Here is a 72089-nt window from a genome sequence, read left to right on the forward strand (position 1 = left end):
TTTTCTTCATATTTAATGAAATGCATTTCTTGGTTGGCTACACTAAGGATATCTCCCTCAATTGGTTATTGCATGGTGCATGGCTGGCAGCCTATGGGGATATTGGGGAGCTCTGAGGAATTCCTCATAATCCACCTTCAGGGGCTGCATCACAAAAGGACTGGCTTCCTCCTGCTCACAAAGTATCCCAACAACCGCTTTATGGTCTCCCTAAAGGTGACTCAGTCACAGCTTGTGACACATTCACTTATTAAAGGTGGGGGTTGGGACTGTTGTGATGCTGAGGCCACAGAGCACCACTTGCTCCATAATGTGGGAAATGGAGGATGCATACAAAGTTCCACCAGTGCTTCCAACCCATCCCTAACTTTTTATGCTGTATTCACCAGAGCTGTAAGGAACCATCACTGGGGTCCTCGAACACAAGTCGTAGCAAGCATTTAGAAGAGGCTAGACATGGTGGGCCAGAGAAGGCCAGCTCGCACGCCTGGATGAATATTGTAAAAAAAAAGAAAAAAGAAGAAAAATACCAGGAGTGAACAGGTGTGCAAACATAGTTTGCAAAATATGCTGCAAGTCTTCTTCACTCTGGAGTAAGGGAGCTTGTGGTCTGAACAGCTAAACAGGTGAGCACCATTATGCAGAAGCCTGGGAGCAAGGTACATCAGCGACACAATTCTGGAGTTAGGGGGCTGAGACCACCTGACTACAAGATGGCAGACCACCATTTTGTACCTTCAGTATTCAAACAGTGTTCCGAAATGAATTCACATGAGGAATTGATAGACCCATCAGAGTCCCACCAATCAAAGATCCTGCTCCTGATTTTCTGACATTTATTATATAATCACCAGTCAAATTGTAGGTCAGGGAGGGATTTAAAAAGCTCCTTCACAGGACAGAACTGTAGGTGTTAGGAGTTGGAAGGAAAAGATGTAGTGTAGTGAGGAGAGAAAGAAGAGGAAGTGGGAGGAGGGAGGAGAGGAGGCTTGATTGGAGAGTGGGAGATAAAGAATTAGAAGGGGCACACAGAGTGGAAAGGAGGAGAGGACAAGAAACATCCCGAGGGGCAAAACATGAAGGAGAAGGAGGAATAGCAAAAGAGAGAGAGGAAGAGGGGAAACACCAAGAGACAAAATGATTTGCAAAGTGAAAGGACAGAGCGGGTAAGGCAAAGAGAGAGCTGAGAAAGAGGAAAACAATTGAACAAGGAAGACGTGAGTCAGTCTTATTAGGCAAGAAAGGTGCATGCAAGAAGGGAGATGAGTAGGTGTCTTTCCTTAAAAAAGGCAATGGCTGAGGAATTTATGATTCACGTTTGCTAATAATCTCAAACATGATTGTATGGTGTTGACTCCTTTAGGGGACTTCACTATATGTTTTTGCTGTGATGGTGTACTACTACTTGTATAGAAAGTTGAATAAAGGAGGCCACCAGGGGGCACGCTCATGGAAATTCCCTGAACGCGTTCTCTTGCCTACCCGGGACCGTTAAGTGGCATTAGCCCCCACTTAGTGTCCCCCCCTACTTGAAAATTGACGAGTGCGAAGGGGAACTGATGCGGCACAGTTGATCCATAAAATTGAAAGAATTGGCCCAGGGAAAGTGGTAAACAAGCACAGGGAACTTTGTGACACGGATCTCCCACTACGCCAGTTCGGAGAGGTGGTGTGTGGCATCCCAAATCCTTCGGAGGGAACCAGCACCGAGAGAAGAAAGGATGGCCAGTGGGAGAGCGTGAGAGAGGTGTCCGTGGGCTCCCCCCTTCCCCGAGACCCAGACAGGTGCTGTGCCCCACTGGTATGAGCGGCCATCCCTTCCGGTGGTCCCCACCCAGCAGCTGGCGGCTCACTGAGCGAGAGGCCCGTGGGGCTGCAATGCTGGAAGACGACCAGAAAGAGGGGCCTAGGTGCGCGCACCACAAGACCATTAGAGTCCAGCCCGTGGTGACATGGATTGCTCCTGTATGTGAGGGATGGGGCACCCCATGCATCGGAGCATGGAAGTGACAGAGAGCTAGGAGGCTAACGTGACTCCTACACTGTTCTGACCAAGTAAGTCGGGCTTGGCAGTAAGTAAGGAGAGTTTGGAGCCCTAACCAGACATGACAGAGGCCTTGTGAACACCCATACCCCACAAACGTTCCTGTGGCCTATAGTAATTGTGATTTTGGCAACACCCTGGCCACAGGGGAATGGAGAGGCACGAGCCCATGGAGGGAGCATTTGTCCACTAGCGAACAGACACATATGGCTATTTTAGGGTAACAAATGTGCAGTGCTCCACCAAGCATGGATACACCCCACCAAGGCAACCCATAAACAGGGGCAAGGCCCCCTCAACACGATCAAACAACCTCAGAGTAAATACTTGAAGGCATTGTGACACCTACATCTGCTGTGAATAATCTAAAGGGACAGGAGGAGCCCACCTGGCACAGACCACAATGGGGCCAAGCCAGACCACATGGATGAAGAGGTCAGCTTGTGGGTGTGGCAAGAGTAAGACTCAGGTTAGGACCCTCCCCTCACAGACTATAACTGGGAAGGCAGTAGTTTGGGGTTTCCTGATCCCCAGTGAAGAGGGTACTTTCCCACACATGGCAAAGGGGGGGTGTTGGCCCCCAGTTCTGGGGCGTGTGCCCGCCCCCCCGGTGCACAGGTGAAATCGGTGGTCAGTGCCAGAAGAAACTCTGGGGCGGTCCTAGATGGGGGATCGGACCCTAGGCTCCACAGAGGGTCCCATCCTGAAACAGAGAACACCACACTGAAGTGGGGACAGAGCCAGAGGAGGTTATTTGGTGGTCGGCCCAGCGCCCTACATGTGAGGAGGAGTGGCTCATGGTGGCACAGGGCACAGTGAGAGTAGACCACATGGCGTAGGTGGGACAGTGAGCACTTGAGGCTGAGCCGGCAATCACTCTAATCAGTATATTGGGGTAGGTATAGGGAAGCGTACTTCCACCTCCTGAGCTGTGACTTGAAACTGTAGAGCGGAGGAGGGTGCCCCCCACAGAACTGGAACTTTGTGGTGTGGACCCCCGAGTCGAGTGCGTGTGCCGGCCACGGGGGATTGCATCAGGGGGGCAATGGGCCAGGAGACGCACGTGCCTTTGGAGGGACATCCATGCCAGCTACCACCCAGTAGGTTGGCTAGGCGCCAAGGAGGGGCACGCATTGGACAACGTGCTCTGGTGCATGGAGGCGAAGGAGAGGTTAGCCACATACAAGTACAAGGCAAACCATCCAAGTCCTGATATTCTGGGGCAGTGCAAAATGGCAACAACATCAGAAGAATCAGCAGCTACCAAAAAGGACATGGTGAGCCTGATGGAAGAAATAAGGAACATGGGGCAGACATAGGAAGCCGGATCGACAAGATTACCCAGGGGATAGATAAGATGGAGGGGCGGCTTGAAGAGGTTGAAAACAATCAAACCTCCGTGGACACCTTAGAGACACATATGGACATGCAGATGTCGGCAATTGAAAGCCGGGAGGAGGAATTTCAGATGAAGATGGACAATTTGGAAAATTGCGAAAGGCGTAATAACCTTAGGCTCTTCAGAATCCCGGAAAGAGATGGGGAGTCGGAGCAAGACCTGAAAAGAACACTTCATGATATCACAAAGTTGGTTTTTGATGATGACCGGATTGACGTGGGAAAGATCGAGAGGATCCACTGGGTGGGAAGCACTGCTGGGGGCCCCAGGTCAGTCCTAGCTTGGTTTCATAATTACATAGACAAAATGAAAATCCTTGAGAAAGTGAAACAAAAGGGTCCAATCACCTAAGGCTCGGCTAGAATTAGAATTTTCCAAGTTTTATCCTCATTAACCCTGGCGAGGAGTAGAATGTGTTTGCCCCTGAAAAAATGGCTAAAAGAAAAGGGAGTGCGGTACAGATGGGGTTTCCCATTCTCCCTCACATTTAAATGAGATGGACACAAACACAGGCTGACAACAGAGGGAGACATTCCCAGGGCGAAGGACCAGGGGACGATAGACAATGGAGTATTAAAGGGCCAAGGAGGAGGAGGATTCCTGGCTCCAGAAAGTGCGGGAAGCTGAACACATCGCCTGTGGTGGACAGTTGAAGTTTGCTGTGGTCACGGTACTGTTGATAAGTGTACAAGAAGTGGTGATTGGTGAGGCGGAGGTGGCTTAATGACAATATGAAAGGTCAAGTAATGGACTGGGAGGAAAACAGCCCCTGCTGGTGGTCCCAACTTGCTTTGGTGATGTTAACTGTGGGGTGTCGGGCGCTTGGGAAGGGACGGAAGGGATGTGGGGAGGGGGGGAAGGGGTTCGGAATAGGGTCTTCTTGCAGTTGAGTTTTATCGGGTGTGAGACAGTGAAGTCCGGTGCTTGGCCGCCTTGGGAGGGGAGGAGGCATATTGGTGGTGAGAGGATATCATGGCAGTAAATTGGAGGGCCCAGGGGGGTGTACATTTTAGGGTGGGAACGTTGAATGTCAAAGGGATGAACTCACCCACGGAAAAGGTTGTTAGTAGCCAAGGAGTTCCGTAGAGCGAGTCTCGATGTGCTGTTCCTTCAAGAGACTAAATACACCAGAGGGGAGGAACTGAGGGTCATTGGAGGTGGACTGGGACAGGAATTGTGGGGCTCCGGACCACTGAGGGAAGCCAGGTGAATATTCTCTTTGCAAAGAGGCTGTAAATGGAGGTGACCAAGGTATGGGCAGATGTAGAGGGCAGGGCTCTCCTGGTGGTGGGCACTGTAGAGAAGGTGTGTTTTACGTTTGCTACAGTTTAATGCCCTAACCAGGGCCCAATAAGGTTTTTTGTCAAGAACCTTCCCGAAATTGATGCTAGTGGCCTCGGACCATATAGTACTGGGAGGCGACTTCAATATGTGGGCCGACATCAAATTGAATAGACAAGGGGGAGATGCTGGAACAGGGGACCCGCCAGGGATGGGGTGTGGGGAGGTCCTGGAAATGATGGAGGTTTGTGGGCACAGAGATGAATAGCAGCATTGTCAACTGAATGAAAAGTGGTATACTTTCTACTTGACCCCACACAGCACTTTTACTAGGATAGACTACGTGAACACCTCAAGAGGGCTGTGGGTGGAGATGCTGGGCTCCGAGATCACTCCGATCACATGGTCAGACCAAAATATGGTGACAGTGGGTTTCTATAGCCATGGTACATAAGGGGGTCCAAATGGAGGTGCAATTAGTCACTTTGGAGGGACCTGGTGTTCCACGTGGAAATGGTAATGGAAATCGGTGAATATTTTAAAATAAACAATACAGGAGAAGTTTCAAAGAGGATGGTGTGGGAGGCTGGGAAGGCGACATGGAGGGGGATACTGATCAGGGAAGGGGCAAGGAAGAAAAGGGAGCAGACGGTTAATTGAGAACAGACTGAGAGAGGAGATCATCCACCTTGATAGGAGGGCAAGGGCCGCCACCGAAGAAGGAGAGGATAGAGTTCTCAAGGCAAAGAAGAAAAGAGAAGAGCTTAAGCTCCTTGAGGAGGGACAAACAGTCAGGAAACTACAGTTCCTGAAACATAGGTTCTACGAGAAAGGAGATAAAGCGGATGCATTATTGGTCGCCAGGCTATGGGGACAGCGGGCCGAGAGATGGGTGGCAGACATAGAAGGGGAGGCTGGACACTGACCAGGTCAAGGAGGGGGTTCAGGAGGCATTTGGTCATTCTATGAAACCATACAGATCTGAAGCCAATCCAGGCAGTGAGGACATATCGACATATTTGGTCAAAACGCAGATGCCAAGGCTCTCCCATGAGGAGGCTGAGGCACTAGATGCCGTAATTACGGCAGAAGAAATTAGGAGGGCGGTGGCTAGTCTGCCATTGGCTAAGGCCCCGGGGAAAGATGGATCCACGACAGGGTTTTACAAGTCATTTATCTCCACTCTCCTCCCATTCATGGCGGAACTCTTTAATGATATTTTGGAGATGGGTGAGGCCCCAGAATCATTTTCACATGCACTGATATTGGTGATCTACACGAGGATACTGGCGGCCAGGTTAGAAACATATATGTCTCACCTGGTCCCCCCAGACCATGTGGGCTTTATATCGGGTAGGCAAGGGGCAGACACAATGATGAAAACCTTGCATTTGATTCACGAGTCGAGGGGAATAAGGAGGGACCCTGCTCTTCTCTATGTTGACACCAAAAAAACATTTGATTGGGTGTAGTGGGGCTTCCTTGAGGCAGTTCTGGGCAAGGTGGTTGGGGGTCTAGGTTCAGCAGGGGCATAATGGCAGTGTACATATCCCTCAGGGCATATGTGGCAGTCAATGGCGACTAGTCCCACTGGTTCACCTTGAGTAGGGGTACGAGGCAGGGTTGGCCCCTATCAACTATCTTGTTTGCCCTTTTCCTGGAGCCCCTGGCTCAAAGAATTAGAGGGGACCCCTGAGCGGAAGAAATCATGGTGGGAGGGGCAGAGCATAAAGTGGCTAAATAGCAGATGACATGCTCTTGCACTTGAAGAATCCCTCAACCTCCATACCAAGGCTGATTCAGCTGATTGAAGGATATGGAGAGCTATCTTGTTTTACGGTTAACATGGCCAAATCTGTCCAATTTCCTTTGAAGGGCGTAGAGGCGGAAGACAGGAATAGAGTTGCTCCACTGGGAGTAACGTTCAATTGGGACACACTGAGATACCTGGGGATTAATCTGAAAAGGGAGGTGGGAGCTTTGTTTGAAGCTAATTTCACTCATTGCTGCCTTTCGTGCAGACCTTGAAAGATGGGGAAACTGACTATGGGCCTCATTACGAGTCCGGCGGTAACCGAGGCGGTAAAACTGCCTGGTTACCGCCGGACTCGTATTACCATTCCGCCTCCGTGACTCCCGGAAATACCAGGGCATTACAACCCTGGTGTCCCGGGAATTCCGGAGGCGGAATGGTGTTAATCCCCATTCCCATTGAGTCCAATAGGACTCAATGGGAACGGGATCATGGAAACACCGGCACCATCTCGTGATGGTGCTGGTGTTTCCACGTCCGCCTGCAGGCGGGCGGTGTTAAACCGGCCAGGTCAGACCTGGCGGGTTTGACGCCTCCGCCTGCAGGAGTTGTGATCGCCCGGCATGGAAACAACGGTGGCGGCGGGGTTACCGCCACCGTTGTATCCATACTGGGCGATTTGTAATGAGGCCCTATATCTTGGCTTGAGCACCTAAATGCACTGCAGATGGTGTGCCTCCCAAGGTACTTATACACATTCCAGATGCTACTGATCTGAGGCCCTGAGTCCTTTTTATGGGAATTGAAGGGGGAGATGCTTAAGTTTTTGTGGCAGGGGAAGAAGGCAAGAGTAGCGTATGAGGTTCTCACCTTGCCGAAGGACAGAGGGGTAGTGGGATTCCTAAACTTGAAATTATATTATGCAGCGGTACAACTAAGGGTCCTCATTCTCCATGTTAGGATGCTAAGGGAACTCCAGTGGGTTGAAATGGACAACTGCAACTTTGCCCCTGCCACTGTCTCAGAGTGGCTGTGGCTACCGAGAAGTAAGCTCCCACGTAGGGTCAGGTATCACCCGATTCTAGGAACCATTTGGGAGATCGGACGGGATAAGGCAGGTATGCAAGGAGTAACTACATGGCCTTCCTCTGAGCCACATCTGGGCACTCGGTGTCTGGGATGTGATTCCAAACCCTGAGAGATTTCAAGCTTGTTTGAGGTGGGCCTGGAGCGGGAGGGCCAACTGTGGAAAGTGGGCACCTTTATAGCGATTAAGGAACTGGAAGGAGAATTGGGTATAGGCGCTCTCTCTGTCTTCTCTTACCTCCAACTAAAGGGAGTCCTCACGAGTGCAAAATGAAGGGAGGCGATACAGAGAGGTCTTACCCCCTTTTGAAAATCTCCTAGATAAAAGAAGGGCAATGAGGGGTTTGATCTCTGCTATTTACAGTGCATTGTTGATTGTAGGGAAAGGGTCCACGGAGCATCTGAGGATGAAGTGGGAAAGGGATATGGTGAGGGAAATAGATAAAGAGCTCTGGCTGAAACTGTGTAAAGTTGCCCCTCGGGCATTGATCTCCAGTCAATACAAACTGCATGCTATTAAGCTTCTCCATAGGTGGCAATACGACCCAGTTCGGCTCTCGAAGATGTTTCAGTCGGCAAGTCCCATGTGCTGGCACAGATGTGGAGAAAGAGCCGACTACTGGCACATGTAGTGGGGATGCCCTCATATAAAGGTGTTTTGGGATGAAGGGCTGGGGTGGGTTAAAGACCTAGATGGGATCCATCATAACAAAACACTGTTCCTGATATAATTTGGGCTAGAGGAAGTGCAGGGGGAACTCGGGAGGCGGACAGGAGTGGCAGCGCCCCTGCTGCTTACAGCTCGGGCCTGCCTGGTCATGAAATGGAAAGGAGTCAAGACCCCAAACAAGAAGGAATGGATTCATCTTATGCATAATGGAAAGGATAACCGCGGCGCTTAATGGGAAGGCAGGGACGTATGAGTTGATGTTGGGTGATTTTGTGGCCAATACATGCATAGTTAAGGCAGGAGAGGATAAGTATAAAAAGTGGGGATAGGAAAGATAGTATGGAAAGACATAGAAGGTGAGAGTGATTTGCCGCCCCTCCTGAAGGTACAATTTTAAGAGGTCGATCTCCCAATATGTGGTTTACCTTCCAAGAGGCGTCTAAAGAAATTGGTAAGAAACAGGGGATAATGACTCTCTACCCGGACATACCCGAAGTGTATCCATATGTTTATATTCAGCTGAAGGAGGGAGGGAATGGGGATGGGGTAACATTTTCAAACAATAGCAGAGAGACTTTGGGGGAGGTGGTGTCTAAGATTTGTGTTTTTGTTCCTTCTCTTTCACGGTTTAAACACCTCATGTCCACTGTTGATGTATGTTGATGTATTAAAACTTCAATAAAAACAAAGCATAAAAAAAAGAAAGTTGAATAAAAATACTATTATCTGTGTCTGCTTCAGAGTTTGAATCCATGTTTTGACTGCTCACTAATCAACAAGGTCACGATTTCAAGGGCGCTTCAAAGAGGGAGAGAATGGTTATCTGTATTTCTCCTTATGGTCCACATAAAGTGTTTACTATTTTACCTCTAGTTTGAGCCCCTTCCCTCTTTCCCTTGTTCTCCAGTCATTCACTCTATTTGACTGCTCTAAATTGAGACTACAATGGTATAACACCTATATACTGCTCCATTCGCTCTTTCTCTCTGTAGCTGTAGCGGCCATGTAGTTATGGTTAAGTTGCTAAACTCACAGGAAAAACACTTTTTCGGCGGCTTATAACTTCGCTCCCCCTGGAGGAATCCTCATCAAACTTTGCAAAAAAAGTATATGGCCGGATCTGAATTCTTTTGGCAAGTTTGGTGAGGTTTCGTGCAGGGGAGGGCAAAGTTATAGGAGGGTCCCAACATTTTGTTTTCTCCATAGACTGAATGAGCAAAACCTTTGTGCACGGCTACAGCCCGAACGGCTGGATGGATTTTCACCAAATTTGCAGCAGGTGTGGGGGCTTGGGTCAGAAAGCGTGATTTTGTGTGTATAGTGGAAATCTTTAGTAGCAAAGAACTGAAATGTACATCTAAAAAAATGAGTGATATCTGCGTCCGCTCCGCAGACCCATTTCCCTGTTCTTTCCACAGAGCGAAGTTTCATTGGCCTCCGGTACGCCGTGATGTCAGCGAACATTGGACGGACCCGGCCGGTGGTTGGCTGGAGGGAAGCGTGCTGTGCGTCAAAGATTTCGGGAAACACCGCCATGGTGTATCGGAGGATAGTGCCGCGCCGGAAGGGGTTGTAAACATGGTTTGCAGGATCAGATCGGTGAAGCGAAGAAATTGGCAATGTGTAGTGCTGTAGCCTAGTGCTGCTGGTGGTTATGTTGACTTTGTGCGTTTGCATTGTTTTATGACGGTGGGTTTGTGGCGAAATGTTCCCATGCTTGTCTGCCTTGCCTTGTAGTGGTTGTGGGTAAGGCATAGCCTTTTCAGTGCATGGGAAGATGCTGCAGGCCTCCCCTTGTACCCAAGAGCTTAGGGCTTGGGCACCATCCCTGCAATGCAATGCCTCCATGCATGGGAGAGCAGTGAGGCAATTTGCGTGTAGGTCACCAGGCGAGTACCTTCTGTGGTGACGGCATGGACGCTACCTTGGGAATAGGGAATGGATTGCAGATGGTGGAAAAGAATTGAGAATTGGTGACATGCCTACATGGAAGGTTGTTTTACCATCACCGTTTTGCTATATGGCCCATGCTCACAGCTACCCACAAGTACTTCATTGGTGGGTAGCTGCACAGGCGACTATCATATTTTGGTCAGTGCAGGCAGAGTGCAGTGGGGATGGGGAGTGCATTGGATACACTATGACGATATTTCCAATCGGTGTACTATGTTGTGTTTTGCCTGCAAAGTCCCTACTGGCTTGTGTGCATGGATAGGGCCCTTGCACCTAACAGCGCGGGCAGTGATTGGAAGTAGGTGTGAGAAAGTTGTCATGTGTTGGTCCGTTAGTGTACTCATACGTACCTGTAGTCAGGGAAGCTACGTGGCCACATGTTCCCATGCATGCCTCTATTGCCTTCTAGTGGATGTTCAAGGACTAGGCTTTTGTGTACATTGGCGGAAGCCGTAGGCCTTTGCATGTACCCAAGAGGCTAGGGCTTGCTGACACCCTATCTTCAAGGAAGGCCATTACGACATGGAGACATGGAAGAATTTTTTACCAGCACACATTTTACGATATGGACCATTCACGGAGATACTGACATATACTGCATTGGTGGTTAGGTGCACAGAGGACTATCATTTTTTGGTCAGTGCATGCAGACTGCTTTGGGGATGGGTGTGCATTGGAGATAATATCAGGATATTTGTAGTCGGTGTACTATGTTGTGTTGTGCCTGCAAAGGCCCTACTGCCTTGTGTGCATGGCTACAGCCCTTGGCCCTAACAGTGTGGCCACTGGTTGGAAGTAGGTGTGAGAACGTTGCCTTGTTTAGGTCCATTAGTGTACCTATACGTACCTATATTCAGGAAAGCTCCATGGCCACATGTTCCCATGCATGCCTCTATTGCCTTCCAGTGGGTGTGTACTAGGACTAGGCTCTTGGGGGCATGGGCGGAGGCCATAGGCCTCCGCATGTCCCCAAGAGTGTAGGTCTTCGGCACAACACCTGCAACGCAATGTAGGCATGTATGGGACCACTGTGATAATGGTGTGTGAATTGCACACCAACTTACAAAGAGTGTATTCCCTTTGCCAATGCTCATTCTCATACGTTATTATACCCATACCTTCTGACATCCCGCTGTTGGCTAGGGGTGCTGGTGGTTATGTTGCCGTTGTGGCGGTGGGTAGGGGTGTCGGTGGCTGTGGTACGTTTGTCAAGTATGGTGTGGGGCACCATGGTCCCATGCATGCCTCCATTGCCTTTGAGTGGTTGTGGGCAAGGCCTAGGCTTTTGGGTGCATGGGCGGAGGCAGTAGGCCGCCACATGTACCCGAGAGGCAAGGGCTTGGCAACAGCCTTGCTTCAGGAAGGGCAGTAAGACATTGGCACATGCAAGGATTGTTAACCATCAGAGTTTTGTGATATGGACCTTTTACACAGCTACTCACTTATACTTCATTGGGGGTAGCTGCACAGGCAATTATCATTTTTTGGTGAGTGCAGGTAAACTCCATTGGGGATGGGGAGTGCATTGGAGGCAATATGAGGGTTTTTGCAGTCGATGTATTATGCTGTCTTGTGCCTGCAAAGGCGTACTGGCTTGTGTACATGTCTAGGGCCCTTGCACCTAACAGTGTGGCCACTGTTTGGAAGTAGGTTGGATAATGTAGCCTTGTTTGAGTCCGTTACTGTACCCATATGTACCGGTAGTCAGGAAAGCTGCATGGCCACATGGTAGCATACATGCCTCTATTGCCTTCTAGTGGGTGGGTTGAAGGACTAAGCTCTTGGGTGAATGGGCAAAGGCCCTAGGCCTCGACATGTAACCAAGAGGCTAGGGCTTGGCCATTGCCTTGCTTCAGGAAGGGCAGTCAAACATTGGCACTTGGAAGGAATTTTTTACCATCACAGTTTTGCAATATGGACTTTTTACGCAGGTACTCACATATACTTCTTTGGCGTGCAGTTGTAGAGGCGACTATCCTTTTTTGGTGAGTGCAGGCAGACTCCATTGGGGATGGGGAGTACATTAGAGAAAATATTAGGCTATTTCCAGTCGGTGTGCTATGTTGTGTTGTGACTGCAAAACCCTACTGGCTTGTGTGCATGGCTGGGGCTCTTGGACCTAACAGGCTGGCCACTGGTTGGAAGTAGGTTTCAGAATGTTGCCTTGGTTGGGTTAATTCTGATACTGATATGGAACTCCAGCATACACTCTTGGAAATATGTATGTCTCCTGTGGGTGCTCACTATTACAGAATGGTTGTGGAGGCCATTTTGCAGTTAGTACACCAGTAGAGCGGTGTGAAGGGCCTGCACTTGTATATGGGGTATATCACGGACTGAGATGCCACCAATTATGTTTCGTATGGTGTGCCTCTCATAATACCCTGTACTTTGAGAGTGAAGGAAGATATTGCGACTTGACACGAGTTAATAAGCATTACACATGTAAAGTATGGATAATGTACTGACCAATCCACATACATTTGCAGCCGACAACATCATCAACGCTGATAAGTTCAGCCATATACAGGATGGCAGGCCATCTGACTGTTAGCTTTGTTTTGCATACTTGTTGAGATGGCCAACGAACGCGGTTGGTGCTTCTACTGTGTGCAATTGTAAAGTGTGCATCGCTTCCATTATCTATACCAGTGTGCGGCATACACCATTGCAGCAGTCACTGGCGTCAGTGACTTTACTTGTGTACAGTTGTTCCTCACGGCGTGCACTCCAGGTATTTTCTTTATGTGAGTGCCAAGCGTAGCGCACTATGTCATGTGAGCATCTAGCTCCGGAAACGAACAACGTAAACAAAAGCAAAAGCAGACATGCGCACACAGAGCATATGGTTCCAGAACATTCCCATAGTTTAGTAACACAGCAGTGAATTGTTGCAAGTGCTTTATTTTGCCACAGAATGTTAACAACTTGTCAGTTGGCTGCATTCACCGCTCTTTTATTTCGCTAACAAAATCCAGTAACCAATGCTGTCTGTGCACTTCTGTACTTCTGTTCTCGTCTAGCAAAATGGGAAAAGGAGTACTTAGTGGTGCTTGGTGGGCCGTGTGGAAGAACACATTTTCTTTGAAAGGTAGACATGGTAGCAGCTGGTGCCTCTGGGATGCCATACAGTATAAACGTGTGCAAGTTGGTTCGTATTGCAGGAACCGCAAATGGATATTCCGGCCCATATCGGTCGGCCCAGATAATAACGGTAATCTTCCAATGCTTTGTCCACCAACCGTCTATTGGAAAGTGGAAGGTGTGGCACACACAGTAAGGTGCAAGATATCTGAGAAGAAAGAGGAATAAGAGTAGATGTAAGTAGCCAGTATTAGTGGCAGCGTACAGGACAAGAGTTTGTGGGATGTATGTCGTAATAGCTGGCTGCGTAATGCAGAATGTACTGTGTGTTAGTGAGTAGCGTCATATGTTAACCCACTGCCTTGCTCTCTGTTTTGTAGGTGATACTGCGATTGTACGGCTCCACACAAGCAACATGTCTTGGCAACATTGCCACCAGACAATATTTTCATGTGTTTCCTTTTTACAAAACTTGACAGTGGTAGCGAGTGTTGTTCGACCCACGGCAAAATGTGTCTGTGTGTCTGCAAAGAAAGTAATAAGACAAGAACCGTCATGGGGGTCACCTCGGATTTCCGGAGAATGGAGGAGCTGCTTTGCTAAGAAGTGCGTCAATAACATGTGAGATGTCAATGTTTTTGTGCCGGTTGACCGCTGCGTGCGCCTGTGGTCGTTATAACGTTCAGTAGACTGAGGGTGCATAGACCTAGTAATTGTGTGGAAGGGCATAGAAAGGGCAAAACAAGGACTGTAGCACTGTGCGAGTGTGCAGAAGGTGTGCTGTTTCAGTGCACGACTTGCATTCCCTTTTCGTCTTTCCCTTTATGTCTGCATTTGAGGTGGTGGGGAAGAATGCTATCAAAAGGAAGTACAATCACAGTTGAAATTTACGGGGAATGGTGGAGACATGACACTCTAATGGCACATCTTTACTGCCGTCACAAAGCTCTGTACAATGTACAGAGAGAAAGTGTGTGGTAGAGTAAATGTATAAATATGCATAAAGAATAGCAGCTTTTAATGTAATACACATGTGATGTAAAGTTGTACTCTACATAACTTCGGCAAATTCCATGCTTGTATTGTGTGGCTGAGCATTTGCAGTGTACGGCGTAGGGGATCATTGCAGACTACCTTTGGGGCACATGGTCAGAGTAACGGCAGTGTAACTCATGTATCTTTTTTGCTATACTTCCATACAATGTCTGACCTTGGAGCTAAACATGCTTCCCCTTCAAGGCTGTTTTACAATGAGCTTGTGTCCTATTGAAGGAGAGGTATGATAGGATTCGCTTTACGGAGATGATGCTGGAAAAAAAAGAAATCAGCTGGCAACATGTTTCGATTGTAGCATGCATTTATGAATGTTGGTAGTGTCATTACGGTGAAGGTAGTACTACGTACAAGTAGAGATGATGGTGCCGTACACATGGTAAAGTGAATGCACAGATGGCAACATACATAAAATGTGCTTTTACAGTAGCTAAGGACCAGTTGTATGTGCAGTGTGTTACAAGGCAACGGTGGGTGATGGCAGACTGTGTGTTCCCTGCCTCAAAATACGTGGGTGGGTGGCCCATCGTACACAGTTTGGTGTTGTGCAGCATGAACTTGTTTGGGGCTGCCGTTGAGCAAAGAAAAGGAGTTAACGTGTACGCTCATCAAACATTGTAAGGGGGTTATGGTGTTCAAATGGTGTTTCCTTTATACAATAAGAAAGGGAAACAGAAGTTTGAAACCTTAAGCAGTAATGCAGTGGTTGCAATATGGCTGCCGAGCTATGACCCATGCGCTGCAGTGAAATATGTGTTGGATACCTTTTTATGAAATGGTGTACATAACAAGGAAAATGTCCTAATGGCCTAGACCGTGCCAGTGGAAAGCAAGGAAACAAATGTTGCAGCAGTTACGACAGTTACGTAAAATGTTTGGATGCATTCATCAAGTTGTATTGTTGTGATTGTGCAGATTGTCGGGTAGGTTATTGTAGTATTGTGCATTCAGTGTATCCATTTATGATAGGCTTAGGTGAACAGTACGTAGGAAACAGGTTATGTATTGTGTGTGAGAAATGGCAGGCAATGTCAACTGCAGTGGCTAAGGAGTAGGTGGCTGTGTATATGTGTGGGGTTAGTGGTACGTGGATAGATGTGTGTATGCATAGTTGTAAAGTGCAGTGGCAATTGTGGGCAGGGTGTACAATATTGAGTGCATGGCTGGATGACCTACACTCTACAGGGTGTAGTGAAGTGTGTAGGGTGTAGGCACAAGCTGCCTAGTGTAATATAGGTGTGCATTGCAAATGGTGGCATTGCTATGCATATAGCAGAAATAAGTGCACACATTGCACTGTGGACATTGTAGAGAAGTATAATAGCAATTGTTGCAAACTTATTGTTTGGATTTAGGAGAGCCTGTACTGTGTTTTGTGTATAGAGTGTGAAATGTTGTGGTACTGGTTGCTGCATTATCTGTGGGAAAAGAGAACAGAACCACTTAGATCAGGTATTTCGTTAGTTTGCATTCCACTACATAGCACACATTTCTTTATTTTGTGGACCCTCATAAATAGTACTACCTAAGAACTATGCTTTGAACCAGTGTACTGTGCAATGAGCGCAGTTCCTGTGTTTCTTTGCATAATCATTGGGTCTGTGGAAAAAAAAAAAATCCATGCTGGGTTAAAAAAAAAAACTTTCAAATGTATTTGCTACTATGGTGCATGAAGAATGATAGTCACGTTTGGAGTGGTTACAGCACTTTTTAAGGTGTACTCTTGAAGTAGGAGGAAATGTAATGGTTTACGATGTCTGGCCTATACATGTTGGTAGGATGGGTGGTGTTGTATAGCAGGTGGCATTTTGTAAATGTTTACCTGCTTCCTTTTTGTACCACTGTTTCTTTATGTGTTTGGTTGCTGCTGGTGGTTTGCAAGTATTGTGGCATTGTTCTTTGCTAGTGCAGAATTCTGATGGTAGTTACGTACCTGTTGGCGTACTGTAACTGCTCATACTTTGGAAGTGTTTGAGGATATGTTTGTAGCACAGTAGTTGTTGAAGGTTGAGTTGGGTTGTTTTAATGCTGCAAATAACATTGTCATATTCTGGTTGCAGTTAGATACCAGGTGGCGTATTATAACTGTTTACAGTGTCCCATTTGTAAAGGTTACTTTTAGAAGCTTGTGCATTCTTGTTGTTACTTGGACATATGTGTACATTCTGAAGTGGTAGTGTACCATTATGGATTTACGTGGTGATAGGTCCATATGTCTTGGAGTTGTATAACTTTTCTAGGGGAGCTGGTGACTGATTTGCCTACATGGTGGTTTCAGAGGTTACTAAGGATAATTTGAACCCTAATACTTAGTACTTTCCCTTCCACGTATCCTGTGGAAAAACTGCTACTGTGATTTGTGTATACAAATTGTTTGTGTGAGTGTATTCATTGGGTTCATTGGGGATAAAATTGTCCAACACACACTTTAGTGCATTTCGTCAATGCTTGCAGTATGCTAAGTTGCAGTAGGTCAACAGTGTGGAAGGAAAAACATTTTTTGTCCATGTATGAAGATACTGGTTGGTGCTGGGGAGTAAGTTATAGTAGGTTTGTACATCAATGAGTACATTTTGGCTTCAAGAATATTAAGTAGGCATTTGAAAGATTTGCAGGTAATCTCTGATTTGGACTGATGGAAGTATAATTGCATTCCCACCATGAACATTGTATGCACTATAGTGGCTTCCATTGGTTGAGCTGCCTGTGTGGTAGATTATGGCGACTGTTGTGAAGGTTTTCTTGCCAAGCGATACCTGTCTGTGTGTGAAGGCAGTAAGTTTTCAGTTGTTTTTGGTTCCATCGGCCTTGTATCTTAGGGGCATTAATATTACATATTGACTTTGTGAGTGTATATGTAGCGTCAAACGATTATCAGAATTGCACGACGCACACAACATGCTATTGTTTGTATTTTTCACCAGTTGCTGAAATGGAATGGAGTCACAGTTAGGTATTGATACATACACAAAGCATTTGCTAGGGACTTGTTCCTGAATGACATGGTTGCACAGAGTGCACATATGTTTCTACATGTAGGAAATGTGAAAGATTTCATTTATGAGTATGTGTCTCCTTTCCAGTATTTGTATTAAGTACATTAGATATTGCTGTGGATCTTCTTGTTGGTTAAAAGTGAATTTCACCATTCCAGCACTGTAGTCCAATTCTTGCCTTATTCCTGAGACACTGTTATTGGTGTCAGGATTACTTACTACATTTCTGTGAAGGACGAGCATTTGCAAACACAACTGGTCTGCACCATTTAAATAAATGTTTTCAAAAATTGCTGGCATTTGGAATAGAACATTAATTGTCACATTAGCATAGCAATGAACACCTTTTTTATTGGAAAATTTTAACGGGCCAGGTACTTCTGTGTCTGAGCACTTTGATAGAAGGGTACGTGGTTTCTTTGCAGAGGCATTTTTTGTGGGTGGAGTTGGGTATGTTTTGTCTGTTTTACTCCTTTTGTATGTGGTTTTGGTAGTTGATGTAGTATGAGTTGTTTTCAATTTCTTTGATGGTACTGTTGCCAAATCATTTACAACTTCTGATGAATGAGCCTTCTTTTCAAACCTTTTGGTTACTGAGGAATAGGGTACATTTTCAGATGGGGTGTGTAGAGTGCACGTAGTCTATTGTACTCTATGATGCAAGGAATATCTGTACTGACTGCAGTTGAATCACAATTTACTAGATACAGTCCTTCCAGTGTACGTAGCCATGACAGTACTGCGTAACTCATGCCTTCTTTAAGGACTGTGCTGCCAATTTCAATTAATGCTTGATCTAAGGGTAGACCTTGCCATTTATGAATAGTTACTGCATAAACTAGTGACAGAGAAAACTGTTCTCTGCATACATACATGTCTTTGAAAAGAAGGAATTGCGCTGTTGTGCGTCCTATATTTTTGATTTCTGAAAGTTTGTCAAACTTGATGTTTACAAACTGAATGCTGTTGTCCTGTGGGTACGTCTGAAAGCCAACAACTGTACCAAGTGCTCCATTAACTAAACCTTGCTCTACGTCAATGTTACATTTTAGCATAACTCTACTGTTGGCACAATGTTAACATTTTCTTCAAACCAGCTCTGTTGGAGATAGAGTTCTCTAAGGTTTGTAGTCGTGCTATGCCTTGGTGACACATAGGTATTGTCGTACCGTGTACTTCCAGTTTGTCTGTAACATGAATTTCCACTAGTGGTTGTTTTTCTTTTTGCATCATTGTTGCATTAAATTGTGCACAGCTTGCTAGAGTTGGCATTAAGGACATACAGCTGACATTTTTGTGAGCTAATTGTTTCATGACATCAGTAGAACATGTGTTACGTCTGTAAAGCTCATGGATGTGTCTAGTATTGAGGGTAGACTGCCCCTCCTTTGATAGTACACCAATCCGTATGCTTTTTAAAATGTTGGCGTACGTGAGGGCTGCAGACTGACACATGTTTTGAGTTTGTTCTCTCTATTGGAAATGTTGCCAGAGATTTACATTCCTGATGCTTCCAAGACTTTTACGGCACTCTTTGTGTCCTAAGGTGTTGAAGATAGGTTCATTTTTGACTGGTATTAATTGAAGGAGATCTCCGAAAACAATTACATGTTTTCCTCCAAAGAGTTCTTCGTAGTCTGTTTCGAGGACCTCTTGCAATTTGAGGTGAATCAAAGCCAACATGAGGTTGGAGACCATGCTCGCCTCATCTATTAGGAACATTTTCATTTGTTTCAAAACTCTGCGTAGTTCCATAGCAGATTCTGCTGAAAGTTTATAGTACTCTAATTTGTTTTGGTGTTCTACTGGAAGGTGTAACAATCGGTGTCGAGTGACTCCACCTATGATGTAGGCAGCCAAACCTGTAAGGGTGGTTAAAATTCTACAGCAGAAAGGTTGTTGTTTGTTCATTGTTGGAGGTATTTACTGATAATTTTTATTAAGAATGCTTTACCTGACCCAGCTTCACCACTTACATAAAGCAGTACAGGTTTGCAGTTGTCACAGGTGCAAGTTTTACTTTCGTGCTGTATACCATGTTCAATGGTTTCACTTACTTATACAAAAATGGTACACTGTTCATTGTTTAGTTGGGATTTCAGTACTGCCAACTCTTCTGCAGAGTGCTTATACTGAAACATAGTAGTGGTTACATCCATCATGGCTAATTCTGCATTATTTGCTATGAGTGGCTGTCCAAGTGTTCTTGGCTCCCTGTTTGAGAAGGTTCACTGCTCTGAGAAGTGTCTACATTTAGTTGTTCTTGAAGTTGTTCTTCTTGTTGATGTTCATTGTCCAATATGGATTAGTACCGTTAAAGTTTTCATCTGTAATTGTACTTTGACTGACATTGAAAGCATATTCATAGGAGGTGTAGGTGGCTGATAAATCTTCTTCTTTTCTCCATGGTTTGAAAAGTTGCAGTAGAGCCATGTAGTACAGTTCTTTGTGCTGAGGAGTTTTTAATGACAACTTCATAGGCTGCGTTTGGTAAGTTTCACCAGGCTGCCTTCACAACTTTCCACTCTGTATCGACCTTTTTCCTCATTTGGTTTAATGTTTTTCTATGCAAAGTTTTGGGCTATCTTTTACAGGCACAAAGATTCTAAAGTAATACTCCTGTCTGGGTAGTATGAGTCCAATAGCTTGTTCTTCAAAATGTCCTGGATGTTGGTATCGCTTTTGGCTATTGTTTGTATGTCTTCGTATGATTTAAGTACTCTTTTTCTGGATGCAGCAGGCCCAAGGCTTAGCCACACTATGTTGTCAGATTACCCATATAAGGCTGTGCTGGTTAAATGGTGAGCAGCTTCGTAGCTGGCACATTCTCTTTGGGACAACATTTTAATGACAAAGCTGTACAATTTCTATGCCAGTGTTTAGTCAGAGGATATGTCATCCCAGAGTTCTTTGAGCTCGGTTTTCTCTGCTTTGGGTAAGTAGGTGGTGACATATCATGCAACAGCAGTGGAATTGTCTGCAATGTACTGTACATCAACATTGGCATTCCACAGGAGGGCAATAATGCATTGTATTCATTGATGTACTTTGATGCTTCGCTCCTTTTTCTGCAGTATGTGTTCTTAGGAGATTTTCCTTTCACACTGTGTCAAACCAAATGCATGAAGCAGTTTACTTGGCCAGTTGTTGAAACTGGTCTAGGGAAACCAAAACAGCATTTGGTGTAGTATTTGCCTCTGTTCATATATTTGTGTTGACAATACTTGCCACATTTGATTCTCTGAAATTACAAAATCTGTGCTTGTAGCTCACTATGTGTACTTTCCAAAGGGATTTCGCAAGTGACATATTTGTGAATGAACTGCAAAACAGTTTCATCACTCTCCTCAACAAATTTAGGAGCATTTTTGTGTGATGCTTCCCTGGCTTGATATTCTTTTCTCCAAAAGAAGTGTTCCACTTCTCCGATGGGAGGAAGTGCTTTATTTCAAATGAATTGCAGCATGGCAAGGAAGCGATGATAAAAGTAGCATGACAAATGTACTGGATCGAGAGAGCAAAGCTCTCCTGGTGTTTTCATGTCAACACCTGTTTCGTTTTTGTTTGCTATGCGTAGGAAAGTGTGCAAGTCTTCTCGTGCATACGCAGCACAACTTAAAGTGAAAAACCATGTGGGTGGGCCAAGGTTGCGTAGCATACAATGTACATCTGTGTGCCTTCGGAACCAGTACTCTTTGGTACTACACATGTTTGCCAAGAGATCTGTAATACTTAACTGTAAAACTTCATCCTTCTCTTGCACCTTTTGAAGTAGCTGTGTAACAGACATGTTTTGAAAATGGTTACCTGTTTTTAATGTGTGGGCAACTCCATAACATAGTGTTGCTAGTTCACTTTCAAAGAGCAGGTGGAATATGTACTCCACGTTCTGTCTAAATCTAGGGTCTTCTGAATACATTCATAAACAGCTGTATTCGGATGCTGTTATTTGTGTGCATGTTTCATAATATCTTCCACCTTTTCCAGTCGGGAAGAGTAGAGGAAAGGCTTGTGCTTCCACACTTATTTCCCATATACTGATTGGCGCTCCTTTGGCTTGCCGCATTTGATATGTTTCTAGTGCATCATCTATGGTGTCTTTGGAGTGCAGTGGGTGAATTTTATAGTGATCTAAAATATTGGAGGCTTTACTAGGATCTAGACGTTCAAATTGGCCAGTTGTTGAGGAGTCCTGAATTATTACGGTTGTTTCTCTCAGGTTTTCTTGAACGTTTATTTCATTTAAGTATTCATTGTTTTCTTTAAGGTATTGCAGTGCCTCCTGCAATGTTTGTTTCTAGGTAGTGCGTGCAATTTACCAATTAATCTTGTTAGCGGTTTCATTCTGTTCAAAATTACTATAAACTATTTCCGTTCCACGCTCATTGCACTGTCTACAAGAGCTTCTAAGATGACTTTTCTGCGGTAGGTTTTGAGGTTTGAGCGTGATTTCTGCACTCTATATATAAGGTTATGAAGGACTCTGTTATGGAACATGTTTTGTAAAATTACTTTTTTAGAATGCTTGCTTGTGGTTACATTACCATTTGTACATGCTCTCTTAGCAGCAGTATGCATTGCACTGTACTTAGTGGTTTTCTTTTCATTCTCACATTTTGACAGATCAACAACACTGTCTTTACTGGAAGATGCATCAGTCTCCTTAATGACTGTATTAGCTCTTCTCCTTCAAGTTTCTGTTCATGTTCAGCTTGCAGTGGATGGCTACTTTCTGTGTTTTAGGTTGTGTGGCTGTCTTTCTGCGTTGCTTTCTATGGAGTTGCAGTTTGGTAGGCATTGTTTAGTAGCTGTTGGCAAAGAAAGGGAAGTGTGGGTGGGCACATTTTCAAATGTATATGTTTGCAATATGGATGAGTGGGTCAATGGGAAGGTAGGTATTTAACTACAAGTGTGTTAATGTGCAGTAGTCTCTAACTTTCATTTGGGGACAGTGGCCCTCATTCCGAGTTTGGAGGTAAGTAATGACTCTTACGACTTTGCAGGCACGAGCTTTGTGCCATGCCGGTAAGGCACCTAGCGCCATGCCGCAAAAGGCTCCCAAAAAGCCCTGACCGGCATGAAGGTAGGCGCAGATTACATTTCCTACATAATGCAATGCGTCATTAGCGGTGACCGTAAATAGCGTTGACCGTAATTAGCGGACACCGCTATTTACGGTCACCACTAAATAGCGGAACCGGAAATAGCGTCATCGCACAGGAACGGGAAGGAGCACGGCGGCCATCTTGAAAAACACAATCCATTGCCAGCTCAGCACACAGGACCCCTGGGAGACTGCTGATCTACTGAAAAGTACCCCTTACAAGCCAAGAATGCCTAAAGCTCTGAAGAAGGGATCTGCCCGCCTCCGAAAGGAGAGATTTAACCAGGACGAACTCAGATGCTTGTGGACACTTTGCATGATGAGCATTCAGGCACAGTCTTCAGCAGCAACATGAGGAGGGAGGCAGTGCTGCGTAAAACGGAGATCTGGGCACTTGTTGACCAGAAGGTTAGTGCAGTGGGCAACACACCTCGCATGGTTAAGGATTGCCGTAAGCGGTGGGATGATCTGCGCCTAAGGGTGCGCAACATATTATCGGTAAATCGCACCCAGGCCATGGAAACCAGAAGAGGACCAAGTTCACCCATAACGCTCACCCCGAGGGAGGACACATGTGCAAGCATGATTGGCCCTGAATCGATTGAAGGCGTAGGAGAGATGGAGTGTGGCGCCACGACATCTGCTGATGGAGGTGAGTGTCCAAAGTAAACACTGCTAAGCCAAATCTGATGAAAGTCAATGCCAATGTCTGTCCAAAGAGTCATGCCATGGTCGGCCACACACACACTCCCTGTAAGGTATGCCGAAGCAAGTGAGACACATGCTGATGCCTGCTGCAAGGACATATCGTACACGACACATACCACACAAAGTAGGAAATTCCACGAGGCACACAGCGTGCATGACCAAAATAGTGAGCATATCAGACAGCACTGTTCCTGGCCAACATGAGTGACACCAACATATGGCTGCATTCACCACCCATGTATGAAATGACGTGCCCTTCCCAACACAAATGCCTATTACCCACAATTGTGTGGATGAGCAATTGTCCCAATGTAGGTATGATGCCTATCCAAACATCACTCATGCTGTCCCTCTCTTCCACACCCACAGGCAGTGAGCATGACAGCGAAGAGCAGGACACCACCTCTGCACAAGCCACATCCAGTAAGAGGTCCCAGGAGGACAGCAACATCCGTCTACTTCCAGGGGACAAGCCAGGGGGCGCCGTGTCCCAGCAAGCAAGCCACCGCAGGGATAGATAGCACCTGCACCACCAAGGCCCGTGGAGGGCACACCAGCACCACCCTCCTACCCACTGTTCTGCCTGGAGACGCTTGTCAGACACCCCATTCAGAGGAGTCCAGTGTGGCTGGGGAGGTGGCATCCATGACACCCCTCACAGTGGAAGACAGCCAGGATGACATCTGGGGCACCATTGAGTGATGATACAATGGATGGGGTCCACACCCCAACCCAAATTGCATCCCCCCAGGTATCTATGAGCGATACTGTTAACACCAACAGTGTTGGGGAGGATGAGCAGGCTGGTCATGCCAGCCACATACCCAGCACACCCACAGGTGCAGCTGCAGGACCACAGCGGGCCGACGTGCTCACTGCACTCATCTGGGAGTTTGCAGAGGACAACTGTCAGGCCAGACTTGAGTGGTATGCAGAGTTGTCAGCACTGGGCCGGTCCTTTACAGACAACACCAACCGCCTCTGTGAGGAGGTCTCAGCCCTCCGGCAGGTGCTAGGGCGCATCGCTGATGCCTTGGAGGCAGGTCGTCCCGCCCCACCGCCTCAGCAGGAGGCTACACCATCCTCCAGCAGTTCAACCCAAACCAGCCTGCTCCGCCGGTCGTTCCGTGCACTGTGCCGACAGGACATGCCACCCCCTGGCTCTGGGAGTGCCGAGTGAATGTAATGGCAGCCTCATGTAGGCTTTGTGGACTCAATGGGACTTGTAAGGGGAGTTGTGGGGGGAGGGGGAGGGGGATGAGGGTGTGTGGCGGAGTTGTGGGGGGATGGGGGTGAGGGTGTGTGGCAGAGTTGTGGGGGTAGGGGGAAGGGGGGTGACAGTGTGTGGGGGAGTTGTGGGGGGAGGGGCAGGGGTGACGGTGTGTGGGGGAGTTGTGGGGGGAGGGGGAAGGGGGGGAGGGTGGTGGAGGGTTTTGACATTTACGTTACTATTGTTACATTCAATACACCAGTTGTGTGAAAAAGAAGACCTGAGTGGACATTCATCATTGCGCATGTGTTATTTAATCATTCACAGTGCATACTGTACATGTACCCCCACACCCAGTGCCCTATGTCCAAACATTATGTCACCCTCTGCTGACATGTGTGTCAGAAATATTGTGCGATCAATGACTGCCGCACAGCAAGTCCCTCCTGTGCATCGGCACCGTGATGAGGTCCTGCCACATCTACCTCCTCCCCTTCATCATCTTCAGGTGGTAGCAGTTCAATGTCATGGGACAGGGGCACGTTCCGGCGGATGCACATGTTGTGCAGCATTACACATGCCATGGTGATCTTGGCCACCTTCTCATGCCTGTAGAGGAGTGCCCTACCCGACCGGCTGAGGCAGCGAAATCCTGCCTTCAACAGGCCAAAGGTCTGCTCGATGACCACACGTGTAAGTGTATGGGAACGTTTGTAGTCCTCCTTGTGGGTTTCAGACAGGGGTGAGGAGCCACGGCTTCAAGGGATAGCCACTATCACCTGTATGAGATAAAAATGAAAGTAAATGTCACAGGAATCATGAAGGACAGCTGTACTAGTCACACATGCCTGCAGTTTATGCTTGCCCATATGCACATGTCCCTGGATGCATTGCCGCCATTTACTGTCCCTCCATGTGTCCTGTGCCATGGTCTAATGGTGTGGGTTTCATCTTCATGATGATGGTGTGCACTGACGTCTAGTTGCACATGCATGGTGTATGCATACAGCTGTGTAATTGTCAAAATAGTGAGGTGTTGTGTTCTGTGAGATTTGGCAGTAGTCTGTGCAATAATGGGCAATCAGCATTGACATTCCCATGGTGACATGCAGCACTCCTGTGATTTTGCCGGCCCTGTGCCGGACTGTGGATTCCCTAGTAGGTTCAGTATGTTGCACTCCCAGGGATGCTTGTCCTGTGTGGTGATATGGTGGAGATATCAAAATGGTGCATATGCATTGCATGGTGCAGGATGGCGTTACGGAGGGTGAGGGTCGCTGATGGGTGGTGCACATGTCGTGGGATGTGGGGTGGTTTCCTGTTGGTCATGTCGTGATAGGTGTGGACCTTACTTCATTCATATTGGATTTTTGTGTCTTGTACGGTATGTGATGGTTTGGGGCACAATTTGGTGATTTGCACATCGTGCAGTCTCATCAACATTGGCAGCATGGTGTTGTGTGCATCTCTCCCCCCTTTTCAATGCCATGTGTCAGTGCTGCTACTTACTAAGCATTCAGGAACGTCGTCCAGCATGTCGCTCCATGTAGCGTGGTAGCATGGAGTTCCGCAGGACCAAAGAGTCATGAGTTGATCCGGGATATCAGGCACAACAATGTGTGATGATCTTGCTGGCATCGCATACCATCTGCACATTGATGGAGTGGTATTGCTTGCGGTTGCGGTACACCACCTCCATGGCATGCGGGACCACCAACTCCACGTGGGTGCAGTCGAGGGCACCTACACAATTTGGCATGCCTGCTAGTGCATGGAAGGCAACTTTTGTATCAAATATCTCCTTTGATACAAGTCCCTTGTGTGCTTGAGGAGGGCATCCAGCACTTGGTTGAGGATCCGGGAAAATAGGGGTTGTGATATGCCATGCATGTACCCCACTGTGTGCTTGTAGGTGCCTGTGGCAAGGAAGTGGAGCACAGACACTGCCTTCAGTAGAGGGGGATGTCGGTGCGTATTTCAATGAGGCTCACTATGTCGTCGTTTATCAGGTCCACTATGGTGGTGATGGTGTTGCGGATCCCACGGTACAGGATGTGGATCTGCTCAGGGGTTAGGTTGAAGAGAGTGGCTCTGATGCGAGGGATGGGGGCTGCCGGCATGGTAAAGGTGGCTGCACTGGTGGGGCATGCTGGGCCTGTCTCACCCTCCTTCTCCTCCTGCGTCTCCTCTGTGGTGGCGGCTGTTGTTGTTGATGTTGAGGCATTGCAAGCAGGTCCTCCAGCTCCAGAAATGCTTCTACTATTGGTATCATCTTGGTGTTGGAGGGGGTGTGGTGTGTGGGTGTGCTCCTTTTATACTGGGCCTGACTCCATTGCCTCCACCTGTGCTTATTGTGTGCACCTGTGGCATTTGGGAATACTGCTCAGGGCTCTTTACGGAGGTCGGCGATGCCGGTATTTACGCCATGCGGGAAGGCACTTTTTCTGCCTTCATGAGACCGTTATTTGCATGTCCGCCTCACTTGTGACCTACTCCGGTTTACGGCATGGCTCTAATGCAGGCTTGGTGGGTCACGTGCGCTCGCCCAGCCCGCTATTAACGGCATCGTACTTTATGGTGCCGTTAATAGTGGTCTGGTTGGTCAGAACAGCCCGTAGCGGTAAGCAATGCCAGTGATCCTTTACCGGCATCGTTTTTCCCTTACCTCCAAACTCGGAATGAGGGCCAGTATCTTACTATGTGGGATTGAGTCTACTTGTGGCGACATAACAAACACTGAGCACCTATAGAGCTGTGATGAGCAACCATGAAGTACATACTGGTGGATGGCTGCACATCTATATGCTACAATAGAACAATAGTGTACTCTTTTAGTAAGACATACAACAGTATGCTGATATTGTACTTACTTTGTTGCTTGCTGAGAGTAGGTTTATTGCAGGCTGTATTTTGAAGTGCACACTCCAGTGGCTTTCCGGAGAGAGGTGGGTGCTGCATCTGTATAAGAAGATGGTAACAAAACATGTTGGCTAATGGCATAGTGCTTACATTTGTGCAATACATTCTTGAAAACTATTTGGGGATGTCTTGGCAGGAAGAAGAAGTGTGTGTGTATAAATGGAAGGCTTGCAATATGAATGGGCACTTGGGAGCATAAGCATGTTTGTTAAGGGGTTAGGTGGGTTGTTTGGGAGTGTATTGCATGAATTGTTATGAAACACATGTGTGTATTAGTGTAGGCCTATTTACTTTCAAAATGCAGTACTTCGCGTTGGGGAAGGATTACAAAAAGGTGCAGAAAGATGTATAGAGTACAAAGCTGAATATTTTTGTGTATGCATTTGCATGCACTTCTCTGCATATGTATGCTTTCTACATGAGTGCAGGCATTGCTTCTGGGCTTTAATTTCCTTCTGCACATTTATGAATGTTACTGTTGTAAATGCACACATACATTTTTTTATAGCTTAACTTCTGTTGTTATATATTTGATAGGAGGTGTATTAATGGAGGAAAGCATTGTAAAATTGATGGAACAAAAGAACAGAGTAAACGTTTCCATATACCAATGGCTGTTATGGGCATTTCACAACTTTTCCAGCACCTACCACTGTAGCAGCCATATGATGGTAAGTGATGGAAGACATAACAGTACAAATTTTGAGTATGTTATTGAGATTCACTGCTAGGTACCCTGTTGCTACAAACTCATAACACAGTTGCCACTGTACTGTACAGAAAATAGTAATACCTACTAGGCGGTCTGATGGGTAGGGATGCCGATGTATGTGGGTGCAGAACTCATAGACTGTTTTACAGTACTTTCTCGTGTAGGTGCTTTTGATTTACAGGACATTTGACCTCTGTGTGTTTAACGGTTGGTATGGACTGCTCAATAGATGTCATAGTGTTACATTTACAATTCTTGGATGTAATTGGTGGATGCGTATGTAATAGTTTAACAGTAGCCAATCAGGAAGTGCTGGTAAAAGAGTACTGGAAAGGGAAGAAGGACTGGTCATGCTTTCCTGGGCCGCGGCCCATGCGGTAGTTGGGGAAACCACACGTGCTACATGCTGTGCTTCTTAATGTGCTTGCCATGGAAATGAGACCATGGATTAGCGATTCAAGTGTATGTCTGCTTTTTTGTTCCATGCTTGGATGTTCTTCTGTGCCCATGAGAACCTTAGTGCTTCTAGTGTGACATTTGTCAGTGGAGTTGATATTTTGTTTCCCCCTTATTGCAATTAGTCATCTGTTGAACTATGTATAATGTACGCTGCAGACACATGTGTAGTAATGTAAGGAGGAAAAGCTGAGAGCAATCCCTAACAAGGAACACACAAAAAGGTGTTTACACGTCGCTTTAGCAAAATTAGAAAAAAACACTTTTCACAACTTCCACCAAGACGCCCATTTTCTATGTTGTTTAAAATGTGCCGCCCCCACACAGGGCAATATGTTCACAAAAGCCACGCCACATGCTACATTTTCAGGGTGGCTGCAATGGAAATGGGACTGTGCACGTGTTGGGATTGGTCAATATGATTTCCTGGGTGTTGTTTGTAGCAAAAGATTGTGCCAGAAGGTCTGCTTGTCAGTAGGAGTGGAGATGACTAAGGGGATGGGTGTGCAGTTCAATAGGTGGACTATATGGCTTTTGGGTGACTCCAGGATACATTAGGTACAAGTTTACGCAGAACTCTGTACACTGGCAGCACACCTTGGTTTCCATAATGTCGATGTGCACTGGTACGGAATACGTGGGATGAAGTGGCTCCATGTGGGTCCTCTTTCTACCAGTTTGGTGACGGTCACTCATACAGACATTATTATTGTTTATTGTGGAGGGAACAGTTAAGGCATGTTAGCGGCACTTCACTGCAGTTTGCAATAAAGGAGACATTACGGCAACTCATGGAAATGTTTCCAAAATCACACATCAATTTTTCTCGCATTGCCCAGAGAAAGATGTGGCTGCGTTCTTCCTTGATTGGCCCACAAATGGAGAAAGCGTGGCGCAATGTCAACAAGGCTGTTTGCGCTTTTTTTGCGACGTTTGCATGTTCTCGTTCCACAATGAAAACATTACCTTTCGTAGTAGGAACATTTTTCGTTCAGATGGAGTTCATCTGACTGAAGCTGGCAATAAGCTGTTTCTGCGTAATATCCAAAATGCTGTGCAGCACTTCTTGCAAGTCTAACATGCATTTTCCCTGTTCTTGTTTACCACTTCTAATGTTGCAAACACAAACGGCACAAAAAGGCTCTTTTCAGAGCCCCCACATTTTTTTTGCAAATGTGTACAATGATTTCGGCGGAGTCCCGCCGCCCATTGTTACCATCTCTGTACGCGGCGCTCATAGCTGCACCACCGCCTGCATGCTTTTATTTAATTTCTATTTTTCAACAGTACAAGGTGGTTCTGAAAAGAGCCTTTTTATCCCCCCCACTGGTTGTGTAGAATTTTTCCTGTTGTTATAAAACACTCCACAAAAGCCAGCAATGGAAGGGAGATATGGCAAAGGTTACAACCAAAGGGATAAGAAATCGTACATGGAGAGCAGAAGATGTGGGGTGCACCTCACTTGGCTAGGGAGCACTCCTGGTCATGCTCCCAGACTGAAGCCTCAAAAGCACTTTGCAAATGTTCTCCCCTACACAATACCGTGTCGCAGTATATGCACAATACATTGACCTTTGAAAGGTACAGGTGTGTTGCAGTATTGTTTGTCCTCCAAGGCTGCTTGTGGGACGCGGTGGCCCACTGGAGTGTCCCTAGTAGTGGCAGGAGCAGATGCTGAGGATGCTGTTCAGGAAAATAACCTACTACCTACTTGGAAGGGGACAACCCTCCGAAGAGCTACCTGGTGGTTTGCTTTCAGGTGCCGCCGCATGGAGGTGGTAACGTAGCTGTACAAGCCAGGTTTTCCACGACTGAGTACTCAGTGCATTGTACCTGGTTTGCACCAGATTTTGGCACATCTCCAATCGTTCTAAATAGTTTCCACACCCACGACTCACGCTAGCTGCAGGCAATTTTGATTCATTCTACTTTATTCTTGTTTACTTTTTGATGTCCCTGCACATTATGATGCCTGTTCCCTTGCTCAGGTGTTGCTGGTGAGGGCATGGGTGCTCCTGATTCAGAGGTAGTAGCAGAAGCTCTGGTGACCATTACTTGGAGAGGTACTATACAGGTACACAATTGTTGAGAAAGCAATTTCTGCACGAACCAATGTGCACCGCTGCTCTTCTTCGGAAAGCCACACAGAGATTGCAGCGCACTTGTGGGTGTGCCCTTTTATAGGACTGTTGTGGAGCATGTGACACCGCAAAGTGGGCCGAAGTCTTTCCCTACAATACCTACATACAGAAGGAAGAATGTAGGATCTCTGTAAGGGTGCACTCTCACTATGACACTCCATACATTGTAGAAAATTGTCCTCTTTCGAGGTGCACGGATCTAGATCGTGTCCATAAAATAAGGGACCACGCGCAGCTTTGACCCATTACCATGGTGACGTCGCCATTGTTCACCATTTGAACGCTTGTCTGCGGGACGTATATTGGTTGTTATACTTTGTGGCCATGTGCATAGCTCTCCTACGACTACTCTTGCCATCTCTAGACTACTTAAATGTACAGCACATGTGCATTGGCCATTTCTACATAAGCTTGGTGTGAGCATGATACAGTAGGTGAAATGTTTACGTGCAAAGGTACTCCAAGGATGTGGGTGCACGCTTCCACCTATTACAACTACTGTTAGGGAAAATTCTCCAGAATGGCTAATTTCCCTTACCTACTGAGTCCCTCAGCAGCTTTGCTGGATTTCTAGGATTTTATTTTTTCACCTGGTAAGAGTGTGAGCCTTTTTTTGCTGAGTGTTTTACATTTGTGTGTTCATAGACTATGGAGTCTCACCTGCTACATAGGCATCATCTTTTTACTGCGTGTCACACAGCACCTTTAGTGCAGTGACACTGGGTTGTCTTTTTCAGACTTCCCACTCTAAAATCCATTTTCTGGGACTGACTGTCTCCCAGCACATGTAAAGTTGCCTTTGACTTTATTAGTCCTTTCTAATATATAGACCCAGTACAAACTATCTTACATAGAGTATTGGAAAGGGTTAATAGTTATTGCTTTTTGTCTGTCTCTCATGCAACATTATTTTGTTCCCCTTTCATTAAGATTTGGCTGGTGGCAGGGGTATCTACCATATTTTTCCTACCGCGGTTTATTTAAATAGCCTTGGTACTATTTTAGGCTATCTTGGTAGCCTTGAACTTAAACCCGCTGGACCACATTTACTTTTATTTGGTTCCGGCTGGGTTTATTGCCATTTCTTTTTGTAAAGGTCTTTCTCGTGTTTTGCTGTGTGTGCCAAACCAGGTTTGGTTCCTTTGTTCTCCGGCCTTTGGGGGGCTTCTGCACAGAAGCCCCTCTTAGGCGCCTGAATGTCTGGGTAGGCAGAATGTGAGGGAGGGGATTTTAGGACCCCCTGCCATGGGTTCCCTTGGTAAACCAAGTTGCACTCCTGTTTGATTGGCTAGGTAACTGTCCGGCCAGGACAGCCACCCTGCTGTGTGATTGACAGCCAGGCTGTGTCAATGGGGGAAAACTGCATAAAAAGCAGGTCTCTGGGACTAGGAAGGCAGAGTCGCCACTGGATCGAGAGAACCGAAGAGATCTGAAGGAAAAGGACCACTACCATGACTGAACCTCCCGGTGAAGCCCTGGTGCGGGTCCGAATCTCCAAACTTCGATGACAGAGAAGATCTGCAAGGAATCTTCGTCCCCTGAGCTGGTGCGACAAACCAGTTTGCCCAAACACCTCTGGGACTAGGAAGGCAGAGTCGCCACTTGATCGAGAGAACCGAAGAGATCTGAAGGAAAAGTACGACTACCATGACTGAACCTCCCAGTGAAGCCCTGCTGCGGGTCCGAATCTCCAAACTTCGACGACAGAGAAGATCTGCAAGGAATCTTCGTCCCCTGAGCTGGTGGAACAAACCAGTTTGCCCAAACACCAAGCATGGCCTCCCTCTCCTGTGCGAATTTGCTGTGAACAGCTGCAGTGAACCGGATAGCCAGGAGGCTCGGACCCTGTTTGGGTTTTAAGGAACACACCTTTTATTTGTTGCTGTGCTCTGCTGCTGGTTTCTTTCCTGGGCAGTGCAGGACCCTCTAGTCTTCCTCCTTCGTGTCAGTCCGACTGTCGCTTCAGGAAGCGTGAGCCTGAAGTATATGCCAGAAACTTTTACCTCAGCTACAGCCTCCTTCTTCATTCAAAGTACTGTTTAATTCCGGTCATTCGTTCCGTCCGACCGCAGTGAAAATGTGTGAAATCTTTCTACACCCGAGGGATTTCCCTTCTCTACTTTTTTAAATAACTTTTCTTCCGACAACTTCGTTTTCGAACTCTTGGCAAAGACTTAAACTCAAACTACTCTGAACTGTGTGAATCTGAGCAAAGACTGTGCTGGCCTATTGATTTGAATCCTCATTGTAGAAAGCCTTTACTAGATTGCCTGACTATTCACTTGTTGGTGCTGCTTAATTTTGTATAACCTTGTCTTTCCCTCCCTTTTTAAATTGCTGGAGTGCCATTTTGCTCACACTTCATTTTGAGCTTGACTTGTCCAGAATTCGTTGGGTGTGGTGTAGTGTATTAAGACTGTGATTTTTCTGCTGCTTTACTTAGTGAACTCTTTTATAACTGATGTGTAAATAAATGTATATTATTCTACTCAGAAACCTTGAGTCAGTGTTAGCTTGAACCAAAGTGATTGCTGTCCTTTGTTTAACTTCTTATGCTGCTCACTTTACTAATGAGATAAGTCTGGCTGCTCAGCCATCGCTACCACTTTACTGTGTAGTACAGGCTTGTACCAAAGGTGAATTTGTACTTGCACTTGTAGTCTTAATTGTATGTTGTGTTCCCAAAGGGTACTGCATATGAGTCTGCCTAACAACTACAACACACTTTTCTTCGCATAGCTTCACCAGGGACAGTGTTACCAGGCGTCACTGGACAAGATGCGCATGTGCGCAGTTGTGTGACCGATAAACGTATGCTCCTGCAACTACTTGCAGGCTGTTCTGTGCATGCAAACATGTGGCCCGTAGTGGCGTCCTACGGATGCTTTCATTGTGATTGCGCATAGGGCAGCCAGGTGCGGCGGCTGTACGACTCCTCCATTTTCCTCCCTTGCAATCATCACCACTAGTGCTGTGCCCTTCACACTTACAATGGCCTTATTAAAACAAAGGAAAAGGCACAAATACAATCAGTACACATTAACATATGAATCTTTATTAGCACAGATTCATAGCCACTATTCGGAAAGGGAAGGGGGACCAGAAACAGATACATATAGTGGGGATTTTCCCATTTCAACAAGCTGCTGGTGAGGGGAAGAAGGGATTGAGGTCTCATCGAAGAGTCTCTCATGACATGCAATTTGCGGGGAAGTGGAGGCTGGGAAATGGGGAAGGCGGGCATGTGCTAGATGGGCAGTGATATCTTATTTTCCCCATTATATGTTCTTCTACAAAAATGTTCAAGGCACCAAATTGGAGGAGCAATTCATCCATTTTGGCGTCCAGGCGGTCTACTTGTATAAGTCCAGCGTTTCGGTGGCCATATGTTCCTGTGGAAAAGGTGCCTCTTCTGGTGTACTCCTTTGCATTCCGGTATGTCCTGTTAAAAGACAACAAATGTGGTTAATTTACATGAAGCACTATATTGTAATTGTCTTAATCTTGCCACCGCGTTCCCTACCTATGGGGTTACTATGTTTACTCATTTCGTCATGTGGGAAATTCTCCTCCAGCCATTCTAGGGTGCTGTCCTTCCAGTAACTCTTTCCCTTTTCACAGTGCGACGGGTACCAATGGGCCTATCGTCCTCACTCATTTCTTCATGAGGACAATTCTCCTCCAGCCAATCTAGGGTGGTAGCCATTGCTGCACACAAACAGAAAACATCATGCTTTCCTACAATTGTACACTACCGGACCTGTGCAATTACACCATAAACTTTTGTGTACTTACCACGTTGCAGTGACGTTCTGATCTCGGTAGTTGCCGTCTGCACCTCTGCGTCTGCGTGCTTTGTTGGATTGTGAATCAGGTGTGCGGTAACATTGATGAAGGCAAACGTCACTTCTCTTGTTGGTGCTTTCCATTATGCTGCATACCCTATGCCTTTGCGCACTTTGTTGCGAAAGTACAGAATGTGTACAGCTACTGCATTTTCCCTTCCCATTCACGCACTTGCTGCTGTTTGCATATGTTTTTTGTTTTTGCTGCATGTTACCACTTTTTATGACCACGCCTCCCTTTTTCAGCACGTTGGACTCCACCCGATGTCCGCAAACAGACGCAGTGTTCCCAACCTCTGTGGCTATTGGCATAGAGCCACCGGCTTCAGTATGCTGTACACTTCATATATACAAACTAAGCTTATGCTGTTAAAAAGTTATGGAATTCAGTGAAACAAACATTATTAATGGGACGCTATGGTTCAGTTGCGCTACTAAAACCCTATCACCTTTCCTGAAAAAGCTATGCTACAACAAAGTTATGTTTAAAGCGCCCTACTAAAAACCTATGGAATTCACTAACAAAAAACATTGTTAAAGCGACGTTATGGTTAAGTTGCGCTACTAAAAAAGTTTCCCTTTATTGAAAAAACTAGCCTCAAGCAACATAATAGTTAAAGTGCCCTACTAAAAACCTATGAAATTCACTAACAAAAAACATTGTTAAAGGGACGTTATGGTTAAGTTGCACTACTAAAAAACCTATGAAATTCAATGGATAAATGTTGCTACAGGGACGTTATGGTTACAGGTAAAACCGAAAATCCAAGAAAATCGGCAGTTATGGTAAGGTACGCAACCATAACTTGCCCTACCACTGTGCACTGCAAGGACTAACACCCATGACATCAAATATGACATCACAAATGTCATTGATGACATCACTGGTGACATTACATGTGTATTTAGTTTTCATGAAAAGCCTCCACAAGAGATTGTCATTGTAATGTTGGCAGAAAACTACCAGAGATCATTGGAAGAACTATCATGACATAAATAATGCATTGCTATAAACACCATTGCATTACAGAATTCTTTCCACTACATGAACAAACTCATGTAGAAACGTAGGCGTTGTCTGCAGCATGCATCATACAGGTGCAATATTCAAAATCTTCCCATGTTGGATAGTGAAATGATGAATGCTTTTGTTTCAGACTTTTGTGTACTGTGAAACATGTAATAGGTAGCTAAGAATCCCTCACTTACTACATAATTGTACTACTGTACACTAAACAGAAAGAGACCACAACACATACCAACAGGAGCATACACAGAGAAAGTAAAGTAAGCAAAAAAGTAGCAGTACTACCAGAAAGTGTTCATAACCTAACTGATTGTCTTCATGCACAGAAATGATTGCTGTGTTTCAGGCTTGCTTCTTCCACTGTGTATAAGTATCATATGATGTGACTGAACCCTAAGAAAAGTAGTGTGAGAACATATGAGAAGGGTAAGGTCTACAAATATAGTACCTTTTGAATTTTTTGTTCGTGACTTTCAGTGAAGAAAAGCACCTAGTGTAGATATGTCACTGAACAAAAAAAGAGGGAGCCAGGCATGTGATGTCATCAGTGATGTCATCAATGACATGTGTGATGTCATCTTTGATGTCATGGGTGTTAGTCCTTGCAGTGCACAGTGGTAGCGCAAGTTATGGTTGCGTACCTTACCATAACTGGCGAATTTCTGGGGTTTTTCGGTTTTACCTGTAACCATAACATCCCTGTAGCAACGTTTTTCCATTGAATTTCATAATTTTTTTAGTAGTGCAACTTAACCATAACGTAACCTTTAACAACTTTTTTTGTTAGTGAATATATATATATACATATATTTATATATTCAGTGAAAAACCTTCAGTTAGGAGAGCGTTAAGGTGATCAGATTTAATGATCTAATGTGAAATATACATAGCAAGAACACTTTGAACTGCAACAAGAATCCTGAAATTCAGCAATCGCATTTCAAGCAAGTCCACCCTAACTATGCGCCCCCTGGTGCGCAGTGTATTACCACAATGATACCACAGATGACATCACAGATGACATCACTGATACGATCATTGGTGACATCACTAATTACATCACACATTACAAATATGATATTACTGATTACATACATTAGAATATTTTGTTGACCCCTTTTGATAGATATTTTATTTTATTGCACTTAACAGTAATAACAACATGACATGTAACAATACACTGATAAAGAAGTATGATATGATTAAATGTGGAGCATTTATTTGTAGTACTTTTCAACTTTTAAAATATAAAATACATTTTTGTTAACATTATAAAAATTGCTTGAATTTAATGTATTCGTAAACAATTACATTGTTAGAAAAGAAATGAAGATTAGAAAGTACATATGTAATTATGTACGTAGCAATGATATTACTAATATTTTTTGTAATTTCTTTTGAAAATAAATGATGAGCTGAGCCATCTGCCTCACAGTTCAATGTATGATGACAGTTCTTATCTCTACCTAGGTTTCTCAGGTGTATCCCTTCAGCACTCCTCCTCCCTCCACAAACTGTTCCTGGGAACACAGCCCCCCTCCTGCCTGGATCCCCTATTTGAGTGGGAGCCAGTGGAGTGTGTGGAGTGCTGGGGTGTGGTGTTTGTGTTATTTCAGTCCACGTAGTAATCTGGCTGCAACATCTTTTTTGGAGTCCGTTGAGTAGATATTCTGGTAGTCAAAGGTAACGTTTCTTGGAATTGTTAATTCTTCATAGTATCAGAGAGATAACTTCTGTACTGTGTGTGTGACTATGGGGTGGGGGTTTGATGCATTGTAGAACACAAAGTTGGAAGAAGCAGCCTTTGGTTGTGGTTTGTTGTTGCTGTCCACTGTGACACTCAGAGTTCTCACTCTTAGTGTGAGGAGTGGGCAAGATCACATTACCTTCGACCAGGGGACTGCTGCAATATTCAGTTGTGCTGCACTTCCCAACAGTAGCTCTATTTTGGATACTTCTGCTTAAATCTGTTAGCAGTCATCCAGTAGCCCAAATGTGTGAGGTAGGTGTTGAGGTCAGTTACGTTTTTTGTCAGGTTGTTCGGTCATTGATGAATTTGTATGGAATGTGCTTGTTGACTGCATAGTGGAAACATGTGAAATCCATGTTGCTGATGAGTAACAGGCGGGCGGTCATGTATATGTTGAAGAGAAGAGGTGAGGGGCTGTGGCATTGGGGTACTCTGTATGTCAGGTTGCAGAAGCGTGAACTGATAGGAGCTATAAGTGTCTCTGCTCTCCCTGTTAGGAAGGATGTGATCCAGCTCAAGGTGATTCCTTTCTCGCAATGTCCTCTAGTCTCTGTAGAAGGATCTCGTTATAATGGAATTCATTTCTATGGAGATGTAGAATGTGGGATGAGTGCCCAAGTTACCTTGTTGTCTGCATTATACTTTAGCATGTACCAAATTGAGAAAAGTGTGGTTTTGGGCACCTCTCACTGGGCTGAATCCATGCTGGGAATATTGAAGGATGTTATTGATCTCAAAATATTCCCAGCGTTGTTGGTATAGACATTTTTTAAGGATTTTACAGATGGGAAGTGTGTTGAAGATAGGATGTTATTAGACTCCGTCGCTAGGGTCTGCCCTAGCTGTTTTAAGGAGGGGTTTAATTAACCCAATTCGTAAGGCAAGTGTAATGCAGCCCAGCTCAATGTAGATGTTGAGAAGCCATAGGAAGGTCGGGGCCAAACCTGTGAGTTGTGTTATTAATTTGCAGGTAATGGCAGGCACAGGTCTACCAAGAACCCTGCTGAGTTGTTGGAATTAATTGTGGAAAGTAAATCTTGAACGCAAAGAATGTGAAGATCAGCTAATGACAGTGTCAGATATACTCTATGTGACTCTTTTCTAGGTGGTAAATGCACAGTAGGTCCCTCCTTATGAAGGTGGTCTTGGATTTGTTGAATTATGTTGCTGAAATGTTATGTGATGGAATCGTAGAGTTCTTGCTTAGGTATAAAGCTTTGATTTCTGACTGTGGCGTTCTTGTATTCAGGGATGATTTTAAAGACTTCCTTCAGGCCATTTAATACTGATTCCATATGATATATGTTGTGTACTTTTTTGTGCTTTTATTATCCGTGCTTTCCAGTGCAGCAATTGATGAACGTAGTCTAGTTTGTCTTTTGCTCGGTTGCTTCTTCTATAGATGGGGTCTCTAAAGATTAGGTAGCACATGGATACCATTATAGAATTCCACTCAGCCTATTAGGAAGCTTGGAATCCAGCCTTTAATTACTGGTATAGACCTCATTCCAAACATTCTGACTTGAGGTGCAGCCTGCAATTATTTTCTTTCTGTTTAGTTGCATGACTCCATATTCTCATGGTCTAACAGACTTCTGAAGGGGTCATGATCGCTTGGAATATTGACCTCTTCCCAACATATAGCCCTTGGCTTCATCTCAGGATATGAATTGGGGTGGATTATCCTGCCATAATAATGACCCCTCCCACAATATATGCATCTACATTAGGCAAGCTCAGTTGGATGACCACCTACAAAGAGTACTGTACACAAAACTAATAGTAGGGGTGGGTTGAATGAAATCTCTAGGCAAAATAACCTGTACACAGTTTCACAGCAACACATTGCACCTTATAGAGAAGAGTAGATGCCAACCCTACAATTAATCTGCCACATATTATGGAATTGTACTCACAGTTGCTGAGGGAGGGCAGTTAATAAGCTTCTAATATATGAATCAAGTGTTTACCATTGATACCCTTAACCTAAACATTTCTTGTTTTCTAATAGATACGCTAATGTGGGCCATTCAGCAGTGAAGCCAGAAAGAGAAGGGAGATGGAGAAAGGTACAAATAAGAAATACACTCTTGACAAGTTGTGTTGCTGGGTTCACTTATACAAGTAATGAGTTGATAAACCAGTTTATCTCCTCCTCTATAGGAACCACGCCAAAGGACATTGGGAACAGGAGCACAGCTGGATTCATCTTGCTGGGGTTTCCAGATCAGGATTCTCATCTGTTGCTCCCAATCTTCATTTTGATATACCTCATGACCTTGACAGGAAATGCAACCATCATTGTATTGATCACGGTGGACACCCATCTGAAGACGCCCATGTATTACTTTGTGGGGCAGCTATCATTCTTGGAGATGTGTTATACCTCAGTCACAGCCCCAAACATGATTGTTCGTCTGGTGACAGGTCATAAATACATCTCCTTTGGTGGATGCATGGTGCAGCACTACATCTTTATCTCTTTGGGATCTACTGAAACTCTCCTGCTGGCTGCCATGGCTTTGGATCGTTTTCTCGCCATATGCCACCCTCTTCGCTACCATGCTATTATGAGCAGGCAGATATGCATCTGGCTGACAATTGGCTCTTGGCTGGTGGCTTTTCTGTTCACCTTGGCACCTTCCACCCTGATGGCTCAGCTACCCTTCTGCAACTCGCACGTTATTAACCACTTCTTCTGTGATTCTGTACCTTTACTGCAATTGGCCTGTGCAGACACCTTTGTGAATGAGATGCTAAACAGAGCATTTGCTTCTGCTATTGTTCTGAGCTCTCTTGTGGTAATACTTCTGTCCTATGTCAATATAATCTTCACTGTGGTCAAGATCCCTTCTTCCATCGGGCGATGGAGGACATTTTCTACCTGTGCTTCCCATTTGATTGTGGTCCTCATTTTCTTTGGGACCGTCATTTTCATGTACATTGGCCCAAAGGATCGCTCTTCATTCACCCTAAACAAAGCACTGGCCTTATGTTACACCATGTTGACACCACTCCTAAACCCCATCATTTACAGTTTCAGGAACAAAGAAGTGAAGCAGGCGCTACTTAAAGTGCTAAGGAAAAGAGTGTCTCTAAGAACACTTGCATGCTGAAGTTGATGTCAGAAACGTTAACAATTGCATTCAGAGAGGTTTTGATTGTGCAATCCCATATGTGAGCTGGAGTTGTGTCTTGGAGGGGAATACACATTATTTATCTTCTTAATGTCTGTGCCAAGCACGTCTTCCCAACACCTTGGAGGTCTTTTCTACTCTGAAATTGATTCTTATGATCACACATTATTACCATGGGTGGGGGAGCCAGCGAGTTAGGTAGCTAGGAACACAGGCTTGAACCGCCGGTGAAAGCTCCTGTTCCAAACCCCCTGACGGCCGTCTCCCTGCCACTATCTTTCCCACCCTCTGCACCTTCCTCTCAGCTTCCAATGGCCGCCATGGAAAGGGAAGAGGGGCTCTGTACGGAGCCCCGCCTCCCCTTTCCATGGAGGCCATGTTGGCAAAGGATTTTCTGTCCTACAATACGAAGCGGGTCGCGTCCCATTTTAGGAAGGAAAATCCTTATTTTTTTAGCCACCGGGTTGCCGCTTTGGTAACCCGTGGTGCCAATAGCCTTATGTACCTGTGCCACGGGCAACACCGGGAGTTAACGTCCCTGGGCCCACGTTAATGGCCTTTGCTTTGCTCGGGCCATTAACTTGGGTCATGGCCGTTACCCCCCGGAGTTGCCCATTGAACGGTTTCATAATGCCACATTAACTCTGTGAGCTCCTTCGCATTTCTCAAATGAAGCCATTTTATTATAGGAGGCACGGTCTGGTTTTTGTATTCAGCTGCTTCAAGAGCAACGTTTTCTACAGCATCTTCAGTCAATGCAGCATTTATTGTAAATTGTGGCCATATTATTCCACCCATCAGCCTGTAAAAATCATAGATGGCTGCAGGATGCGTTTTCACAGTCTAACACAGATGGCCTTGTGAGACACCTGAAGGTCTGGATCAGAGTGAGCCAAAGGTTGGGGATAATAATAATAATTCACATTTATATAGCACTACAAACCCTCAGGCATCTGAGCGCTGCTTATTATTACCCAGTGTGTGGTGCTCATTTATCGACCTCTGAAGGATGAAAGGCTGAGTTTGGCACTGCCGGCATTCTAACCTGCATCGGCAGCCTCTGCACAGATATCAAAGCGATTGCTCTACACGCTGTGCTATTTGACCACCAGCAGAGGGAACAAGTGGGCAATGGGGTTAAGACTGTAATAAGCATTCTTAGCCACAGTGATGATTTTTTTTTTCAAAAGAGAAGGCGGTCTCAAAAAGAACTTCCAAATTGTTTGAAAAAACACCAGTGCAGGGGAGGATCCAAGAATCTCATGCCAAGTATGATTATTGCTCATCTCTATTGCTTGGTCTCCCTGCCTTACATCTTCTTCCCCTCCATTCTGTTTCTAACTCCTCAATTCATCTCCTTTTTTCTTTACCCTTTACATCTTCTATACCCTTTATTTCACTGCTCCCTCTTGAATCATGTCTCCTCTACCACTTCCTCTCAATTGTACATACCCATGGTCTGGTCCCTCACCTTATCTTTCTTCCTTGCTCTCGTTCTATGTTCCGTCTCGCTCTCTCAGATCACAGAATGTATTTCTCTTAACTGTCCCCAAACCCCCACTGTGCTTCTTCTCATTTCTGTTCTTTGGTTCTTCTAGCTCCTAAACATTGGAACTCTCTTCCCCTCTCACTTCGCTCTGCCTCATCTCTTCGCATTTCACAGTTGAGTGCTCTATCAACAAAACGTTTGCTTCTGGGCTGGTTGTAAGAAGAGGAGGCTTTTTTCCTCTTCCTTTAGAAAGGGTCTTTGGCTTCTTGTGTATCAAAGTGATTGGCTGTCCTACCGGCTTTTAAAACGTACTTGTATTCTACTCCTTTATGAGAATTTCGACAAAGATGCGTTCATTTCTTTGTGTGTGTCCATTGTTAGATTTATCTTGTTGAAGCTAATGTATGTCTGTATGTTTTTTATTCTGTTAAAATGACACATCTGCTGATCAAATAAAGCACTGAACTTCCCAGAGTCTCTAACTACTGGAGTGTCCATCATATTCACAAGGGAGCTGCAGTCGAACAGGATTCTTATAGAATGTGTGAGACCCACACCTGAGCGCTGCATGTCCATTTTTGTGCACTGTGGGAGTTTTAGTAAACAATAAAGAGCAAAGAAAGACTTGTTCCTGTTATTCTATGTTTTGTTTGATGCGAGATATTACTGGGCTCGATTTTACACCTTGCTGCTTCTACTAGGCTAAAGTGTATAGTCGGGTAAATGACAGCATATGCTGTTTTAGACCCTATATGGGTTATCTTAGCAAGACCCAAGTCTATTGATTATGTTCTATTTCTTTCAGATCTGTCTGGTTTATAAACGTTGCTGTCTCTGATAATACAATGAACCGGGTAGTAGCATATCAGTTAAATACACTTTCCTAAAAAAAAAAAAGTTTGCTCTACACGATGTTTCAAAAACCAAAATGACTCAATGTTACTTTACTGTTTGGCATAGTAACATAGCTATAGTTTTGTAGATGTCAACAAATACAGTCAGAAATAATCATTACCTTTTACATATCTGTATGCCATACTCGTTTATTATATTGGCAATTCACTTATGCTGATGTGCAAACACGACAGCAAAAAAGTGCAGACTGGGAATAATGCACTGCATGGCATAACACCAGTGGGTGTCGGTGTGTTGTGTTAGTAAGCAGTACAAATGCTGGTGGGAGGCGCTTGCCTCTGGGTCGGAGTGATTACAGAGGTAAGGGGAGTGGATTGGTTGGTAAAGGGGTTAGGAACAGAAGGACGGACAGTGTCCCCTGTACGGAATAGCACATGGGACATTCATTTGGATGTGGGGCCCAGCTTGAGAAGGGCAGAGTGCATATTCCAATCCAGAATGACATAAAAGCCTTACGCATCTGCCATCATGTTAAACTGTACAGTATAGCAATGTTCATCAGAGTTTTGTTTTTTTATAACACGCTTAATACCTGAGTTCTTGAACCTTTGTTGTTCTGCGTGGTCTTGCTTCTACCACCATGATATTGCCCCTGTGCTATTCTCCGTTCACAGCAAAGTGGTGAGGAAAGCAATAAACGGGTTACTTGGGATCCCCCACCTCAGTTTGTGACAAAATGGGGTAGGGGGAACCTATTTTAGACAGACAGGAAATGGGGAAGCAAATTATGAATGGCAGGAAAGCCTGTTCAGAAGACACATTCCAGGCAAAATCAAAGTGAATGCAAACAATGAACACTGGACTCCCGAAATAGCAAACATGACACTAGCATAGAATTCAGAATAAACTTTAGTGACAGGTTTGCACAAAGAAAAACAAAAGAGTTGATGGCTGGAAGGTTTAGAATTAATCTGGACCTCTGGCATTGCTTTTGGCAGCCCTCCAGACCATTGCTCTTAACCTGCCAAGCCATTACAAAAGGTGAAAGATCATATGCAAATCAGGCTTGGTCCCACCCCAAAAGGGGCAGTTCAGCACAAACTGCTTGGTCACATTGCATCTGACAGACCATATGCAAAAAAGAGCAGAAAAGCAGCACACAAGAGGTCTCAGGACCTGCCAGAAGAGCATACTGCCTACAGCATGGCCTCTTGCAAGCCTGCAGCAGCCGAGGGAAAGGTCTCAGGCCGGTCTAATAGTGAAACACAGGCTGGCAGAGTCTCATCAGAGGGTCTCCAGGGACAAGCCACACCCAGTTCATAAAGTTAAATAAATAAATGCGGGTTCCAAAAAGTGACATCCTGCAGTTAGTTACATGTGGGGCATCTCGTCTTGAAGGGGAAAGGGACTAGAACAATTCTCCATTACAGAGAGAGGGAGAAATGTAACATTTTCCAACTGTCACAAATTGAGAAGCTTGGCAAACAGGAACTGAGTGAATGACTGGGCAGCAAAGTTAGAGCACTGGAATATTCCAGCCCTTTGAAGCTAATGCAGTTCATAGAACAGAATGAGGGTCCATAGGAGATAATGACTGTCCATGGGAATCATTGCAATGTAAACGTTCTATTAGTCCACAATACTAGTGCAAGCGCGCCATTTCTTATTTTCAGTTAATAATGTAGTAGGAACTCTATTAACTTCTCCTGCGTGATGCTGTCTGATTGAAACTGCATTTTCATGAGTTGGATACAACAGATGAATGAATGCAAATGCATTTATTAGATTCACAATTTACCTCAAAGCAGCATCGCAGCGCGTAATCCAGCAATCAATTATAAATGACCATAACAGTAGCATTCAAATAAATACAGAGGGTCAGGTTGCACACATAATCCAGATCATACTGGAACAAATGATGGTTCACGTCGAGCCATGTCCACGCAGATATCACTTAGCTAGTTGATAAAAAGTATTGTCGGATATCTGTTGATGCAGGCAGGTGGGCAAAAAGTTCTGCATTTTGACAACCCAGGCTGGTAAAGACTTCCCTTCCCATGATTGAGCAGACATCTTTAATGAGGTGAACTTATTGCAAAGTATTGAACAACATGTCTTTCCAGGCATATATAAGAAACGGCGCGCTTGCACTAGTTTTGTGGACTAATAGACATTTGTGCTCTCCACAAAAGAAAGAGTCATGGCCTTAAGTAAAATGTACTCTGCTGTGAAGAAGTGGCCCCCATGTGACCTGTGATGATTCACGTTATCAAGCTCCTCAGACGTAGATGAGCTCGAATAAGGACCCTGCGCAGACTATTAAGATTGTTTTGGGGTAATCCCTTGTACACATTAAAGACAGGAGAGGGCCAGAGCCGGGTTCAGAGAGAGCCAAATGTTGGGGATAATAATAATAATTCACATTTATATAGCGCTACAAACCCTCAGGCATCTGAGTGCTGCTTATTCATTCCCAGTGTGTGGTGCTCATTTATTGACCTCGGAAGGATGAAAGGCTGAGTTTGGGCCTGTCAGGGTTTAAACCTGCATCAGCAGCCTCTGCATGGATATCAAAGTGAGTGCTGTACTCACTGTGCTATCTGACCACCAGCAGTGGACAAACATGGGCAATGGGGCTAAGTTGGTAATGAACACTGTTTCAAAAGAGAAGATGGTGTCAAAAAGGACATCCATTTTGTGTGAAAAAAACACCAGTGCAGTGGAGGACCCAGGAATTTCATGCCAAATAAAATGAGATCTCTCCTCTAGACCTGTTATCAGGACAGAAGAATGTCTGACTTACCTGCATTTAGGCACAGCCAGATATCTCTAATCCATTCCTGCACCTGCAGCAAATAATCCGCTATCAGCGCTTTATAACCAGCACATCAAACTAGCTGAACCAGCAACTGGGTATCATTGACACATATTTGAAACTCCATGCTAAACCCTGTGATAGACCCAACCTGGGGATACAGGTAAGTAGACTAGGGAACAGGTGAAAGGGCTGAGCCTTGGGGACCCCCCTACAGATGACACCCATCTGCCCGACCAATGCTCTCCCAGTCTCATCTGCTAAAAACCTCCCAGTCAGAAAGGATTTGATGCCGTTTAGAGCTGTACCCATAACCCTACACATGGCAGTGAAGAGGCATCCCATGGTGTAATGTATCAAATGTGGCAAATAAATGTAACAGGATCAAAGCTGTTTGATGGCCATTGTCCCTTTGCTTTAATAATGCTGGTCTCATATCCAGGAAGGCTGTTTCTCTCTGTCGCTCTCTCCTTGGCTGATCATGCAACAGACCATTAACCAGATAGTTCTAGAACTGAGAAGTGTCAATTGTCTCCAATACCTGTGCTACAGAATGAAGTTGGGACAGTGGTCAGTAATTATCCACCAATCACGGTCATATAACAGAGAGGAATAGATCAATAATTTGATTCATTCTCAGCTGTGCGAGGATTACTTATCAGATTCGGGGAACTAACATAAAAGAGAAATTATCAGGTAACAGTGTCAGGTAACAGTGTCAGGATGGAGCACTAAATCAAATCAATTAAAGGGCTATTCATTTTAAAAGCACCGTATGTTCAACATCCAGTCCTATTCTAATTCCCTCAATTTTGGTTTGTCCGGTCCAAGCAAAGTGACCTTCAAAGTGAGCACAGTGTCAGGGTGTGTCAAGTGCCCCAGAATAGCTCTTTACCTGGCCTCTGCATTTGATGTAGAGGAGGCTCCATCCTCTAGGACTTTTGTAGCCTTTTGAAACATCCCTACTTGGTCAAAACCATTCAGATTACCCTTCCTGCTTTAGGGATTTCCTTGAGCTTTTACTGGGGAACGACTGTTCAATTTGTCCTCTATTGCCTTAGGTGCCTCCCTTGGTCCTAATAATGCTGCAGTAATTATACCTCCCCAAGCCAAGGGTTTACTTTACAGATTCTCAAGGCTGCAAAGTATCCCTTCAGCTCTGGTGAATTTGCAGCTACAACCAGGGATTCGTCATCTTGGGGTCAGCCGCAGGCCTCTTGCCTGCCAGGCAGTCATGTGTTCCGGCTGCTGATGCCTTCAGTAAATGTGTTTCCTTACTAGGATCGATTTTGAAGTGTGCAGGTATCCAGAGTTTGTGTTCCTTTTCTCCTGTCAGCCATCCACTCAGGTGTCTACATACTCAAGGTGAACTCAACGAATCCTGCACTGAGAGAAGTCTCATGGACTGAGCCCTGACAAGTGGTTGACCTCTAGCATATATAGTATTTAGATGCGAAAATATTTCCTGCTGCAGATTTTTTCAGGGTTTCTTCCCCCTACCACTACTCCCCTCTGATTCTGCTAGTACATGGTGCTTTTCTTCATATTTAATGAAATGCATTTCTTGGTTGGCTACACTAACGATATCTTCCTCAATTATTTATTGCATGGTGCATGGCTGGCAGCCTATGGGGATATTGGGGATCTCTGAGGGATTCCCCATAATCCACCTTCAGGGGCTGCATCAAATAACGGCTGGCTTCCTCCTGCTCACAAAGTATCCCAACAACCGCATTATGGTCTCCCTAAAGGTGACTCAGTCACAGCTTGTGACAAATTCACTTATTAAAGGCGCGGTGTTGGGACTGTTGAGATGCTGAGGCCACAGAGGACCACTTGCTCCATAATGTGGGACATGGAGGATGCATACAAAGTTCCACCAGTGCTTCCAACCCATCCCTAATTTCTTATGCCGTATTCACAAGAGCTGTAAGGAACCATCACTGGGATCCTCGAACACAAGTGGTAGTAAGCATTTAGAAGAGGCTAGACATGGTGGGCCCGAGAAGTCCAGCACGCAAGCCTGGACGAATATTGTAAAAAAATAACAGAAGACAAATACCAGGAGGCAACAGGTGTGCAAACATAGTTTGCAAAATACGCTGCAAGTCGTCTTCGCTCTAGAGTAAGGGAGCTTGTGGTCTGAACAGCTAACCAGGTGAGTAACCTAAACCTGGCAGCAAGGTACATCAGCGACACAATCCTGGAGTTAGGGGGCTGAGACCACCTGACTCCAAGATGGCAGACCACCATTTTGTAACTTCAGTATGCAGACAGTGTCCGCTCTACAGACAACATGAATTCTCTTGAGGAATTGATAGTCCCATCAGAGGCGCACCAATTAAAGATCCTGCCCCTGATTGCCTGATTCCTATTCTATGCTCACCAGTCAAATTGTAAATCACAGAGGGATATAAAAAGGACCTTCACAGGACAGAAATGTAGGTGTTAAGAGTTGGAAGGAAAACATGAAGTGCAGTAAGGAGAGAAAGCAGAGAAAGTGGAGAGAGGGGGGAGGGGAGGCTTGATTGGAGAATGGGAGATACAGAAATAGTAGGAGCACAAAGAGTGGAAAAGAGGAGAATGGGAGAAACATCACAATAGGCAAAGGATAAAGGAGAAGGAGGAATAGCAAAAGAGACAGCGGAAGAGAGCAAACACCAACCGAGAAACAGATTTGCAAAGTGAAAGGACAGAGCGGGTAAGGCAAAGAGAGAGCTGAGAAAGAGGAAAACAATTGAACAAGGAAGACGTGAGCCAGTCGTATTAGGCAATACAAGTGAATGTAAGGAGGGAGGTGAGTCTTTGATGAGGTTTGTCCTTAAAAAAGGCAATGGCTGAGGAATATATGATTCACATTTACTAAAATGTTCAAACACCATCACTATATGTTTTTGTTGTGATGGTGTATTACCTCTTACATAGAAAGCTAAATAGAAATACTATTCTCTGTGTCTGCTTCAGATTTTGAATCCATGTTTTGACTGTTCACTAATCAACAAGGTCATGATTTCAAGGGAGCTCCAAAGAGGGAGAAATTGGCTATCTGTATTTCTCCTTCATGGTCCACATGAAGTGTTTCTATTTGACTTCTAGTCTGATCCCATTCCCTATTTCCCTTGTTCTCCTGTCATTCTCCCCATTTGACTGCTCTCAATTGAGACTACAATGGTATAATAACACCAATATACTGTTCCATTCTCTCTTTCCTTTCTCTCTCTCTCTCTCTCTCTCTCTCTCTCTCTCGCTCTCTCTATATATATACACATATAGCTATTCAGTGAAAAACGTTGTTAAAGGAACATTATGGTTAAGTTGTGCTACTAAAAACCTATCAAATTCAGTAAAAAAAACATTGTTAAAGGGATGTTATGGTTTATTTGCCCTAATAAAAAGCTATCAAATTCAGTGCAAAAGCTTTTTCAAAGGGACATTATAGTTACTTTGCAATAATAACAACCTATTCATATTATGGTTAATAGTAAAACCGAAACCCCCAGAAATGTGCCAGTCATGGTAAGCTAAGCAACCATAACTCACGCCACCACCGTGCACTGCAAGGACTACCACCCATGACAGATGACATCACAATTGTCATTGATGGCATCACAATGGACAAACCCACTATGGGTTGCATGTCCGCATCCTGTGATCCACCTGAATTTATTGTGGGAACACACATTTGCCCATTGAATAACTACGTGCATGCGTATCTCTTCCTCTGTGCCCTGGTAACAGCGCCCCTGTCCAACATATGCAAAGAAACGCCTGTGGGTAGCTGTGCACCTCAACATCCCACCTGCCTTACCCTTCAAACACCCAGCATGTTCCAAAAAGGTTTGGCGCATTTGTGTAGCACTGTCAATTACACCGGTCATTCCAATGGTGTCTGTTGATAATTGCACACCCGTCCCAATGGAGAACATTTCCGACGTCACCATTGGACTGCACCAATGGTGCGCATGGACCCTTATTTGCTGAACATGATCCGGGCCCCTGGACATTGAAAAGGTACTGTTTTCTGCAATATATCGGGCCTCATTACACGGATGGCGGAGAACCATGGCGCTGTTAGCGCCATGGTTCATGCCGGTAAAATACCGGCACCGCCTTGGCGGAAAGGGGAATTACCGCCCCATTCCAAGGTTGGCGGGGCGGTAATTCCCCCTTCCACCATTGCCCTTCCCCATTCCCATTTTTGCCCCATAGGGCATAATGGGAATGGGGAAGGCGCTAATTACGGTACCGCAAATTGCGGTACCGTAATTAGCTCCCTGGTTCCCTTTGTGGGTTGGTTTTTAACGCCTGCAAAAAGCAGGCGTTAAATTCCCCAACCCGCAAAGGGACCTCGTAGTAAGGCGGTAAGGATTTACCGGTACCGGTAAAATACCGGTACCGGTAAACCCTTACCGCCATCCGTGTAATGAGGCCCATGGAGTGTTACAATGAAAGTGCACCCTTACGGAGCTCCTACACTCTGCCCTTGTAGATCTTACTTTTTTTAGGAAGTATTTAGGGTGCTTTCCGGTACCAAGTGCTCAACCCTATAAAAGGCCACACGCCAGAGGTCAAGGTCTCTGCAATCTGTTTGGCTTTCCAGAACAGAGCTGCGGTGCACATTGCTTCGTGCAGAAATTGCTTTATGAGCAATTCTGCTCTATTATATTACCTTTGCAACTAATGGCAACCATGTCTGCTGCTATTGTCTGCAATGCAGCAGCACCCACACCCTCACCCTCACCACCACCACCTCTTTCTGAAGGACCTAGAGAAGGGAACAAGCGTGGAAATCTAGGTAGAGATCAAGAGGAGAACGAGGATAAAGTAGAGGAATTCCCCATTGCCCATAGCCAGCATGAATCATGGGTGTGGAAACTATCTTGTGCGAACCAGGTGAGATGCACTGAGTGCAAGACAGTACTCAGTCACAGAAAACCAGACTTGTACAGCTACGGCACCACCTCCATGTGGTGGCATCTGAAAGCGAACCACAAGGCAGCAGTTTGGAGCGTTGTCCCTTTCCAACAAGGCAGTAGGTTAATTTCCTGAACAGCATCCTCCGCATCTGCTCCTGCCACCTCTAGGGACACTCCAGTGGGGAAGCGGATTCCTATACCAGCCTTGCAGGCCATTCACACTGCAGCAGCCCATACCTTTCAAAGGTCACTGTATTGTGCATGTACTGCGACGTGGTTCTGTGCAGGGGAGAGCAACTTCGAAGTGCTTTCGAGGTTTGATCTGGGAGCATGACAAGGAGTGCCCCCTACCTAAGTAATGGCCACCCAGCATCTTCCTGTCTCCACTTGCCCTTTCTTATCCACGTGGTTGGTGCCCTTTCCCCAATCTCCCTTCACTTCCTTTTCTTCTGTTTCGTGTCTTAGAAGAACAGGATAATTGCAAAAACAATCAAAAAGGGGGGAAAAAAGGCTCTTTTCACAGTCACCTTTCACAGTTCAAAAATGAGAATGCCAATGAAATGATGCATGTCAATGTGCAGACTATAAGCTCCGCGGGCATGGCTCCGTCATAAACATTTCATGTATTTCCAAAAGGAAGTGGTAGCTCTGAAAACAGCCTTTTTGTGCTGTTTGTGGGTGGAAGGTTTGAAGTTGTGAACACCTACTGGGGAAATGTTTGCTATACTTCTAAGAAGCGCTGCACTGCATTTTGGATATTACGATACATAATGGAGGTAATTCATAGAATATCGCGCACAAGTGGCGCACGCAGCTGGTGCACAGTGGGCGCGTGCGAAACTCTGCGCCAGCCGCGTGCTCTAAAATCCATTTCCGCACACAGCGTATTCATGGATTTTAGCTACCAAAACTAGCCGTGGAGCACAGTGGCGCAGCGATCCTGCAGCAGTGCCAGTAACGCCCCCAAGAATGCCCCTCGCGCAAGAAAAAGCCATCAAAATCCCCAATCCAGCGCAAAGGGCTGCGCTAACCCTGTACCAGTATACAGGGCTGCCACACAGCACACTGCAAGCGGGGAACGTGTATTACTGGGGTTCGCGGGAAGTTTCACACGCGATAGGCCCTGTGCAAGTGGGGTACGTGTATTTCAGGGGTGCGCAGGAAGTTTCACACGCGATTTGAGCAGGGTACGTGTATTTCGGGGGTGCGCGGGAAGTCTCACACGCGATAGGCCCTGTGCGAGTGGGGTACATGTATTTCAGGGGTGCGCGGGAAGTTTCACATGTGATTTGAGCAGGGTACGTGTATTTCGGGGGTGCGCGGGAAGTTTCACACGCGATAGGCCCTGTGCGAGTGGGGTACGTGTATGTCAGGGGTGCGCGGGAAGTTTCACACGCGATTTGAGCAGGGTACGTGTATTTCGGGGGTGCGCGGGAAGTCTCACACACGATAGGCCCTGTGCGATTGGGCTACGTGTATTGCAGGGGTGCGCGGGAAGTTTCACACACCATAGGCCCCGTGCGAGTGGGGTACGTGTATTTCAGGGGTGCGCGGGAAGTTTCACACGTGATAGGACCTGTGCGAGTGGGGTACATGTATTTCAGGGGTGCGCGGGAAGTTTCACACGCGATTTGAGCAGGGTACGTGTATTTCGGGGGTGCGCGGGAAGTTTCACACGCGATAGACCCTGTACGAGTGGTGTACGTGTATGTCAGGGGTGCGCGGGAAGTTTCACACGCGATTTGAGCAGGGTACGTGTATTTCGGGGGTGCGCGGAAAGTCTCACACGCGATTGGCCCTGTGCGAGTGGGGTACGTGTATTGCAGGGATGCGTGGGAAGTTTCACACGCGATAGGCCCTGTGCGAGTGGGGTACGTGTATTTCAGTGGTGCGCGGGAAGTTTCACAGGCGATAGGCCCTGTACGAGTGGGGTACATGTATTTCGGGGGTGCGCTGGAAGTTTCACACGCGATTTGAGCAGGGTACGTGTATTTCGGGGGTGTGTGGGAAGTCTCACATGCGATAGGCCCTGTGCGAGTGGGGTGCGTGTATTGCAGGGGTGCACGGGAAGTTTCACACGCGATAGGCCCTGTGCGAGTGGGGTACGTGTATTTCACGGGGGCGCAGGGAGTCCTACATGTGAACTGGCAGTGTGGGTCCTCCCAGGTGTTCCCTCTACACACTCCACGGCCCCTGCAGGCAGCCCACACCACAGGGGACTACCCCGCACCCCTGGTCATGTTCCGCAGGCAGCCCATCCATCATGGGCATGCCTTCCAGCCAAGCCACATGTCAGCTTGCACCACTGATAACCAACTCATGTCCAACCAGCACCCCCACCCCCCAGCAGTCATGGGCACCTGCCAGCAGGCCCCCACTCATGTCCCCCAGCACCCCCACCCCCCAGCAGTCAGGGACACCTGCCAGTAGGCCCCCACTCATGTCCCCCAGCACCCCCACGCCCCAGCAGTCAGGGGCACCTGCCAGCAGGCCCCCACTCATGTCCCCCAGCACCCCCACCCCTCAGCAGTCAGGGGCACCTGCCAGCAGGCTCCCACCCATGTTCCACTCATGTCCCCCTGCACCCCCACCCCCCAGCAGTCAGGGTCACCTTCCAGCAGGTCCCCACCCATGTCCCCCTGCACCCCCACCCCCCAGCAGTCAGGGGCACTTGCCAGCAGGCCCCCACTCATGTCCCCCAGCACCCCCACCCCCCAGCAGTCAGGGGCACCTTCCAGCAGGCCCCCACCCATGTCCCCCAGCACCCCCACCTTCGAGCAGTCAGGGGCACCTGCCAGCAGGCCCCCACCCATGTTCCACTGTTGTCCCCCTGCACCCCCACCCCCAGCAGTCAGGGGCACCTTCCAGCAGGCCCCCACCCATGTCCCCCTGCACCCCCACCCCCCAGCAGTCAGGGGCACTTGCCAGCAGGCCCCCACTCATGTCCCCCAGCACCCCCACCTTCGAGCAGTCAGGGGCACCTGCCAGCAGGCCCCCACCCATGTTCCACTGTTGTCCCCCTGCACCCCCACCCCCAGCAGTCAGGGGCACCTTCCAGCAGGCCCCCACCCATGTCCCCCTGCACCCCCACCCCCCAGCAGTCAGGGGCACTTGCCAGCAGGCCCCCACTCATGTCCCCCAGCACCCCCACCCCCAGCAGTCAGGGGCACCTGCCAGCAGGCCCCCACCCATGTTCCACTAATGTCCCCCTACACCCCCACCCCCCAGCTGTCAGGGGCACAAAGGAAACCTAAAACTATGAACTATATACAATGGCGGCAGGCAAGTCCTGCGGCTCACTCAGTGATGTTATCGGCCAGGGCATCATCGAACTACATGTCTATTTGCTGGAGGCGGGCCTCTGTCCTGGCCCCGAGGTCTCGCAGGGAGGCTCTCATGGCCTGTTCCAATTCCCTGCGAGTTGCCTTGAGGCACTCTGCCCGCCTCAACGTACGACGCATGGAGAACTCTGCCCTGACCATGGTGAGCCGTGCCTCTTCCGCCCACCGCCGCTCCGCACCTATCTGCTGGCCCAACCGCCGCCACACGGAAGACACTCCCATTCCTGCGTCCTCCTGCCCTATGGCCGATGCCTGCCCCTCCGATGTTGATGGCCCCGAGCCATCATTGCTCCCACCTAGAGCCTGCTGCTGCTGCTGCTGTCCATGTGCCCTGTCCGATGATGCCTGCACATCCTCCATCAGCTGGTCTCCAGTTGTGGTGTCCACCCCTGCTGGACCGCTGACTCCCGACTGTGGCAGGGATGGGATCTCCACCAAGCTGGCTGTGTTGGGCAGGCCAGGTCAACAGGGGGCCCTGGTGGAATCTGGGCCGGAAGACAGTGTGGAGAACGACTGGTGCATAGTCTCCACAGAGGAGGAGAGGTCCGCTAGAGTGCGCAACACATGTAGGAACCCACCGACCAGGGCCCCTCCCAGCAGTGCCATGTCACGACGCTGCTCTTCGTGATGGCGTGCGTTCTCCACCCAGGAAGAACGCACGTCATCACGAATGACACGCGTGCGCAACGCAACACCAACCAGGACGGAGCCCATACGGTCACGGGACCCCTCGTCCGCAGGTAGTTGAGAGGCAGATGACGTGGCACTCTCCCCTACCTGTGTTCGGGCCTGGGACGGGGCATCCCTGCTGTTGCATGGTGGTGCAGTCACAGGGTCAAGGACAGCGACATGCACAGGCCCCTCCGCGGTGACCTGTGCTGCCTCCTGACCCTGGCCCTGGATTGCACCACTTGCACCAGTGGTACTACCCCCACCAGGTCCCATGTGCGGCTCAGTAGCGGGCTCCTCCTCCTCTGTGGAGACCACCAACCTGGATGTCTCTGCACCGTCTTCCGCTATTGGAAGCCCCTGTGGGGGCTCACCTGGCCCTTCCGCTACAGCCGTAGTGGCAGACGCGGCACCAGCCCCCTCGCTCCCGGATGATGGCAATTCCTGGGAGGGTGGCTGGGCCTTGCGTTGCTGCCCGGTGGAGGCATCCCCGCCACTTGGCTCCACAGTGCCGTCTCCGCCCTCTTCTTCACTTGACGCTGCGCAGAGGGAGACATAGAACATTAGCATCAGGGTACAGTACAAAATTCCCCTAGACAGGAAGCATTAACACATGAGTGGCACTGTCAAATGTCACTTCCATCCTGTCCTTCCACAACACATGGGTGAATGCACGCAAAACACATGCAGAAACAGTCCCGGCGCCTGCAATCAACATCAGCATCCATGTACAAAGGCCTCTGTTAACCAAGATGTTGCCTTCAAAAAAACATGCAACATGGCTCACACTGATCCCATGCACACCCATCACCGGAGAGCCATGCATCATGGCATGTACACCACAGACACAGTGGATAGACACAGTGGAGACAACGGTGATGTCACTGCATGAGTGAATCTACACATCATCTGACATGTGTCATGCACCCATGGTGTTTCAAAGTCACACACACACTTTTCAGACACACACACATGTGCACCATACATGTACATGACAGCAGCACCCATCCCTCACCACCCCCTCCATGTCCAAGAACAGAGACTGGCAAGCTTACATGTGTGCATTCCGCATACAGCTCCCCATGTTGCATTGGAACACATGCACCAACCATGTGGTTCACACATTACTGGTCTCACATGCACGCCCATGATGTCCCTGCACACACACATCCATACATGGCCTATGTCACACATACAGGCAAGTAGCAGACTACCAGCACACTGCAACATGCTCTGTCTCACACAGCAATGCTTGGCCACTTACCGCTCAACTCCAGACGGGTCTGCCTCCGAAGGATCTGGGCGTAGAGCGCTGGGCCTACGCATTCCAGGACCCTCATCTGGATGTTGCTCAGGATGACCCGGCCCCCCTCCGCGAGGCGTCGGGTCTTGTAGAGGGTCCTGGACCTGAAGTCCTCCCAACGCTTCCAGACGTGCTTGATGTCGCAGGTTGCCACCCCCTCCGCGTTGATGGCAACCACTGCATCCTCCCAGATCCTCTCCCATCCTTCCTTGTTGGCGCGTGTTGTTCTGAAGAGGGCATCATAATGCCCCAGGACATGCTCCACCAGGATACCAACTTCCTTCTCACTGAAACTGGTGGCCCTCTGCCTCTCTGGCTGGGGGTCGCCAGTGGTCTCAGATGGTGTTTGCCCCGACATGGCGACCCCTGAGGCAGGCGTGGGTGGGAAACTGGGTCCTGGGGCTGAGCTGTGGAGCGATGGTATCCCAGTCGGGAGTCTTCTGTTCCAGCAGGGGTGGACACAGCAGCTGGACCCCTGGAGATGGCTGACGTGCAGGCACCAAATAGCAGGGCACGTGTGCAGCAGGCAAGCAGCAGCAGATGGCTGGTGGGAGCGTGCTCGGTGCTCTTGGGGGCAGGGAAATGGCCTTTTGGGGAGGAGCGTGGTCTTCCGTGTGTGTACGCGTGGCCAGCTTGATACAGAGTTATTTGGCACGTGAAAATCTTGCATGTCTGCGTGTAATTCGAGGAAAGGCCCTTAGCGCGTAAGCACGTCAGCACACGTACGCGGTTTCATTGGACCAAAGGCCCTTAGCACGTAAGCGCGTAAGTGAAGTGACACGTGCAGATGTTTCCCTCATAGCACGTGATGACAGAGCCCACGTGGAAAAAATGCACGTCTGAGTGTCAGCGCGTGTAATTGGAGGAAAGAGCCCGCGTACACGCGAAAGTGACATGTACGTGTGGGCCGGTTTAAAAGGTACGTGTAGGACGCCATTTTCTTGTATGTGCTTTTCGTGGAGAGCGAGTGGGTGAATTCTGTACTTCTTGTTGGTTCACACGCGATTACTTCACAGCGTTTCAAGTTCGTACTCCCTGTTACCTCTGACAGCTTTCTTCTTTTTTTGTTGGGCCTGTTTCCTCAAACACCGTTCACTTCTTCTTTTGTCCTGTCTCCTCAGACAGTGTACAATTCTTCTTTTGGCGGGGGTGTTGCCAACGCGCACACGCGCGTCTTTTTCACGTTCTTTTTCCAGGCAGACAGTGAGTTGCGCACGTATTTACCAACTGTGCTTGCCCCGTGTGTCACGTACCCCTTCAGGTGTCATTGTAGGCTGCGTGTATTACGCGTACGCTTATTTTTGTGTTTCTGGGTGCCACAGCGTAGTGCGGGTTCATTTTCCCACGCACGTGGTCTACGAGGGGTTGCGTGCACGTTAGCCTTGTTAGAGCACTAGGGTACGAATTCCATCTAGTACCCTAACCCTTTCACCCCCAATTGCCCAGGACAATAGTTTACTGCTCCTCCCATACGCACAACAACATCAGTGCCATGGTTGGGAGGAGACCAAGCGGTAAGGGAGGCAAAGGTGGCCAACCTTCAAAAGGTGGACGTGGTGGGCACGGTAGGGGACGTGGCCACGATTTGCAGGGTGCCCCTAGATCCCCATGTGTGGAGGAGCAATCAGGGACGCCCATCCCCCCCCCCCTCATGGTTGAGGGAAACGTGGCACCATCTCAGCTCAGCCCTTGTTGGACCAGCCCATTGTGGCACCTGACCTGGCACAGGATGACTCCCAGGCTGACTTCCAGGTCAGCAAGTCTAGGCCACGTGTGGCGGTGCAAGTTGGTGTCACCAGGCCACGTGGATCGGGGGCAGCTATGTCATCTGCTGCCCCAAGTAGGCAGGGTGGGGAGGTTGCAGGGGCAGCTGCAGCTCCATCCACCCCAGCTCTGACTGTCCCAGCCAGGACAGTGTCGGTCCTGGTCCATCAAACTGACGTTCCCCCTCCCATCATTGCACTTCAGCCAATGCCTGCACCAAGTCCTATGGTCATTGTGCATTCGCACACTCCTACTACCCAGTCCACCGGCGTTTCTGCCCCTACTGACCAGAGCGGCGTAAGCCACTCAGGCTCAGCTCCACCTTTAAAAAAGAGGAAGAAGGTTGCTCTAGCACTACAGGCTGAGACCCCAGGCACGGCTACACACTCCGGCAGGTCAAGGAAGCCTAGCTTTAATGACCCGGAACTTGATGCACTTGTGGGCTATGTGTCGGCACTTAAGCATAAAATGCTGGTGACTGCAGGGTTCAAGACCACAACTGGTCAACGTAAAGCACACGGGCAGATCATCACGGACCACATAAGTGCCCTTGGATTTGTGAGGCGCACAGCTGATGATTGCTACAAGCGGTGGAATGACCTCAAATGCAGAGCAAAGAACAAGCTGGCCTCAAATCATGCCGCTACTCTGGTGACTGGCGGTGGGTCTCCACCAGAGGACAATGAACTCACTGAACAGAGTCTGTTGCTGGGGCCTTCGTCACAGAGGAACAGATCCAAGGTGTGGGAGAACTACCTGATTACGACGCATTGTCTGGTGAGTGGCCATGCATGTGTGTGTAATCCATGTGTTTGTTGTTTGAGTGACAGGTTCTGATTGAGTGGCAGCTGAGGGTGTTTGCACCTGAGTGGTATGGGTCACCCATGTGCTTCTTCCCATACATTCACGTGCCTTGGATTTGGGTATGACAGTATCCCTTCTGGCGAGAGTAGCCGTTTAGCGCCACATTAGTGCAGTTGCCCTTGAACTGTCATATTGCAACAACATTGTTCTGATTTTTTAAGTGTTCATTCAGGCTGATTGCTTAAATTCTCCCACTTTTGCAACACATTTTTCACCACTAATGTCACATATGTGACATGCTTCTGTCATTGATTACACCCCACATTGGCCCACATTTGTTACCTTGTTAGGTCAATGATTTGACCATTCAGGCTGATTGAGTATTGGCCTGCTCACATTAATTTTTGGGGCCTGTTTGAATGTGGAACATGATAGTTGTTTCCTGTCATGTTGAAGTGCACAGCCATTGATGTGTACATCGGCCTGCAATCACTGTATTTTTGTACACTGGATGTGTTGCAGTGTGTGGCACATGCGTATTTTGTCGCACTATGTAGCATTTTTCATCTCATCATGTCCATCTCACATGGATGGCTGACAGTACTCATTCACTGACATATGGATGTACTTGTGGAATGTACCATGGCTATGGTACATGCCATCGTGTGATGGCATGTGTCATGTATGTGTATTGGACATGCCACTCACAGGCTAATGTGTGATGCCAGTGCTACCCAACATGCAGCAAATGTCTTGCTTTTCCTTCTTGGTGTCCTCTGTGTGTGCTTTTTGCCTCCCCTTCCAACTCATTGACAGTGCATGCATGCCAGGGTTATAGTCATGTGGGACATGTGTAAATCATGTGCTGGATCTCTGGCTTGTCAGGCCTATGTGTGTGCTATGGTGCTCATGACTGTTTCCATTTGTTGTCTTTCATGTTTGTGCAGGTGATGACGCACTTGATGTTGTTGAGGTTGAGGAGATGGTGCAGAGACAGGAGGAATCTGAGGCACAACCGGGCACCAGTGGGGGACGTGGTGTGGTGGTGGGTGAGAATCCAATCTTGCTTCAGACCATTCTGTCCAGGGGTGTCTCTGGGTGCACCTCCCCAGACCTCTATTCAATTGCTGAATCGGATGATGAGGCTCATGTGCCGTTGCAGGTGTTTCTGGCAGGGATTCTGTTCTGTCCAACCCACCTGCACCAGGGGTAGAACCCTCTATGGGGATGATGTGTTGATATGTCAGTGTTGATATGTCTGCCTTTGGCGGTTACGGATGCAGGGTCACACTCCACAGCATCTGATCCTGTTCCTGGGCCAGCAGATCAGAGGGGGGAATGCAGTCCTGCAGCCTCAGGCAGTGCCAGCACAGCAAGGTGCAGATCGCCTTGCCCCAAACAGGTGTGGTGCCCGTCGACGCGGTGGCCGTACGCCACCAGGCAATACCATATGGGAGATCTCCATGTACGGTATGGCGACCTAACAGGCATCATCAGTTGAAATGATGGCTCAGGCAATGGAGAGAGTGGCCACTTCCATTATCCCTGCTGAAAGACAGATGGAGCAACAACAGCAGGCAACAGACTCCATTTGCCAATCAGACAGGGAAGACATGTTGTTGTCCAACAGGGACCGACGGGCGGCACTGGAGACTCTGCGCCAATCCATATCAACAGAGTCCCAGGCCCACAGGGAAGCCCTGAGGGAAGAACTACATAACCTCAGGCAGAGTCTGCTTGACCTTGAGGCTTCCAGTAATTTTGGGCAGAACAGCAGCTGAAGCAGCTCACATGTTCGCTCTCAGCTGAGATGCAGGCAACACGTGAGGAGATCCGGGCATCAGGCGAGACCATGCGTGCAGAAATGCATGCAACCCGTAAGGTGGTGCATGGGGATCTCCGCACTTTAATCCTCCAGAATCAGACCTTCCAGACCCACATGCTTGCTGCCATTGAGGATCATACCAGGGCTTTGCGTGGGCTGCCTCCCATAGTGCCACAACCTCCTGATGCAGCAGCAGAGGCTGAAGAGAGCGACAGCAGTTCTCCCACAATGGCATAGCCATGCAGGCCATGAGCCCAAGGAGGTATTTTTTTTCCCAACATCCTCGAACCTCCTGGGTGGCCTCCCCCACCCCCCTGGCCCCCACATGGCTATTTTCGATTTTTTGTTATTCTTCTTTTTTTTTTTTTTACAGTGTGTTGACTTGTGTGGCTCCCGTGGGCATCCACTGTATTCCAGCTGGGCACATGCAGGCTTGTCCTGAGTTTGGGTTAGATGCTTGGGTTCGTGAGACACACACCCCTTCTGCTTCCTGTTTCCATGGGCTTGCAAAGGGTGTGCCCAAGTGACAGTGAATTACACAGTGATGTTGGGCTCCCATGAGCTGTGTGGGCAGTCTGTAGTCAAAACTGTGTGTACATTCCTAGTGGATATTGTTGTTGTATTGTACACTGCATGGTGTATTGATATGTGCTTGTGCATCCATGTCTTCCTCCTAATTTGCAGGTTCATTCCTCATGTCTTCACAAGGCCGTCTACTTTGGAGATGGAGTTCATGTTGTATGCAGTACACTTACACATTTGCGTGGCAGCAACACAGTACAGTTGGAAGGGGTCGATATGCTGGCATAATCAGGTTGTAAGGCTACCACTACTTTAACTTAGTACTGTCATGTTTTTGCTAATTTTGATGTGTTGCTGCATTGCATTGTTGGTAAGTATTTGGTCATGTGTGTTGTTGGGTCTACATTACTGGGAGCATATTGTGTGTGGGCACTTTCCATTAGGGAGAGTGTACTTTGTGACACTTGTGTCCCGTTTTGTGCATTGCTTTGTTTGCTTTCACATTGCATGACATGCCATGGTGTGTTTGGTGGTGGAGCTGGGGAAGGTTTGGGTGACATGGCGCTGTTCTCATGTTGTATTTTGCAAGGGGGTAATGAGTTTTTCAGCATAGATGTATGTCATTTGATGACACAGCATTGGTGGTGTTTGGGTAGGTAGGTATGCACACAATGTAACACTTCCAGGTGACCAATCTCAGGCTGGTATGGTTGTGACAGTTGACTGTCCCTTATGTCATCATCATTGATTGTCAGTTGGTATGTGCCAGGGCTGTGTGCACTCCACAGGGGTGTGATTTTATGTGAAGTAATTATCCACCAGCTGCGTACGGGCTGCCTCACCATGTGCCCTTTCCCCTCCCATGCGCAGTGGGTGTGCATGTGGTTGGGGATGTGGGGGCACCACCATGTCCACCGGCAGGCCCCGGCGTATTGCAACGTTGTGCAGGACACATGCTGCCACTATGATCCTGCACACTACTGGGGGCGCGTATAGCAGCTGCCCACCAGAGCGGTCAAGGGAGCGAAAGCGTGACTTGAGCACTCCGAATGTGCGCTCCACTATGCCCTGGTTTGCAATATGGGCTGTGTTGTATCTGACCTCGGGTGGCGTGGTGGGGTTCCGAATTGGCGTCATCATGTGGGTGCTCAGAGGGTAGGCACTGTCCCCTGGGGAGGTGGTGATGGGCATGTGCAGTGGCATTTATACTCACCAAGCAGCCATGTATCGCCATGCCGCCCAGCTTCTAGGTACCAGTTTAGGGTTGACATTCTGTAAATGAAACTGTCGTGGGTGGACCCTGGATAGTTGGCATATACTGAGGTGATGATTCCCTTGGCATCGCATACTACCTGCACGTTGATGGAATGCCAGTGCTTGCGGTTTCTGTAGATGTGCTCAGTTGCCCTGGGAGGACGTAGAGCCACATGGGTGCAGCCAATGGCACCTAGCACTTTGGGGAAGTCTGCCACCCCGTAAAAATCCTGGACGGCACCCTGCCTTTCTGCAGGTGTTCTGAGAAGGTATATGTGCCTGCGGACTGATGGGCGTGCAGTCATGATGGCCAACACCTGGTGCAGGCAGCGTGACTGCGTGGCCTGTGACAACCCCCCCACTATGGTAGTTGTCCGCTGAAATGATCCAGTGGCCAAGAAGTGCAGTACATTAAGGACCTTCTCCAGGGGCTGAGTGCTTGGGAGCACAGGGTGGGTGATGTGAGGTCACCCTCCCACTCACTCACCAGGTAAAGTATTATGTGAGGTGGAAACCTGTACCTCCCATACACCTGGTCATCAGGCATCCCAAAAAGGCTGGTTCTGGGTGTAAAAATTCTGGGCCTGACTATCCTCCTTCTCCTCCTGCGGTATCCCACGATCACTGCTGCTAGGAATGGTATATTCACCCTGGTATGAGCTTGTTTGTTGTTTGTGCGCACTTTTATGCTGCGCGGGTCCACATACGCCTGCTTCCTGCTGTCATACGTGTTTCCGGATTAGCGCGTCTTTTTTTGCGCATGCGTTGGCCCCGTTCGATTCCATGAATACGTGTTATAGGCGAGCGTGTGGGCGTTACGCGCACTTGCCTCCTGTTCTTCCCCCATGACGCCCACATTTTCACGCTTTGTTCCCCATTCCGCATGTCACGCCCCGTGTTACACCTACTTTTGTTGTGCGTGCCGCGCTATGTGCGCTTTCGCTGTGCACTTAGCGCACGCTGTTTGAAGACGTGTGCGCCAGCGTGCGCCAAGCAGGATTTTAGCGCACATCCATGGATTTCCACGCGCACAGACTTCCATGAATCGCTGTGCGCAGGTTTCACTGCGATTTTCGTACTGGCACCACGATTCGCACGCTTTCGCACGCTTGCGCTGACATTTTCAGCGCACATTAATTCCATGAATCGGCCTGAATGTTTTCTGTGTGGAAGGAGAACATGCCAACGTCGCACCAAAAGGCACAAATAGCCTTGTTCAAATTGCGCCTCGCTTTCTCCATTTGTGGGTGAAATTAGGAAGAACGCAGCCACATCTGTCTTTGGGTAATGCGAGAATAAATTACTTGTGACTTTGGAAACATTTCCATGATTTGCCAAAGTGTCTCCTTCATCGAAAACTGCAGTGAGATGCCAGTGACACATCCTAAACTGTTCCCTCCACAATGAATAATAATGATGTCTGGATGATTCTGCATCACCAAAGTGGCACAAAGAGGAGCCACATGCAGCCACTGCATCCCACATACTCCATACCAGTGGACATCCACATTATGGAACCCAAGGTGTGCAGCCACTCCACAGCGTTCTGCGTACACTTTCATCCACTGTATCCATGAGTCGCTCACAAGCCATACACTCTGCCTACTGCACGGCACAGCCATTCCCATATCCTCCTATTTGCAAACAAACCTTCTTTCACAATCTGTCCTTACACGCCACACACAGGAAACCTTATCGACCAATCCCCATGCCTGCACAGTCCCATTTCCATGTCAACCAACCATGAAAAGACCCACATATGGCATGTGCGCATCTCCAAATGCTGTGGTGTCAGCGGACATATTGTCCTTTGAGCGTGGGTGCGGGAACACATGTGAAGCTGGGTAGAGGATGCCTTCCTGATGGTGGCTGTGAAAATGTTTTGTTTTTAAAACATTTTTTGTAAAGATGCTTCAAAACAAACACCTTTTTGTTTGTATTTGTTGGGTATTGTATATCTTCTTCTCCTTACATTATTACACATGCTTCTCCAAAATAGCTTTTAGATTCTGGAATACAAGAGCATTTTCAACGGGAGAAAAACGAAATGAGCTCCACTGAAACAACTCACATTGAAAGCACTAAGGTTCTCATGGGCACAAAAGAACATCCCTAAGTCGAACAAAACAGCAGACATGCTGCTGTTTACAAGACACCTTTCCTTCTCTACCTCGGAACAAAGTATGTTGGGTTTGTTCCACACTGTTCTTGGTGGCATGCATGATAAAATCATTGTTGCAGTGGGAAAAATGTGCGTCACTCCTTTCGGCACCTCCTTCAGTTCACCGAGCAAACTTGCAGCAGTGCGAAAAGCCACATGCAGTGCTCCACAATGCATAACTACTATGTCAACAGTATTCCAAGTGGCAACATCTCTGCATTCTGCAAGCAAAGCTTCACAAACTGGGTAGGGTAACACTGCACCACAAAGTGTGCACTCTTTCCGCATCAACATTTTCATCAACACTGCTACCCCGTGCATATTTGTATAGGTCACCCATAAAGGAATCACCGACGATGATCAATTTCACTCTCTGCATCTTTGCCATGATCACAAAACACAACAATGAAAACAAATGTTACCACCCCTCCCTGTTAAGGACACCCTCAACAACTGAGTGGATAATCTGCAGTCCCATTTCCATACTAAGCATAGTAAGAAGGACAGCATGTGGCACGTGCCCTTCCCCAACTACCGCGAGAGCCATGCCACAGTAAAGCAGAGGCAGTCCTTCTTCCCTTTCTAGTACCCTTTTTCCAGCACTCCCTCATTGGCTACTGTTAAACATTCACACACGCATCCACCAATCACTGCCAAGACCTTTGATTCTTACAGTATCATCTCTGTTCAAGACTTCATACTAACGGTTAAACACTCAGTGTGCAAGGGTCCTGTGAATGAAGAGCAACTCCACTGCAAAATACTGTAACGCTATCTACGATTTCTACATCTAGATTCATCTACACCCCCACCCATCACCACAACCTGCAGATATCAATAGTTTTTATGCAGTACATTTGCAACTGTATTATAAGTGCCTCGCAACAGGGTACCTGGCACTAAACCTCCATAACATACTGAAAAAGCATACTGTAATTTCTCCCTTCACCGACCATCAAATGACGCCTAAACTGCTATCTGCTTGTAAAGTTGGCATTTACCCATATCTGCCATTGTAATATGCAAATGGTTACTCTCCTCTTTCTTTCTGTCATTTTTACAACCTTCTCCCCCATTAACACACCTATCAAACTCATAAAAATCTCACAGAAAAGGATCTGCGAATATATCCTACCAAGCTAAACCAAGTGCATACATTGCATGCATAACAACAGGCTGCATGCCACTACCTAGCACATGCCACATATTGCAATATTGTTTAAGAAACAAAAAAATTTATGTCTCCATGGACAACAGTACCATTCATAAATGGGCATAAATAAATGAAACAACTGAAACAATTGCTGCACTCATGAAGCAAGCATATATATGCAGAAAAGTAAATGTAATTGCACATGCAAAAACATTCTCCTTTGCAATCTGTACATCTTCCCGAACCTTTCTCTTATCCGTGTACTATGAGAAGTAATCAATTTTCAAAGTAAATAGTCCTACACAAATACAAACACTTGTTACAGAGCACGTCATACAACACATTTACAACTAACCCACTTACCCCCTTTCAGACACATGCTCATGTTCCCAAGACCCCATTCAAATAGTAAGCCATCCATTTCTACAGACACACTATCTCTTCCTGCCAAGACATTCCCCAGCACTTTGAAAGAATGTATTCTCCAAATGCAATCACTATGCCATTAACAAATGTATTTTCTTGCGATCCTCTTATACAGTTGCTGTACCCACCTCTATCCTGAAACCACTGGCGTGTGAACTTGAAAATACAACCGAGAATAAACATACTCTCACCAACCAACAAAGTAAGTACAGTACCATCCTAGTATTTTATGTCTTCCTATGAGAGTGTAGTGTTCTTCCATTGTAAGCTACACAATTGCGTCAACCCACCGGTATGTGCTACATTCTTTATCATGCCACCTCTACAGTTCCTCACTGTATATTGTCATGACACCACCATAATACAAACCCCCAGATAGTAATATAGCATTCTCAACCGAAAGTTTAGAGCCCATTACAAAGTGACACACTTCCATTTATATGTCTACCCTCATATTCAACCATCTTGCACATTGCACACATATACATTTCAAAATCTGCATACCCACACTTCCCTTTTTTCTTCAACAGCTACTACAGAATGCCTACCAAACACCAACTCCACAGAAAACAACGCAGATATAGATCAGCGCAACCTAAAAGCATACAAAGTAGCCATCCACCCCTACCAGAATTTGTACAGAAAGTTCAAACAGAAGAGCTAATAAAGTCACTAACGAAAAGGGAATCATCTACCAGAAAGGAAACTGTAATTCCTCTGTCAAAATGTAGAAATGAAAAGAAATGCACTGAAAAGAGTGCATCACCCTCTACTGCTAACATAGCATCTACAAATGGTAATATCACCACAAGGAAGCATTCAAAAAAATTTATTTTACAAAAAATGTTCCACCACAGAGTCCTTCAGAACCTTATAAGTAGAGGTGTGAAATCACGTTCAACCCTTAAAACTTACTGCATAAAAGTAATCCTGGAAGCTCTTGTAGACAGTGCAATGGCCCAGAAACGGAAATTGCTTATATTAATTTTAAACAGAATGAAACCACTAACAAAATTAATTGGTAAACTACAGCCAGTACTTCGAAACCAATGCAAAATCAGTATAGATACCTTTGCACCATCTGTGCAGGTAAGTGGAGTCACACCACCAGCACAGAGCCATACTTCAATGAAGAATCAGACAAACAAGAGCAAACATACCAAATTGCCATACATAGCAGTGGACAAGGATATGTAAAGGAACACAATACCATAATGGAAGAAGAAACACTGCTCTCACAAATATCCCCATCAGACTTAGATGCCACTGTCCATTCCACCAAACCAATATGGACAGGTACAAATGACCTTGCACATCAACGTTCGCCAATACTTTATCAAATCTTTGCAGCAGTTCCTCAAATACAGTGTGAAAGCCAACGACAAAGGAAAAATGAAAATACTTCAAACTACGGACTTCTGTCCAGTGCACAAATGCACAGGACTACAAGGAAAATCCTTAGCTTGTATTTCTGGACCTGCTTGCAAATGCACCTTCCACCATATCAACATGTTAGCAACACACCATTCCACTGTACGAAATCTTGTTTACAAAATATACTATGCAAAATGTCCAGCTTCAGCATTGCAACATTTAAATTATATTCTCAGCCAAAGACCTGCTCGAAGAAATAGACCACATCCAAAGGAAACATTTCGGAACTGAAGAGCACTTACAAACTCCAGCACTTTCAGACAACAGTAGTGACAACTTTGTAGATATCAACTTTCTATGTCACACATACAAAAAAGAAATACGAAACTTCAAAAGCACATCTGCTGAAGTGCCAAACCAAGTATGTGTGTGTTGTCGCAGAACTTTCTATGGAAAGAGCACCAAAACAGTAGACATAATGCATAAAATAGAAGACAATGAGGAATTTCAATGGTTTCAATTAGCTATGTACCTTATAGTGGAAAACAAATACAACATTACCAACACCTCCATACTGTGCACATACTGCACTGCAAAACATACTCTCTCTTGGCCACCATATTGACATCAAACTCATTGCACCGTAAGCACGAAACCCCCAGACACCTTTTCTGTCCCTTTATTCTCAAAGACTGCCTTCACCAGTTTGTGATCTATCCTAAAAAGAAAATCACTCCTTACACAAATGTATTGAACCTTTCTACTGCCCCATTACATACAAGTGCCACCTTATCATAACCAAATACTTATTCTCTGCTCCTTTAAACAGCAGAGATGCATGCAGAATCACCTCCATCTTCCTTCAGTTGGGACAACATTTTCCCCAACCCACTCTCACTCGCATCTGTTGCTATTATCGGCTTCCTCCCAGTATCAAATTGCTCATAGCACACTGCCAAATCAATCTCCTTCTTAATTCTCTCAAATTCCAAGGAGCACTTAATGTCCCACACACATTCCTCCTTTCCTTCAACATGGCTCTCAAACACTTCACCTTCTCAGAAATGTTCATTACAAATTTCTGATAAAACTCTGATAAACCCCGAAATTATCAGAGCTCCCCTCTGGACATTGGCAGTGTTACTGTTCACATCACATCTACAAGTTCACCCTTTTGTCTAACACCCTTTCTGGACATGCTGCAACCAGGGTGTTGCATTGCTTCCCTCATGAAAGTACATTTCACCTTTTTCGGGGCTACCCCTCATTCTCTCAAGATATCTAACAATGTTTTCTGGTCCAAGTCAAGCCCACCGGTATTTCTTTCACACACTAGGATGTAATCTTGAAAACAATGTAGCTTTCAGATGCACTGAATAATGCATAAAATACCTTTTATAAAACAGACTCTGCAAGCACGAACCCAAAAGGCATTTGTTTGTACTGGAAAACACCTTCATGGAAGGCAAATGCTGTCTACAGTCGAGATTCTGGTTGGAGGTCTACCTGATGGTAGACAGACGCCAAATCTAGTTTGGAGAAATCACTGAACTCCCCAATCCTACACAACATCTCTCCAATATTTGGTAGTGGGTGGCGTTCAGCTATGACATCCTTGTTTAACTGGCGAAAGTCGACACATAGCCTCACCTCCCTATTTGGTTTATGAGCTACCACCAATAGAGACAGCTTCTCAAGTTCACGTTTCACCATCACCCTCATTACTATCGGTAACCCTCCCAACTTCACAGCCACAGGCACTGCCGCTTCTTTAAGCATTATTTTGTGTACAAACATCTTTAGTTTCCCCATCCCCTCAGTAAATACTGCAGAGTACTTCATCACCTTGTTTGTTCCTTCATCAGTTCTCCCTATTCAGCAGTACTTGTTCTTGCATATTAGCATCAAGTCAAATCCCCAGCATAGCAAAGCCGCAACCTTCTTGATAACGTACAGTATAGCAGTAGCTTCCTGATCCTTGAAACCTAGAGTTACATGAAAGTATCCTAATAATTTGATTCAATACATATTATATCCCTAGTACTCACATTGGGTGGTAGTAGATGTGTGATCTTCCCTCTAACAGATGTTCCCAAAATCTGCAAGCTATTAAGGAGCCTTTAGCAAACCAGCCATCATGTGTACCCTTTTTCACTGACCAGTACTTCGTCCATGGGAATCTCATCATCACTGTCCTCCTGTTTCACTATCTTTATGGGCAAGACATTAGCTCCAACATTCTTGCTTTCACTTGAATATACATCTCTATTTATATTCTCACAAACCACACCCACACTCTTCCACGTTCAACTAACATGTTTGCAATAGTTTGCAAAGTATTCCCACTTGTTCACCAAAGTTAAATAAAGCAGTGAGATGTCTCAATGTGGTAATATACTCCTCTACATTCTCACCAGATTCTGGATTGCTCATAGCGAAGTTATACCATTCCAGTTTCGTGATGGTTTTAGGAATGAAGTGCGTGTCTAGTTTTTTAGGGCTATCTCCAATTCCATGAAGGCTTCCACTCCAGCTGCCCTCTGTCCCTCATATCCCAGTCAGTTCATCAACAGGGATACTTCCTAGCCAGGCTAAGGCCTCCATCACATGTTGCCCTGAGTTAGTGTAGAATGCACTTTTTCCACTGATAAGTAAAGTGTTTTGATTGTAATATTTTGCACCAAAACCTTCGTTATTTAGCACTAGCACTGAAACCTGCTAATGGCACTCAGACCTGGTCCCATTAATGAGTTATCAAAAAGATGTATCCACCAAAGTATATGTGCTCATCTAATGTTAAGGTGTTATGAACTGTGTTTAAATCAGAGATTATTTTCTAATATTGAGTTAATTGCCAATCCATATCAATCCATATTTGAAAATCAAATTATTTGCCTTACGCACTTCAGTTGTAAATTGAAGTCAATTGTTAGATGCCAATTTATATTTGAAAATCATAAATTATTCACTCATTAGTTATAAATTGCAGTTACGTTCTTTATCTTCCACATATTAATTGCAATTTAGACAATGAATTGTTTGCCTGCCACTCACTAGTTGCAAATTGGAAAGTCAATAATTTGCCAACATGTGTTTCACCCAACCATTGTTTAGAATCTGATTAGAGCCAGATCATACATGGCTAATTGTGACAATTCCCTTTGCCTCTTCAAGGAATATTTTTCGTGGCGGGACTCCAGTGCCTGACCCACACCAAAGTGATGCAAACATCTTTTGTATAATCATGGAATGGGGTCCCATGAGAGTTGAATATGTTTTTTCTCACTTCATCAAGCGTAAGTGGCCTGGTAATTGACGCACACACAGAGTCCCAGCAGGGCTGCCCTGGGGACTCAACTATTTCTTATAAGCTTGCCTTGAGGTGGTTGCAGAGGCTACACACAGAGCTTCATCAGAGCAGGTAGGTCATTTAATGGGAAAATGGAAAAGTGTACCAGGACATGTTGAGTAAAGGGTGTCAAGGCTTTGATTTACTGTTAAGCTGAATATGAAAATAATATCTTTCCAATCTGAGGGATAGCTTCCTTATCTTTGGCAGTATTGTTGTACTTTTGCAAATGAGAAACTCTGATCACATATATGCAATCACAATATCTTCAACATCTGTTAAGATCTGCTCCTCCTTCACCTTTCATGTTTTTAAACTCTTAATCTCCTCCCTTATTTTCTCCCGTCTCTTCTACTGCTACTCTCTTCTCTTTGGACCCCCTGTCTCTCACCTCACTCCCCTAAAATCCATCTACCACTCCTCTATCCGCACTCTATGTCTTCTTGGCCCTCAAGACTCTTTTTCTACCTCACTCTCTCAACTCGGCTGGCTCCCCTTCCTCTCACAATAGAAATTTCAATTCCTCTGCCTTGTCTACAAATTTCTCCATGACCTCGCCCCCCCTTTCTTACCTCCCTCCTCTCATTTTACTCTCCCTCCCGCTCTCTCCGCTCAGCAGATCTCCACCTTCTCACTGTACCCCCAGCCCCTTGTGCCTCCTCGCGCTTCTGCTCCTTCCAAATCTTGGCCCCCCTCCACTGGAACTCCCTACCTCTCTCTACCTGCTCCACCTCCAGCTACCCATCCTTCCGCTCCTCCCTGAAAGCCCTTCTTCTCCACTCCCCCCGACTCTCCTTCCCTACCTCTCTCCCCCCTCATACCTTTCCCCCTTACCTTCCCCTTCCCCCTCCTCCCGATGGCCTCAAATTGGATACTGTAACCACCTTAGTGCTTAGGTGATTACCCGGGGGCTCCTCCTCTTCCCCCCCTTGCCCACTCTTCCCTTCCCTTCTTCCCCCTCCCTTCTTTCATGTTTGTAAATTATGCTTCATTCATTACTGTACCTGTTGTTATTCTGTAAATCGCTTTGATGTAAAGCACTATATAAACTCAATAAACATAAACATAACAATAGCACCAGTGCAAATATACTTGTCCTGTATTTGTAGTACCGGTAATGTGTGTGTATGTGTAAACAGCATTTGTACAGATCCTAATGTATTGCGCAAGCGCATTGTTTACGCATGTGTGCATGTTCACCAATGCGGTATGATACTGTTAGACTCAGAATGCCCAATCACTCAGGAATATCCAATGTTTCACCCTTGTTAAAGCATGGGAAGCTGATGGATAACTAATCTGTGATGCTGTTTGAACTTTAGAAGCTGAGGAATAGCTCAGCAGTCAAGACATTGGCAGTTGCCAAATCAAGGAAAATAGGGCTTCACTACTGCCTCCTGCATGGATCTGTTTATACTTGAGTGTTATAACAGACAGACTTGCTCTTTTATGTACATGCATTCTATTGATAGAAGTGGGCTACACTAGGTTTGTGGTAACCCGAAAGAGAATTCTGAAAATAATTGATTGAAAACGAAAGATCTTTGTAACCAGGGCAACAATTTAGGTCCGCAGTGTAAGAACTGATTATGTCAGACATAGCCAACCTGAGAAATAGCTCATCGCTTCAAGCAACAATTCTGAATACTTGGTGGAAGGAGACTGGATGAACAACTAGGCATGACATATAGAACGAATTCCAGGAGATATTTGTAACTATGGGGATTACTGCTGTTTAATG

General features: G+C 46.5%; 1 protein-coding gene across 1 annotated transcript; it reads left to right on the forward strand.

The window, feature by feature from the left end:
* Positions 1–32216: 32216 nt before the first annotated feature.
* Positions 32217–40307, forward strand: LOC138520401 (olfactory receptor 6C4-like). Its single transcript, XM_069632803.1, has 2 exons — positions 32217–32416; positions 39203–40307. The coding sequence occupies exons 1-2, from the start codon at positions 32217–32219 to the stop codon at positions 40305–40307; spliced, it is 1305 nt and encodes a 434-aa protein (XP_069488904.1).
* The last annotated feature ends 31782 nt before the right edge of the window (positions 40308–72089 follow it).

Source organism: Ambystoma mexicanum, chromosome 13, assembly GCF_040938575.1.
Source record: "Ambystoma mexicanum isolate Mex_15411 chromosome 13, UKY_AmexF1_1, whole genome shotgun sequence".
In the NCBI taxonomy this organism is placed as follows: domain Eukaryota; kingdom Metazoa; phylum Chordata; class Amphibia; order Caudata; family Ambystomatidae; genus Ambystoma; species Ambystoma mexicanum.

Bases quoted from the DNA above. Each gene is read 5' to 3' on its own strand.
- LOC138520401 (XM_069632803.1), top strand. From the start codon at position 32,217: ATGACTGAACCTCCCAGTGAAGCCCTGCTGCGGGTCCGAATCTCCAAA. The intron at 32,417-39,202 runs GTTTGGGTTTTA...GTTTTCTAATAG, and splicing joins AGCCAGGAGGCTCGGACCCT to ATACGCTAATGTGGGCCATT.